This window comes from Archocentrus centrarchus, chromosome 18 (genome assembly GCF_007364275.1).
Source record: "Archocentrus centrarchus isolate MPI-CPG fArcCen1 chromosome 18, fArcCen1, whole genome shotgun sequence".
In the NCBI taxonomy this organism is placed as follows: Eukaryota; Metazoa; Chordata; class Actinopteri; order Cichliformes; family Cichlidae; genus Archocentrus; species Archocentrus centrarchus.
In genome coordinates this window covers 4,786,643-4,839,713 of record NC_044363.1, presented here as the reverse complement: position 1 = coordinate 4,839,713, position 53,071 = coordinate 4,786,643, and the positions used below count along the sequence as shown (strand labels likewise).

At 41.5% G+C, this 53,071-nt stretch overlaps 3 protein-coding genes across 4 annotated transcripts; 2 read left to right on the top strand and 1 right to left on the bottom strand.

The window, feature by feature from the left end:
* Positions 1-20,446: 20,446 nt before the first annotated feature.
* On the bottom strand, positions 20,447-22,824 carry LOC115797610 (low affinity immunoglobulin gamma Fc region receptor II-like). Its single transcript, XM_030754208.1, has 6 exons — positions 22,767-22,824; positions 22,405-22,440; positions 21,356-21,616; positions 21,031-21,276; positions 20,761-20,919; positions 20,447-20,672 (listed from the first exon to the last, which is right to left on the bottom strand). The coding sequence occupies exons 1-6, from the start codon at positions 22,795-22,797 to the stop codon at positions 20,584-20,586; spliced, it is 822 nt and encodes a 273-aa protein (XP_030610068.1). The 5' UTR covers positions 22,798-22,824; the 3' UTR covers positions 20,447-20,583.
* Positions 22,825-28,273: 5,449 nt separating this feature from the next.
* Positions 28,274-32,426, top strand: LOC115797303 (uncharacterized). Of its 2 annotated transcripts, XM_030753844.1 has the most exons (5): positions 28,277-28,413; positions 28,502-28,741; positions 29,504-29,830; positions 31,254-31,355; positions 31,463-32,426. In XM_030753844.1, exons 2-5 carry the CDS (start codon positions 28,561-28,563, stop codon positions 31,594-31,596), a joined length of 744 nt encoding a protein of 247 aa, XP_030609704.1. In that variant the 5' UTR covers positions 28,277-28,413; positions 28,502-28,560; the 3' UTR covers positions 31,597-32,426. The 2 variants fall into 2 exon arrangements, with proteins under 2 accessions (XP_030609703.1, XP_030609704.1); XM_030753843.1 differs by having other exon boundaries at positions 28,274-28,741.
* Positions 32,427-38,097: 5,671 nt separating this feature from the next.
* On the top strand, positions 38,098-48,430 carry LOC115797535 (butyrophilin subfamily 2 member A1-like). Its single transcript, XM_030754131.1, has 6 exons — positions 38,098-38,129; positions 38,218-38,308; positions 39,259-39,579; positions 41,032-41,078; positions 47,596-48,071; positions 48,342-48,430. Exons 2-5 carry the CDS (start codon positions 38,239-38,241, stop codon positions 47,734-47,736), a joined length of 579 nt encoding a protein of 192 aa, XP_030609991.1. The 5' UTR covers positions 38,098-38,129; positions 38,218-38,238; the 3' UTR covers positions 47,737-48,071; positions 48,342-48,430.
* The last annotated feature ends 4,641 nt before the right edge of the window (positions 48,431-53,071 follow it).

Sequence of the window (53,071 nt, the reverse complement as noted above, 5' to 3'; positions counted from 1 at the left end):
CGTGTAAACGCTTTAAACCAGGGTGATTTAAAAACGGGTGACTCGCACATGCGCACTATGGTTGTGATGGCCAGAGTTATCTGTGCATGCGCAAAATGGTAAACAATAGTCGCTTTGGCGGATTCACGAGTGCTTCTTGTGCTGTTCAGTCTTTTAAACTTAGCAGCCTTTCTTCAACAAAATGTACATTTGCTACACCATCATGTGGATCAACGGAGACGCATTTCAATCATGCGTCAGGTTCTGAGCGGGCGTGTTCTGTGACGAAGTGCAACAAGAAGGCGCTTCTGGAAGCAGCCTGGGAGGACAAGCAAATGGTGGGATAACTTTGTGACTGATGTGGTCGATGGCGATGAATGGAGGGAAAATTTTCGAATGTCCAAAACATCTCTTGTAGCCCTGTGCGAGGAACTTCGCCCTTACATCAATGGGGAAAATACAACCATGAGAGTGCCGGTGGATGCACTCACAAAGGTGGCTTGCACAATTTATTACTTAAGTGATGAGGGGAGACTGCGGAAAACAGCCAGTGCTTTCAGTTTGTCACGGGCAACTGTGCCGAAAATTATCAGGCAAACCTGCCACGCCATCTTTGTTCACCTCGGACCAAAATACATACAACTGCCGTTCACCGAACCCGAGGCACAAAGGCTCGTAAAATGGATTCCAAGATGCTCACGGTATGCCGCAGTGTTTGGGAGGCATTGATGGGACACACATCGGCATTAAACAACCATCAGCTAACTCCACAGACTACATTAACAGGAGAGGTAATTATTCCCTAAATGTTCAAGTGGTCTGTGATTATAAATACAGATTCATGGACGTTGTTATCAAGTGGCCTGGAAGCGTGCACGATGCAAGCGTCTTTGTGAACTCAAAAATAAACAATTATTTCAAGACTGGTAAAATCCCTGCCCTAACAAAGCAAATTGTTGATGACGAGGAAGCGGTTCCAATTTTTCTTCTGGAGGACCCCGCTTACCCGTTATTGCCGTACTTCATGAAGGAATACTCAAATGGTGGTTCAGCTGCACAGGAACGGTATTTTGGACTTTGTTTGTGTCGAGCGCGAATAGTTATAGTGTGTGCCTTTGGCAGACTGAAGGCCCGATTTGCAGCACTCAGGCGACCAATGGAAATTAACCTATGTGATTTACGCATGTTTTGTCCTGCACAATTACTGCGAGGCCGCACAAGATACTGTGGATGCACAATGTGTGCGTAACGCCATAGAGATCAACCACGACTGGCAGCCTCGCACACAGAATAATAAATATGTAACGGTCTACAATGAAAATGCTGGGAAATGTGTGAGAAGAATTGTCACAAAGTACCTCGATCCATGATTCTGTTTTTGACATGTACAGTTTTACACTGCATGTTATTTGGAGCTGCTGTCCTGTGAATACTTGTGAAATCAATGTAAATGGAAAACTGCTTATGTAGGTAGTGTTAGTTGTAGAGAGCAGTGTGTGGACATTGCTTTGAAAAAAAAGTTATCTATAATTTTGATGTGAATTTTGAAGTGATGTTTGTGCACAAAACCATTTGAAAGTGCCATTTTTACACTTTTATTGAGGAAAATAAAATGTCAATACAAAAATCACTAATAGTGTTATACATGCATAAATAGTAAAAAAGTTAGAAGAGCAAGTACAAAGTGGCTTTACGAAAGATGGTGTGCTTTTTACACACCATCTGCATGTCCCATTTATGTACAAGAAGTGTACTCCAAACTCTGTCACAAGTCCAGAATGTCCCCGTGCTGTGAGTTGTGCTGTGTTGGTGCCCTATGTAGCTGAGCATTGGCAGGGCCGCTGAAAAAATGCTGTTGAGTGTGTGCAAATGGCCCTTGAGCATATCCTCCCATGAGCCCCTGAGCAAAATTGTGTGGCTGCTGTTGCTGCGTCATTAGTTACCCCAGAAGTGTAAAGCCATCTCTAATAGTTGAGGTTATACTGCTAATGTTTTCTGAAATTTTATCTAGTCTCTCTGAGTTGTGTCTCTCTGACTCCTCTAGTAGGTTGATCATCCTCCTCTTTAGCTGGAGCTCTTCTAGAACTGCTGGGTCAGAGTGCATTTTCCGCTTCAGTCTGTCTTTCCTATGATTGGACAGCTTTGCCTTAAAAAATAAAGCAGATGATACGTGATTTGTAAATACGGCACTGATGTACACATCTATGCATTTTTTAAAAACATAAAGCAATTACACCTTTTAGCACTGTTTACTTATACGTACTTCAAGCTCAGCCCGACAGGCTTGTGACACATCCAGCTGAACTGGGGAGGCACCTGGGTCATCCATGGAAGCGTAGCTCATGGCTGGCAAGGGTGTAGAGCTCCGTGAACTCGAAGCAGTGCTGTCCGCCGCACTGTCTTCTAAATTGGCAGTTTCGAGACCAACTTCCAGGGTGCTAGTGGCTGGCGATCTGGCCCATATTTGCTCACAGAGTTCAAAAAGCAGGAGCACAACACGTCCATGTCCACTACGACGCCCCGAATCCACTGCCTGCCTGTACTTCATCCTTACCGTTTTCAGCTTGCCGGTCACCTGGGCCTTCGTTATTGAGCTTCTGTCGTGCGGAAAGTCTTTGCCATCTGCCGTCCCGTTTGCAGGATAATGCTCAAGGTATTCAGCGTGGATGTCAGTGTACCTTGAGTAGTACGATTCCCAGTCTACATTATGATTTTGACGTTTTGTAATTTAGCGTTGTGTGGAGCAGCAACCCAACCTCATCGTCAGTCCACACAAAACCTCTCACACCGGCCATTTTGTAAATAATGAACAATTTGCCGCGCTTCCTACTGTATCCCTCCATGCATGCGCGTCTTGCGTAAACAAACTTTTCAAAGAGAAAACCAACGCCAACTTGTGGCCTGGCATGGGAACTACATCGTTTTCATCGTTTCGCATCATCATGTAAATGCAGATCGTTTCTGAAACACTATCGTGTAAACGGGAGGCTGAAATGCATCAAAACGATACCGTTTTCACTGGAAACGGTGTTGTGTAAATGGGGCCTAAATATAAACCTGCAGTAGAAATGTATTTTCGAGAATGCTTGTGAATACAAAGCATTACAACGTTACTCTCACATGCATCGTGGCTCCCGCAGCCACTAGTTTTTCAAAACACTCATAGCAGGCAGCGGTTTTAACTGCGCAAAGAGGCAAAGCTGTTATAGAGACGGTGAGCTCAGGTAATGCAAAAGGAAACATTTTTCCAGCGTCCAAAACAGCAGCTTTTTCTTTTAGTAACCACCATTAAAATCTTTACTGGGAAACAGCTGGAGGTCGTTCATCAAGCACCTGATCAGTAAGTGTAACGGTGAAGAAGAGAGAACTTTGTAGCTGCTCCATCCACCACTGTTTGTTCACACGGCGAAAAACTGCAGTACGGAAGTTAAAATATGCAGATAAACTGTTAATAAAAAAATATTTCTTATCCGATTAGTCGATTAATTGATGGAATAATCGATAGAATACTCGATTACTAAAATAATCGATTTATGCAGCCCTACTGGGTCCTCCCCCTTGTTTACCTTCTGGCGTGACACTGAATACTTTTCATACCCACTGTATATACATATAGTCAGTAAAAGTTTGCACCTAGTGGGAACTGGAAATATCATGAAATACCAGGTTTTATACATAGCCCCGTAGCTACATTTTATCTACATATCTGAAATTGTGCAGGCTCATGTAACATCCTAAGTTGGACATCTTCAATTTAAGGTGTCATTTTTTGCCATTTTCAGGATTCGTACTTGAATGAACTCCTCCTAGGGCATTTGGCCCAGATCATATAGACAAGTACCATATAAAAAGTTATTCAAGGTTTTATAGAATATGAAATGGTGTTGCCATAGTAACACTATGCTTTTGGGATTTCAATCATATACCACAGGACACCAAATTGTCACATCTCAAATGTACATTCTCCAGTCTGTCCCAAACTTCACATGCTCCTGTCGTCGTTGATACCAGCTGTCCCTGCTGTGTGCTCTGTTTCAGGCTCATGTTTATGCCTTAGTTCGAGTCAACTTCAGTTATTTTGTAGTTTGTACCACTGGCTCCCAACCAGTCCTACCTTGTTTTACACTCATGAATAAAACTAAGTCTAATTTACCCTTGGAGTAAATTAGAGTCCTCTAATTTGGAGTCCTCTGCCTTGCCTGCCACTGAAATACACGACAGCCTGAAGGACACAACTGGGCCACTGTCCATTTCAGTCTGGTCTTAAAGGATCTACATTAACGGGCTGTGATCCTATTTTGTTTTTTGTTTTTTTATTCTTAGATGCAGGCCTTTGGAGATATGTTGGAAATCCTGGGGCAGAGCTGGATCTTACCTTATCAGTTATATTGACCACAACCTGAACACTTTTGAAGTGGTGGTGGAGAGGGCGACAATAAAAAAAACTGCCATCGTCTTGTCTACATCACCTTCTGGATCATGATAAACTGAAAAGTGCCATCCTTCTGGCCTCTGACCTTGTTCCTGAGGCATATAGGCAGCGGTTCTGGGGTTTGAAGAGACCACAGGGGCAATATTACCGCGACTTTGCAAAAGAAAAGAGTACTCTTTTTGACTGGTGGTATATGGATTGCAAAGCTCCCCAGCTTGCCTCAGTGTGGTGCTCATAGAAGTTCTTAAGAATGGCATCACAGAGCACATTATAGTGTACACTCTACTACCTCACTACTACCTGTGCTAAACTGTGTTTAACACAGGGGGAACCATTCCCCCTGTGTTTGACCTTTCACAGTGTCTTTAGTTCTCTTGGAACTCTTATCTCTCAGTGCAGACTCTTATTCTGAAACAAGCAATTTCAACCCTTCAGGCTCAGAAAAGCAGCACGAGATTTTTGGGGAATTTTATTTTTTAATGCTCATGGGAGCTTTGAAGAATTGACTGTCTGAACAATGCAAACTGCACAAAAATAAACTAAAGGCTTTATTATTCTTCACACACTGACAATAAAGACAGAAAGCTGCCTGCACTGACATCTAGTGGTAGGAAATGAGAACTTCAGTGAATGTGATCATTTTAATTCAAATTGAAGGAAATTTTTTTTTAAATTATTGAAAAACTTTATTATTAGAACTTTTTTCTGTGACATGAGGCAGGTAGGATGGTTTAAGACACTAAACACGTTTCTATTTCAGTTGATTCACACTAATCAATAAATAGATGGATTTTTAGACCAACAATAAAACGTCAGACATTAATTTTTACATTTTTTTTTATTAATTAAGAAGTATATTATATTCTTATATTACCAATAAAGCCTGTGACTAGATGGAAAAATTAAAATTTGAAATTCTCTGAGGTCAAAGGCAGCATTTTTAGTATATTAAACATGTCCTTAAAATAGTCCTACTTTATTGACGTTTTCTTTTTCTGAGTAACAGCGTGGATACATTAGAACTAAATGAAGTTATAAACAGATTAATGCCATTTAAAGATAAAAAGTTTAAATAATTTAACAAATAAAATGTGAAAAACAAACTGTTCACACACATGAAGTTTGTTCATCTTCCTCTTCTCTATCTGCAGGATGTTTTTTCTGTCTCTCTCACACAGCTGTTCTCTGCTGTTTTAAAATAACATGTTAATTAGCAGAGGCAGCAAAAGACCAGACATTCTCTACTTAAGTAGAAGTACAGATACTTGTGTTAAAAATACTCTGGTAAAAGTACTGATTAAACTTCTTTACTCAAGTAAAAGTGAAAAAGTACAGACTCTGAAATGCACTCAGAGTAAAGAAGTAAAGTGTAAAGCTAACTGCTATGTTAATATAATAATAAAATAGTATTACATGAGAATACAAACATAAATTCTAATGAATGGACTCAGTTTGAATCTGTCACCTACACTGTGGAGACTCTGCCTCCACACACACAGACAAATATGAGTACAGTCAGGGGTCACAGTGGGATTCAACAGCTGGGGAACTCTAAGTCGGTTGTTGGGGAAAAGAATCAATAATTTTTGTTGTGAGCTGCAGTAAATGTTCTTTGCATGCAGGCTGTGATCAGCCGACCTGCTGCTCTGGTTTACTGCTCTGTGTGGATGAAGTGAATTCAACAAGATGTAACCCAGTGTTTGACAGCCATCGTAGCTGATTCCCATCCCCACACTGACAGCATGAAGGTTGAGTTCAGTGAATGAATCTAAATTCAAACTCGTCTCTGCTACACTGGATGTGATCTAAATGACCATGAACTCCACAGCTGCACCAACACAGAGCTTTAACCTGTTTATCTAAACTGCAGTATTTTCATACAACCACGTTATTGTACCTCAGTTTCACAGTGTGAAACAACATAACTTCACATCACACACAGATCCAATATCTGATATTTTTAAACATTAGGACATTACATTAAAACTTTGCATTTCATAGTTTGTCACTGAGCAGTCCTCACAGTACCTTTAAATTTAACCTCTCGTCTTCCTCTGCAGCCCTCTTTCTTACATCTTTCTCTCTGAGTGTCAGTTGCCATGACCATAGACATATATACACAGCGGTGCGGCCTGTTGCTGTGACACGTCAGTGCGTCCGCCATATTGGATGTGGCAGCGCTGCACTGTAATACAAGTGAATGGATTGAACTTCATAAAGCGCCTTTCTACAAAGATATTTAAGTTAATGCGTTCATTCACACATTCAAATATGCACTAATATACACTGGGAAACTTTTAGGCACAAAAAATTATTTTCAAAATGTTAGAATATCATCAAAAACAATTCACCAGTCTTACCTGTGAAAGGTAATCCCATGTGATCCCATTTTGACTGTAAAATGGTGCGAACAACTCCACACAGCATCAGGGTGCAGCATCTGTCTTATGTTATATTGGCCGCTTTTGCCACATCCAATATGGTGGCAACGTTGACATACAAGTCAGCGCTCAGTGGGGCCTCTAGGTATATATATATATATATATATATATCAGTGACGTGCGGTGAGGGTCGTGACTGGTGAGGCACTGACGTCATCACATCACATTTACAAACATATAGCTTATTCACCATTTGATTGGCAACAGTTGTTTTGTTTAACATTAACATAGTCTGAAGCAAACCTTTTAGCTCCGGTGTTGGTCTTCCTTTAATTATTATCTTCTGCTTCGATTGAAAGTCCAGTTTAGAAAATTCTTTCAGTTGAGTTATGTAATCTTCCATGTTGAACATAAGGCCAAGCAACAGGAAAAACTAACTGGCCTTGCTAACTGTTTATGGTAGCTTGCCGCCGAGGAGTCGTAGAGTCCCTGGGATCACCAGCGCCCCCTACCATGAGGCACGAGAACTGCGTGCCTCACCTAGTGTCTCTTCGCAGCAGTTTCATGATCGCTCAACACAAGAATGCATTACACACACATACAGTTGTTAATGAAAAAAACAACAAAAAAAAACTGTGCATTATATACACCAGCTAAAATATAGAAATTTAGTTCATATAGTAAAAGTGTTAGAACATTTTAATAGCCACATGCAAAGGGAAAGTAATCCGGTCTCACTGCATAGCATGCCAGCACAGTTAGTAGTCATTGGCAATGACTATACTGAGCCGCACCACCGATTGCGCAATCCGTGGTGCGGCTCGCCGGGCTGGTGCCTCACCGTTCGTCTCTTAGTATTTGACCGGCAAATGCAAAAATTCAGCGATTTTGAAAAAACTAATCTAAAAATGGTGTCGTTAAATGGAAAAGAACTTTAAAATACAAATCACTGAATGAATATAACCATTTAATTTATTTTTTAATTTTATATTTCCACGATGACAGGTGAGGCCGTGCCTCACCTGCCTCCCCTGACTGCACGTCACTGATATATATATATATACATGGATTTTTGTCTGTTCTGTTTTGGGTTTGGTTGTGCGGTTTGGTTATGTGTTGTTTTCTAGTTCCTTGTGTTTCTCTGTGTCAGTTCTGCGTCTTTGGTCCCCCGTCTGACTTCCTGTTTTATTTTGATAGTCGTCCAGTCCCTGTCCATGTTGAATCTTCCTTCCCCTTGTCTCGTCAGGGTCATTACGTTCACCTGTGATCCCATCTGTTGTCACTCCCTTGATTACCAAGTGTGTATATATTGTCTGTGTTCTGGTTAGTTCTTTGTCAGGTTGTTGTCTTTGTTTACTCATGTGTGCGTCAAGTCAAGTCAAGTGATAAGTTTGTGCTGCTGGCTCCCATCCAACTCATCCTGGTTTCCTTTTATAAACAAAGTTTAAGTTCAAGCAAAGCTGCTGCCTCTGGGTGTCCTGCTTTGGGGTCCTCATCCTGCCTGCTGTACACTCATGACACTTATGATTCTGGTGGATAAAATTTTCTTGATTTTACTACCGTAAACAATAACTTTAAAATAAATTGGATAAAGCAGGTTTTACACAATCCCACATCTATTTGGAACTTTATACCTAAATATATCTTTTCTGCCATTGGAGGCCTTCAATATGTTCTATTATGTGATTATAAAATAGAAAAACTTCCCCTCATCCTGTCAAACTTCCATAAGCAAATGCTGTTGGCATGGTCATTAATCTATAAACATAACTTCTCTCCACATAGATGCTTCATTTGGAATAACCAGTATATTAGATACAAAAACAAATTGTTGATCTTTAATGTGCAGTTTGATAATAACATAATTTTAGTAACTCAGTTGTTAAATGAAAATGGAAACCTTTTAAATTATACTGATTTCCTTCAAAAGTATGGCATTCCTGTTACCCCAAAAGAATTTGGGATTGTAATGGATGCAATACCCTCTGGTATTTTAGCACTATTAAGAGGAGATGAAAAACCAGCTTCTGTATCTTCTCTTGAACCCACTTTAACTTCAGTGGGCCATATTTGTTTTTCTATTACATCAAAAAAAACAACAACCGTAATATTAGGTCACTATTTCAAAAAGAAATCACCACTACCCCCACAGTGACTCAGTACTGGTCTGGTATGGTCAGTGAGCTGAATGGGGGTAATATGTGGAATCTTCCTTTCAGATATTTGCTGACAAACAAAGTGAGGGAACTGTCTTATAAGCTAATTCGTAGATATTATCCCGCCAAGCATTACTTGTTGAAGTTTAAGAAAGATATTTGTGTGAGCTGTTTTTTGTGTGAAACTGAACCTGAAACTGTAAAACACTTGTTCCGGCAATGCCACTCTACTGCCACCTTCTGGTCAGATGTAATCTGTTTCATTAAGATGAAGATAGACTCAGAATTTTCTTTAGGTTGGAGTAATGTATTGTTTGGCTTCCACAATGTCAAAAGTAAAAAACAAAAAGAATTATACATCATAAATCTGATAATAATAACAGGGAAATATCATAAACATAAAGCAAAATTTAGTCACTCAAAGCCCTCTTTTTTAGCATTTCAGAAGGAAACTGAACAATACATAAATAGTATTTCCAATTCAACTAATAAGAAAACTAATAAAACCGATAATTTCTGCTCCTTATTTTATATATTTATTTGTAAACCCCCTGGATAATGTTTGCTTCTTCTGTTCAAATGTGTATTAATAACCTTATATGTTGAATATATTTCAATAACGATTTAATATAGGTAGATGGATAGATAAAGGCGGGAATATCAGGTGACACAGGTATGACGCAGGTATGAAGGCTGGTCCTTCCGGGTTGAACAGGAACCTCCTACCGAATGCCTGAACAATTTGTGTGTGTTTAGTTTTTTTTTTTTTAATTTACTATTAATTTATTATTGATTTGAGACCGCCAATTAATTGAAACAATGTTCAGTTTATCGTAAAACCGCATCATAAAAAAAACAATTAAACGAAGGTCAAGTAAACAAGCTGGCAGCAGCCGTGGCCGCTCCGCTCATCTGGAAGACTCTGGAAACTTCTGGAAAAGGTAAGGGGGTACTTAAACTCGGTTCACCGTAACTACCGCGCTCATTCTGAGTAGTTTTCACGGTGTTCGCGTCGACGTTATCTGGCCGTGGGCTCGTGAGTAACTTACGGAAACTGTTAAAAGACAATGAATCTTCTATTGTTGAATAACTCTTTCATTCTGACCGTCGCTGTCTACCGGATTATTTACCGATAATAATAAGAGCTAACGTTAAAGCTTCCGTCCGGTACGAGCTGTTACAGGCCGTCACAGATCATTTTCTCTTTCCGGTGGTGGTGTTCAGTCATTTTCTCTGTGAAATTTAAACTAACTGGACTCCGTGAATCTAAATCTGGCTCTGTTCGGTTTTCCTTCATTCTTCGCAGTTTTCGGTTAAGCGGATATGGCTGCTCTAACGTTTTCGTGGCCCTATTGGACTCTGATGGTCGTCGCCGCCTCCGCGTTCACTTTCGCCGGTGAGAGGGTGCTGAACCAAGCCGTGTATAACGATTTTATAGAAACACGAAACTCCTTAAAAACCTGTGCACGCTGATCGCGTGAACGTCATTGTGTGTGTGTGCTTAAGTAACCGGTGGTTTGTAAGGGTTGAAAAATGCTCGAAAATATCAGAGTTGTGGCGACGTCACCTCGTCAGCGATGGTCGCAGCCGTTCATTAATGATGCGTCATCGCGTATCATTCCCGGGGCCGAATGCCCCGCGGCCCACATGGAAGAAGGGCCCATCTTCGTTTCACTTGATATTCGCAGAGTTACGGTAAAGTAGCCAGCCTATGAGTTCCACTGGAAGGTGTAAGTCATGTTGGGAAGTATATCACCGCCGCTGAAAATAGAAGTCGCTATATGACGGCATCACCCAATTTGCATGTAGTTGCAATCGAGGCTGCAGGAGAGAGGAAAAACATCTTTGGAGAGACAAATAGTGTAGGAAAAAGACTATAAATATGTTTAGAACTACAAATAAACTTTATGAAATAACTTAATAATTTTAATGCGTTGCCAAGACCCACATTACATAGATCAGTTTTGTCCCGTATCAAATTTAACGAAAGCACTTATTTGGGGTGCCACTGCTAGCTACATTCAACCCTCCTCCTTTATTTGGGCCACTGTTGCCAACTTGTGTAAGAAAACTCGCTCTCGCCTGTCTCAAAGGTTGATAAAGGCCGAAGCGAGGACCAGGGATGGGAGCGGGTAAGCAGGCTCGGTGTTTAAGTGAGGGCCGGGGGTTGGAGGGTGGAGACAAAGTGGGTCTGGGCGTTGCCAAAGTGTACGAAGGGACACAGTAAGAAGGCTTTATGTACACAGAACACGGCGACAGTGGAGGATTTCACTGTCGCTTTTTTGGGAAAAAAAGATCACTACGGGGGTTTGAAAATCCGCTAAGTTGGCAACACTGAGCCCAATCGAGGTCCAGTTGTTTTTCCACGTTTGCTCCCGCTGTCTACACTAACCTCGCGAGAACTGCCTCCTAGGCTACTGCAGGTGGCAGTTCTCGCGAGGCTACTGACAGAATTCAATTTGGAACGGCAGGAATAGTTTTTCAAAATTATTATATTAAAATACGGGAAATTTACAGGAAAATAATAATACGAGAGGACGGCGGGACAGAGGTGTAAAATACGGGAGTTTCCCGGCCAAAACGGGAGACCTGACAGGTGTGAGTTAGTCAGTACAGTGCCGTTTTAGATTATGTTTAGAAGTAGGAGAGACGAGAGCAGGACGAGCGTACCACCAGGAGTTTAAATTTGAGCAGTGTTCAATGCTGAGTGCAGGGGCTGGAAGACGAAGGTGTGATTGGTAAGTAGTTTGAAAAGGTTGTTACCACATATGTTGAAAATCTGCACTCATACTGTGACTGTGTGTGTGTGTGTGTGTGTGTGTGTGAGAGAGAGAGAGAGAGATCTGTTTTGGGCTCGTGAGTGATATCATAACTCTGGGTTATTAACTAAAAATACAGTGTGTCACAAATATTAGTGTATTTATGATATACTTGTGTACAGATACCTGCAGATGGAAATAACCTGTGTTTGGTGATTTTAAATTACCACTATAATGAATAAAAGTATTTTTTTCCACACAATTTAATTAATAATTATACAGTTTAAACAGTTTTTTTTTCTTACAGTTAGTTTCTGCAACTAATGCAAGTGTTTTATGGATCACATCAGCTGCATAATGTAAAATGCAATTTTTCTTAATTTGTACATCTTAAGTAATACAAAGAAACTTAAGAAAAAGTTTCCATTTTGTAATTAAACTATTTTATTCAGTATTATGTGCCATTCATGTACAGCTGTCATCCAGTGTACTTGTCAAAAGGTCTTTTTATTGTGAAAAGCAAACACACTGGGCTTCCAGCACAGAGAACAGGCAGTGACACCTTTTAAAGAGGGGGTCGCCTGTGTTGTGGAAGCTTTATTTATTTACACATATTTAATAAAAGTATTCTTCATCTGCAGCGTATGACTGCTGCATTATCAGAAGAAACCTTTCTGAGAGGTGACTGAATAAACCAGTTTACAATAAAACAACAAAAAGTTGAATTGGCTCCATAAAGTGTTTTTTTTTTTTTTTTTTTTTTTTTTTTTATCTGTGAAAGTCAGAATAAACGTGTTGATCAGTATTTATTTCTAAAGATTTTCTCCAGTTATTAACATAAAGTTAAAATTTTAGTAAGTTTTAATCTGTACGTTTCTGGAGTTAATGAACAGGGGAAAAAATCCACTTACAGTCACATGAAAGAAGATGTCTTTGTAGAAACAAGTAAAGTGTACATTTCTCCAACACTAATATTGTTGTCAACGTAAAGGGACGTCAGTATGATGGAATATGTGCTAGTTTGAATAAAGTGCACCAATAAAATCTCTATGACAGAGGAACTGAAGCAATCATGGCTACGATGGATGTTTGATCTGTTTTCTGATCACTCGCTGCAGAAAACACCAAGTGCATTCTGGGTAAACTTTAAAGGGTCATATCACCATGCAGGATGTGCGATTGCTCAAAGCAAGTCAGAGCACATGAAAGGTCTTGTTCTTAGCTACATTCTAGTAGTAGGACCTTATTCTGACTGTAATTACTCCCCCCAAAATAGGGCAACTTAAAAACACTGAATGTAGACCAAGTCTCAGGTGCTCTAATGAAACGATATAAAATAATACAGTTACATATTCCAAAACCCTACCAAATCAAACATGCAGTGCGACCTGCTGTGGCGACCCTTTGTGAAATAAGGGAGCAGTCTGGTGGCTCTGAAGAGGAATCTGGCTGGTTGCTGTGGAAGTGATGAGTCCTCAATCTTTCTGCTCTTGTATTTCCCTCTTATTCCTCCAGACCAGCAGATCACACGTCACACTGGGATGAACGTCACGCTGAAATTTCCGGTTTCCAATGGCACCACATCCTTATGGCTAAAAAGAGCTGGCAGTCATAAATATATCTCCTACTGCCAAGACAGAAGACCCACACGTCCCAAAGACCAGGAGGAGTCGTTTAAGGGCTGGGTGGAGGGGATGGACTGTGATAAGATCAATGGCACCGTCACCGTAACTCTGAGCGATCTGACCCTAAGTGACAGCGGGGCGTATGAGTTTCATGGGGTGGACAGTGATGGAAGACGCTTCAATGAAACCATCTTTCTGAATGTTACTGACCCAGGTGAGACAGGCTCATTCACATCATTACCTACCACTGGTATCTTTTAACTCTATATAGTGCAGAGATGCACCACAAAACTAAGGTTAATAAGCTGATGAACTTAAAGTCCAAAGTTTTCACTGTTATAAATGTCTCTCTCTAACCTGGCTGAATCACCATGGTAACCTGTGCTGATTACATAAGCGATTGTTTAATTGTCACTTTTGGCTGATTCTTCTTACACTCGATAATGCAAATATCTAATCAGCCAATCACATAGCAGCAACTCAGTGCATTTAGGCAGGTAGAACCTCAGGTGCCTTTTTGCTTTTTTAATAGATATTTTTTTTATATTCTTTTTTTCCATCCATACCTCTCCTGTCTCTGAAGTAGGCAGCCTTTGATCATACATTCACTTCTATGTGAGCACACAGACAGTCTGGGTTAATGCAGGAAGTTGTTTTCTCTGACTGGGATTTTACGTTTTGTTGAGTCAGCTAATATAAAGAGAGCCCGGATATGTTGAACTTACTTCGTAGTACAGCCCTCAGAGCTGGATTCACAATGAAGTGCCAGACCAGTCCTGTTTCTCACAGATCCGTCTACATGTAGGGTGTAGGGTGATGTGGATGATTTCAGACAGCACTTCAGGATGATTTCCTGTGTATAGAGTATGAAGATGCAAACATGACCCGAGTTCTACACATGGGGCTGAGCTGCAGTTACTGACACACACACAGAGAGGCTGTCGGTAAAATTCAGAGAGCCTAGTTAACTTAAGCTGGACTTGAGAATTAATTTCAGCATTAAGTCTCCTTTTCAGTCACTGCCTGTCTGTGATCAGAGGTGAAGCTGCTTCCTGGTTGTTGATGTTTGTTTCTAAAGATGTTGTTGATGAGACTTTGTAGAAAGCAGCTGGTCTGAGTGATGTGATCAGAGTGCAGTAGATAATGTCTGACAGCAGTTTGAAGAGGAAATGGATTCTGTTCTTCACTCATCACCTACCTGACAGCTGACACCTCACACCTGTTTCTACCTGCAGGTCCAACAGGAGGAGACACGGAGGATCAAGAGGGGAAGGAAGAGGCTCGATTCAGTTCTGGATATATTGGACTGTTGATGTCTCTGGGAATTTCTGCAGTTTCATTTGTTATTCTTGCCATTGCTCATCTTTCTTGTTCTTGCCATGGAGGATGGAGGGAAGGGGGAGCGATGAGGGAGTATGTAGAGGATGCTATGGTCTAGTCGCTCTTCTTTTGGTACCTCTTGCAGTCATTCCTGTGAAGGCTTTTAAAGTCTGTACAAGCCGCATGAAGAAGGATTTGAACAATCTCCCTCCTCCTGATCAAGAACAACCGCTGAAACTAAGCTTTACAGTAGACAACCAGAGTTTCCGGCATCATCTTCTGAATTCAGCTTTAAGTGTGGCCAAAAAAAATTATCAAGAGGTCATGGAGAGAGACCCCAGCTTCACTCTCATGATAGGACCATAAACTGTATAAACGATGGACAGAGACTGTGATGCCAACCTTTGCTTGGAATCCACATTTTAAATCCACCCTCCATGTGGGGGTGGATAACCCCTTAACGCCGTTATCAAAATAGATTTATTTTTTTTTAAATGTTGTACAGTTGTTATGAAGAGAAAAACTATCCAGAGACCAAATCTATTTTTATACCTGTATAAAGGTGGAAATTTTACCATGGAAATCTGTGAGCACTGACTCATTTTTGGAGCCAGCTGATGTTATTTAACTGCAAAGTTTTTTGTATTGTATTTATTCATTAATAAGATACCAATAAGAAATTATTTGTTCCCTTTGAAATTGTTTTAGACATTGTGTAATTGTTGGACATGAGTCCTGAAATAATGAAGTAAATATTTTCAGTTCTTTTTATTTGTATCTGTCTTTTTGTCACCGTCCATGTGACGCTGATCTATTTGTGTCATAAAGTCTCAAACCTTGAATGTGAACTCCGCTTCTGGTTTGGTCTCCCACAGCAAAACAGATCCAAGGTGATGATCTGGATCCTCAGTGTAGGGATGAGGAGGAGGAGTTTCCCTCTGACTCCTCCCTCCTGGCTGACTGTTTTATTTCCTCATTTATACAGTTGATGTCAGAGCTCATTAATCTTCAGAAATCTTTACAAAGACTGAAATCTCTTCTGGGTGTGAGTTAATCCTTTGTCTTTATAATCAAGACGTCAGTTTGAGGATGGAGACAGTTATAAGTGGACGCCTCAGATTTATGATCAGCTCAATATAAAATTTATAAGCTACATCTTTCTAACCCTGTGGCTTCATATCAGTTATTTATCGTGTTGTAATCAGTCTCACTGGGGAAAAACATCTTGTTGGAGATACGAATATTAAAATGAACTACATTTAGTTTCAGTTGAATCATCTTGCTAGGCATTGTGTGATAGCATCAGCTGTTATTGGTATTGCATCATCCTTCACTAGTAGAAACAAAAGGTGCTCATTTAGCAAAATTGATGCAGATTCAGCATGGCCTCTAACAGGCATGACAGGTGCGAAATAGGGCTCTCAGATGAAGATTGTGATAAATAAAAAAAAACACTACAAAAGCATGATGTATTGCAATAAAGCAGTGGCAAGCAGGAGAGAGACAACTACTGAATTGGCGGTGTGGCTTCTCCTTGGATGAAGATCAAGTGTTTTCATCACGAAAAACTATTTGACACTCTATGAGAGTTTGCAGAAGACCTGGGCAGACTGTGAATGATGCTATCACACAATGCCTAGCTAGAAGATGATTCAATATTTATAAAATGCGAGCGATGCAATTCTGGTTCTCTAGCAATGTCTGGAACTGATGCATGGATGAGGATCTTTAAAATCTGGATGAAAAGAGGGATAATGTAAGGTGCTTTTGGCCAAAAACACCTATATTTCAAATTATTATAAAACAAAGAAGGAGATGAGAAAACAAGTAGAACTTTTGAGGAAATTGAGTTAAGATATGTAAAATTATGTTGACCAAGTGGCTTTACCTTGGCCAATTGCTTAGATGCCCAACCGGACAGGCAAAAACAAGCAAAAAAGTCATTTTTTTTCACACAAAATCCTTTTCTGAGTCCCTTAATTCCAATTTTATGCTTTCTACAGAGCTAATCTTCCCCAAACACACACACCTGTCCTGAAATAATAGGAATATGGCATTAAGTGGTCTCTGAGAGAGATCCTGGAATCATGGGAGGACTTGAAATCTAAATTTTGTATTTTCGCCTTTAAAAATATTGATTTTTAAGGGGTTAATAACTTGAGAGAGAAGATACAACATTTATGGTGTCAGATTCTGAAAATCTGGGTCAAAATTACACAGGACACCAATTTTCAGGCTAAGCATATTATTCATGTGGGAGATGTAGCCTGTTGAAATATTAAGAAATTGAAACCCATGATTCACAAGGTCAAATATAGGGCACAGCACCCAGTGTTTGGAGGGCCATATTTCAGAAACCCTTCGGAGCTGAGGCCTATAATTTTGCATGTGTTCATTATGTTAGCAAAGCTGACATCCATCATGGACAACCCCCATCACCCTCTTCAAAGACCGTGGGTGAGCTGAGCAGCTCCTTCAGTCAGAGACTGAAACATCCTCGCTGCAGGAAGGAGCGCTTTCGCAGGTCATTCATCCCAACAGCAGTTAGACTGTATAACACATCATGATGTCTTGAGTCACTTGGACACTTTACCTCCACTGCCATCACTTTATCCATACAGTCAGATACATTTTATTTATTACACTCACCCATATAATGCATACCGTGTATGCTGTGTACCTTACCGGCTACAAATGTATATAATATTTTGATATCTGTATATAGTGTTTTGACGTGTGTGTATATGTGTGTATATGTAAATGTGGGTATTGACACTGATATATATATTTATGTATATAGTGCTTATGTATATGTGTATAGATTTTTGCTATTTTATTTTATTCTATTCTATTTTAGTTTTTAGTTTAGTTATTTGTTCTTACTCATCCTTTTCATTTTTTCTCTGTATTGGGCTGCTGTAATGCACAAATTTCCCCGTCGTGGGATCATTAAAGTTTTATCTTATCTATCTTATCTCTTATACACATAGAGGTACTTTCAAAATAATTTTCACTCAAATCGGAGTCGGTGACCCTGGAAGGATTTTGGCTTTTTGGTTGAGTTCATGTGGAATGACCCCCTCAGTATGCAGTCAAGTTCTCGAGTCCTGCTAATGACTTCTATATTTGACTCAGATATAGTGGCTTAAGCCACCACCGAGGGGCTGCTATGCCAGTGTGATTGCTTAATTGACACGTCTCCGTAGGTTAAGAAAATGAGTGCCATCCCTATTGTCCATGCAGTGAAGCTTCTCATTTATTCAGTATTAGTGTCCATAACAAATAAGCACTTCATGAATACACACAACCAATTTACGTCCAAATAAAAGAGGCTCAGTTGCCACGCAACACCTAATGCTACTGTGATGGTCAAACTGTGTGCTTCCTGCTGGCTATCAGCATACCTGACTCTTATTATGTAACATATTTATACTGTCACTTCTTACCACCCCTAGTGTACAAATACTCAAACTGCAACCAAATGCATGTAAATTGAAACAAAGGCAAAAATGGCTCTTACACATATGTTGTATATATTTTTAATTGTCCTCACAAGCCATAGTAATCAGGGAACAAAGATTCAAGCTGACACACACCAAAAAACTATTTAAATTTTCTAAAAAAAAAAAAAAAGTCAGTTTTGCCTTTTTCCAAAATCTAGAATGAGACTCAGTGCTCGGAGGGTTATAAAAATTTAAGATTGGTACTTACTGACTGTATGGATAAATGTAGAAATTAATTTGTATTTCTAGCTTTTTAGGTTCCTGTTGCCATGATGCATCCTGATTTCAGAGCTCCGCTGATGATGATTGAACTCAAGATGAACACACTCAGAGTTGATCCCGAAACAGAAAACTCAGGGTTTCAAGTTAGACTCAGTTTGTTAAACCTGCTTTCTGGAACAGGGTGCTTCCTCAGAGGGTGTAGTTTTGATTGTTGGGTTTACTCTGTAATTACTGTAGGACCTTTGCCTTACAATATAAAGCACCTTGGGGCCACTGTTGTCACTATATAAATACAATTGAATTGAACAGAAATGAATTCAATAAGAAAATGGATGGATGGACTCTTTAATAGAGTTTGGTGGAGCTGGTAGTGCTGTCCTTGGTGCTGAAGCACAAAGTCCATCCTCTGTCCAGTGTGAATGAAGGCAAAAGGTGCAAATATCAGACTATGATAAAACAATTTTGGCATAGAGTCACACAGCACAACTGCAAAGATACAACATGGCAGCACATTTATTTTAACAATAACAGAATACTAGAGAATAGGCCACAGGGTTCATGACAACCGAGGGACGGATGCATAAGTTGGGGGTGGAGGTGGTGGTGGTGCTGTGACCTCATGTGGGTATGTGCTGAGCCATTGAACCACCTACCTGTCCCCCATGGGATGGAAAGCGCTGATAGGCCGGATGTGGCCCACGGACCACCAATTGACATTCCCTGAGCTAGATTATTTGAAGGAGCTCTGAACAGTAACCCCAAACTTCAGCCCCATATTGTCTGTCTGTGTGAAAGCAGACAAACACACACACACACACACAGGCCTGTGTTGTTCACTAAAACACAACAAAACAAAACTCAGAGGATGCTTCGCTCTGTCAACCACAAGCAGACCACAATTAGCACACGGACTTTCCATCTGAGTCTCGTGGAAAAAACACAGTGGGTGACTCTTTATTTACAGAACAATCAAAACTTGAAAACCCGTCAGCTGTGAGCGAGACTGTGGGGTATCTTTTGGAGATTTACGTAGTCACTGTGTGTTTAAAAGGTGGGAAAATTATGCCCCAAATAAATAATTACTGATTATCAGATGAAAATCTGAACTCTGTGTTCCTCCAAAAATATATGATTTCTGTTCATGTGTAATAAAAATTATCTGAATTCAGTGACTTCTGACACAAACATATTTTCCTTGATACCAGGCTGCTTATTTTTGAGTAACTAACACAAACACAGGGTATACACTCACCAGCCACTTTATTAGGTACACTTGTTCAACTACTCGTTGGTGCAAATATCTAATCATCCAATAGCATAGCAGGAGACCAGCTGAAAAATGGTGAAGAAAAGTGATTCAAGTGATTTTAAATGTGGCATGTGTGTTGGTGCCAGATGGGCTGAAACTGCTGATCTACTGGGATTTTCCAATTTGAAAGCAATTCTCTAGGTTTATGGAGGATGGTCCAAAAACAAGAAAATATCCAGTGAGCAGCAGATCTTGAGTATGCCACAGATCAGTGGGGAATGGCCAGACTTCTTTGAGCTGATAGAAAGGCAGCAGTAACTCAAATATCCATTCACTGCAACCAAAGTATGCAGAAGAGCATCTCTGAATGCACAGCATGTCAAACAAAGTAGCAGAAGAGCACATTAGTTTAACAGAAGAGCACACTGGGTAGAGTGGTACCTGGTGGCACAGGCTCAGTAATATTAGACAATGGAAAAACGCTGCCTGGTCTGATGACTGTTGATTTCTGCTACAGCATTCTGGTGGCTCCATCGTGCACTGTGTCAACACTTCAGGCTGGTGGTAGCAAGATGTACCTAATAAAGTGTACTGCAGATACTGTGTAGGAAGTCTTCATGTCATATTTATAATCTTTGCTGTAATTTTATTAACAATTTTACACAACAGGAAAAAAAAAACAGCTTGCACAGCTCTCTGAAGCTGGAGATGTGCTTTAACAGCAGGAAGCGACAAATGCAACTTCAGCTCATGTTCACAATCAAACCAGCATCAGGATATATCCACTGGTCAGTTTGTCTACAGGTGAATCACACACATAAACTATATTTTACATCTTATAAGGACCAGTGTTGGTCCTGAAGTGTGGAAAGAGCCAAAAAGGAGACGATCAGGAAGCAGAGATTTCCTTGTATGTGTCATCTGTCCTGCGCTGTGTTGACATTTCTTGGCTGCATCTCAGAGGTGGTGCTCAGAGGTCACCGCCTCAATGTCATAAAAGTCCTCAGCCGATGTCTTGCCAGCCTGAGCAGGTGGTGCTGTTACCACTGAAATGAGGAGATAGTTTCCCGTTTAGTTGAAATAACACAACATTTTTAGAATCAGACAAAAGCAGTTGGGTTTAAAAATTGTTACCTGTGGCTCTGCGTCGATATAAAGACACCATGAGGAGAGTGGAGATCACATATGGACAGAACACCACCAGGTGGAAGAGCGGTCTGAGCTCAGGCTGGAGGAAGGAAGACTCAGATGTTAGAGCTGTGGTGGTGGGCAGAGCTGTGATGATGGGCAGAGCTGTGGTGGTGGGTGGAGCTGTGGTTGTAGGTCTGCCTGCAGAGATAATCCCACCTGTTCAGGTGAATATGTGGATGAATTAAGAGGTGACATCAGAGTGAAGCTCCTCACCTGTGACAGTGATCCAGCTGGATGGAGACTCTCCATGACCGCTGATGTCACACTTGTAGAGGCCTTCATCAGACCTGGAAACATGCTGGATGGTCATGTGACCTGTAGTCCGGTTCCTGATGAGGGAGCCATCTTTATAGAAAGCAGCTGGGAGGTTGGAGGGAGTGGTCTTTGTTTGACAGAGCAGAGTGACGTCATCTCCCTCCATCACAGGGAGGACAGGACTCTGCAGGATCACTGATCCACCTCAACACAGAGACAAACTACAGCATTTCATCCATTTACACACAGCTTCATCAACACTAACTCCACACACTCAGCTTACCAGAGACTGTGAGGTTAACCATGTTACTGATGGCACCCTCTCTGGACTCACACCAGTAAACTCCACTGTCCCACGGCAGCGTCATACTGATCTTACAGGAAGAGTCAGACCATCTTCCCCACTGATCTCCACACTGAGTCTGTCCTTCAGTTGTGTTTCTCCTCAGAGTCCATCCAGCAGAGCTGTCGCCCCCCTCACAGCTCAGAGTCACAGACTGTTCTTTAAACAGCTGACGGCTCTTTGAACTCACAGTCAGATGAACTGAATGAAAAAAGAGAAGAAAGTATTCAGATATGAGCAGCCTGGTGCTCCTGTTAGGACACCAATCAAAGTGCCCTTACTACTGGCTACTACTGGCCACTATACTAATATGTATATTCTGGTGTATTCATATTTTGTTATATTTTATATATATTTTGTCATTTTTTTTAATACTTTATTTTGACTATAGCTTGTTAATTATTCCACCTCCGTTTTCCCTCAGTGCACATTTTCGATTACATTTTGATTGATCACTGTATTTATATCTCCCTCTTGCGCTATAGTGTAAGAGTAGTCGTCAAAGCATTTCACTGCTAGTTGTATCCTGTATGACCATGCATGTAACAAATAAACTTTGATTTGATTTGCAGCCATCTTTTATATACAGTTCATAGTCACAGACGAGTCCAGTGAGCGACACTCGTGACCTCTGATGAAGTTTCTGCTCTCAGATCAGCGCCTGTTTGTCTCTGTAACAGGGTCACTTCCTCCACGGGCCTGTGCAGTCGTTAAAACTATTCCCTCCCTTTGTGGTTGATCATTTCCTTTTATTTCCTTTTTCATTATTTGTACTATCAGCTTTTGTCACAACACACACCTGTGACCTGTTTAGGTTTTATTTCATCACGTTGCCCTCTGAAGTACCACAGCGAAGCAGATAGTACGAAATGAGAGTTCATTACATCTTTAATAACTAATAATAACACAGACTGTTCTGAGAGCAACAAATCAAAGCATGAATGTTGAAATGAACCCTCTCCAGAGTGATGAGGAAGAAGCTGACTGACCTTGGTTTGTGGTGTGGATCAGCAGGAAGGTCAGGACTAAAGAGAAATGGCGCTCAGGTTAGTTTAGAGCTCGAGAGGTTTAATGATGTGATCAGAGAGCAGAGCGAGAAAACACTGATGAAAAATCAGGAGGAAGGAGGAAAAGTGCTGAAACAACAAATTCATCCAAACATGAAGAAAATAATTGCATTAAATTTTAAAATAAACAAATGCAGACTTCCTGTAAGAGCATCATCACGACCTTTCCTAATTCTCACAAACTCATCCTGACGCAGACAAACGTCACTAAAAACAAACATCGGAGGAATATTTTCCCTCCTTTTTAAACATTTCTGCAGTCTGTAGAAACAGAGTGAACTTACAGAGCAGCTGCAGCAGACACGTTTCCTCCATCCTCACACTCGGTCAGTTAAAACTTTGTAAGTTTGATCAGTTTGTGTTCATGCTCTCCTCCTCTTCCTCCTCCCTCTGTGACTGACAGCACTGTGGTTTCCTCTCCACTCATCACTGTGAGATTTTTTCTTTTTTAATCGAGGCTGTAATATCAGGTAAATATGAATGTGATTATATTAATGAGGTGTGTTTGTGGCTTTGAGTCCCTTTGATTGGGGAGACTGAGAGCTTTAATGGACAAAGATTAATGAGGAAGTGACCTCATTCTGCCAAACATTAAGTTTTGTTTTCCTGGTACTGAGAGCAGTTCAGATGAAAGGAAGTGAGATGGAGGTGGTTTTGTGCTTTTCAGTGTTTTAACCACAATCAGTTGGTCATAAGTATCCAAAACAGTGAAACGGCTCATTGTATGTGAGGTGTACTAAGACCACTTCCTTCTGCCTTCATGCTCAGCATAATCATCAGGCCGTAGAGTTAGAGTAGCTTTTGCTTTCAGTGCAGTTTATTTGGTAGATTAGAATCACAGTGTTAAAAAAAAGGACAGAGATAAAATATACTGTCTTCGTGGTCCTGGGTCCTGTGACCCAGCGTTCGTATTTGTAATTAGTTTTGAATTGTTTTCCTTTGTTTCTGTTCTAGGTTGTATTTTGGTTTTCTCCAGTGTTAATGTCAAGTCCACATTTGTGTCTCTGTCTCATTTCCTGTTTTATTTTGACAGTCTTCTGTTCCCCATGTGTTGTGTTTTACTTCCTTTGTGTTGTCAGTATTGTGTTGTTCACCTGTGTTTCCCAGTTGTGCCCACTGCCCTCATCAGCCCTCATATATTTAAATCCTGAGTTACCTCTGCTTGTTGTTGCGTCCTTGTCATTGTTTCTGTTGATATGCTATCAAGTTGTGACAATTGGAACGCCAACAGGGTTCCTCTGATGGAGACTCCACTGTTCTGCAACCAGTGTCATCGTTTGATGTAGGCAAGAACAGTCTGTTGGTCCCTGAGGTGAATACCTTGACCATATATGGTCATACCACCCTATACATGGCTGATCTTGTCTGATCTAACATAAGCAGGGTTGTGCTTGGTAAGTACTTGGATGGGAGACTGCCTGGGATTACCAGGTGCTGAGTTTTTTTGTTTTTTTTTGTGTGTGTGTTTGTAGGGTGGCTGTAGCTCAGGATGTAGAGCAAGTCACCTACAAATTGGAAGGTTCGTGGTTCAATTCCTGGCTGCTCTAGTCTGCCTGCCAAAGTATCATTGGGCAAAATGCTGAACCCTGAATTGCTCTCCAATGCAACCGTTGAAGTATGAATGTGTGTGAATGGTAGATAGAAAGCACTTAGGTATAGAACGAAGTGCTGATGAATATGGGTGAATGAGGACTGTTGTATAAAGTGCTTTGAGTGCTCAAAGTAGAAAAGCGCTATATAAGAACCAGTCCATTTACCATTTACACGAAGAGCTTTGCGTTTGCCGCAGGACATGTGGGCAATCCGGCAGGTAAGGCTCAGGAGTTTTGTTCATCCCTGTCAGCTGATCCGGAAAGACAGTTTGGATCATGATAAACTGAAAAGTGCCATCCTTCTGGCCTGTGAACTGGTTTCTGAGGCATATAGGCAGCGGGTCTGTGGTTTGAAGAGACCACAGGGGTAATCTTACTTTGACTTTGCAAAAGAAAAGAGTTCTCTTTTTGACCGGTACGGCCCACAAAGCCACCCATCTTGCCTCAGTGTGTGATGTGGTGCTCATAGAGGACCTTAAGAACTGCGTCACAGAGTGCATTATAGTGTACATTAATGAGTCTCCACACTACAGCAGGCTGCCACACTCACCAATGAGTTTGCTGTGGTCCATTAAACCAGTTTCATTAAACATGAACCACACAGTTCTCTGGGGTGGGGTAGCGTTTCCAGGCCTAAAGGAGAGACGAAGTCTGACCATTTAATGGCAGACTGTGAGGCATATAGATGAAACCAGTCAACACTGGTGCTGCGTAAACCTGAAGGGGTAAGGCTGATTATAACTACAGCCCTTGACAAGGCAACAACTTCTGAGACACCTGATGAATGTTTCAAACCCTTCATTTTTAAGCGGACTGTTTCCCTCACTGGCAAACCTGAAAATGAGCAGCCTGTAACTATTCTGCTCTGGTTCACTCCTTCATTCTTGCTAATGTTGACATTTGATGGAAAACCTGCTTCTGACAAAGTACGAGAGGTGTTGGAATGAGCTGTGTGCCAGCTCCGCTACACTGTATTTGGATTCAGTGATTTAGTAAGTGATATGTTTCCTGTGGCTGTGTGTCCACACTTTCCCATCATGGGCATCCCCTTTATTATGGGGAATGATGTAGCTGGTGGAAAAGGTTTATCTACCCTGAGGTCACTGAAACACAGATTTCAGAACCTGAGTCTGATGTCCTGGCTGAGCATCCTGAGGCCTTGATTTGCACGGATTTCTGTAACGTACAGTGGCTTGTAAAAGTATTCACAACCCTTGAACTTTTTCACATTTCCTTTGTTTTGAATTTTCTTGGTGATAAATCTGTCACGATCTGCTGCAGCAGGCAAGGCAGAGGACCCCCAATGCAGGACTCTCAAGACACAAACTGCATTTAACGAAGTTTTATTAATTAAACTCAAAATACCAAAACTGGACGGGAACCAGCTACACAAGAAAACAGGAAAACTTGAAATACAACACACACAGCAGTTAGCTGGCATTTGGGAGTACGCAGATGAGGCGGTGACAAAGACAAAAGCAGACGTTAAATATACCAGGGCTAATGAGGAGAGTGGCAACACGTGGGATGACAACTGAACATAATTACAGAGACGAGACAAGGGGAAGCAAAACTAAATACTAACAGGGAGCACGAGACTGTCAAAATAAAACAGGAAGTAACTTAACATGGTACCCGCAGACTTGACACACAGGGAGACTGACAGAGGAAATTTAAACTTAAGGCTTAACAGAAACCTATTTGAACACACAGGCTGACAACACAGGGAAGCAACTAAATGGTGGAAGACAGACACAAGAGACTCCACAACACAAGGAAACCTAAATACAACACTCAGGAAAACAACAGGAAGAGAAGCTAAACACAAAACATGGAACAACGGTCATGACACGGCGCGACAGATACACAAAGGAAAACAGACACACGAACACAGACATGAGAGAGACAAGAACTAAGGGAAAACCAGAATGAAATACAAATTACTGTAACCAAAAACAATACAACAAAAACAGAACCACACAGAAAGGACTTAAAACGCTGGCCAACAGCCCAGGACCATGACAATAGTGGTGCTGCCATCTCGTTGTGTTGAGTTTTTTCACTGAAAGCATCTTTCTCTCTTTTTTTCTTTTTTAATACAAATGAATATTTAACATTTACTGCTTGTTTGTTTTTATTTTTTATAATTACTGTTGCTCCGCACATTAACCCCAGACTTCATCATGGGGACAAAACCATCATGTTTGATTTTTGTGTTTTCTAAAAAGCCAGAAAAAAAATATACTCCATTGTTTTAGGAGTGTGATGATATGAATAAATCAATAAATGGTTATTATGAGCATGTGGATACTGGAGGTGAATACACATACAGGCCTGATCTGTGACAAAATAATGAATGAAAAAAAGCATAAAAGTGGCATAATGTCTTCTCTTTATCTCTCAGTGAAGACTCTTATTGTGAAACAAGCATTTCAACCCTTCAGGTTCAGAAAAGCAGCACGAGATTTTATTTTTCAATGCTCACAGGAGCTTTGAAGAATTGACTGTCTGACCAATGCAAACTGCATAAAAATAAATAAACTAAAGGCTTTATTATTCTTCACACACTGACAATGAAGACAGAAATCTGCCTGCACTGACATCTAGTGTTAGGACATGAGAACTTCAGTGTATGTGACAATTTTAAGTCAAATTGAAATAATTTTTTTTTTAATTATTGAAAAACTTTATTAATAGAACTTTTTTTCTGTGACATGAGGCAGGTAGGATGGTTTAAGACACTAAACATGTTTATATTTCAGTTGATTCACTCTAATCAATAAATAGATGGATTTTTAGATCAGCAATAAAACGTAGTTTTCAAGCTCAGACATTAATTTTTACATTTTGTTTAAATTAATTAAGAAGTTTATTATATTCTTACATCACCAATAAAGCCTGTGACAAGATTTAAATTTAGATTTCTCTGAGGTCAAAGCCAGAATTTTTAGTATATTAAACATGTCATTAAAATATTCCTACTTTATTGACGTTTTCTTTTTCTGAGTAACAGCGTGGATACATTAGAACTAAATGAAGTTATAAACAGATTAATGCCATTTAAAGATAAAAAGTTTAAATAATTTAACAAATAAAATGTGAAAAACAAACTGTTTGCACACATGAAGTTTGTTCATCTCCCTCTTCTCTATCTGCAGGATGTTTTTTCTGTCTCTCTCACACAGCTGTTCTCTGCTGTTTTAAAATAACATGTTAATTAGCAGAGGCAGCAAAAGACCAGACATTCTCTACTTAAGTAGAAGTACAGATACTTGTGTTAAAAATACTCTGGTAAAAGTACTGATTAAACTTCTTTACTCAAGTAAAAGTGAAAAAGTACAGACTCTGAAATGCACTCAGAGTAAAGAAGTAAAGTGTAAAGCTAACTGCTATGTTAATATAATAATAAAATGGTATTACATGAGAATACAAACATAAATTCTAATGAATGGACTCAGCTTGAATCTGTCACCTACACTGTGGCAACTCTGCCTCCACACACACAGACAAATATGAGTACAGTCAGCGGTCACAGTGGGATTCAACAGGTGAGTAACTCTAAGTCGGTTGTTGGGGAAAAGAATCAATAATTTTTATTGTGAGCTGCAGTAAATTTTCTTTGCATGCAGGCTGTGATCAGCTGACCTGCTGCTCTGGTTGAGTTCAGTGAATGAATCTAAATTCAAACTCATCTCTGCTACACTGGATGTGATCTAAATGACCATGAACTCCACAGCTGCACCAACACAGAGCTTTAACCTGTTTATCTAAACTGCAGTATTTTCATACAACCACGTTATTGTACCTCAGTTTGTTTAGCAGGACGTTTCAAAGTGAAACAACATAACATCACATCACACACAGATCATGTAACCCTGAGTACAGCACTATAAATGATGCATAAATTATATGCTTTTATGATTTTGTAACCTTAGTGTTTGGACGTATTTATTTTTGGTCACATTTAAATTGTGTGGTTTATAATATAAATTTGTTTTGCATATTAAGTTTTGAAATATTCATGATTTTAACTAATTGAGTTTATTATATAATTAATTATCATTTGCCTCATCTTATAATGTTATGTGTAACATTAAAGTTAGTTATTACTGAACCTTGTGAGAAGTAATTTTAGTTCCTACCTTGCAGTGTTAACGGTGGGACTGTTTTTGGTGCAACACTGGTTTTTCTGTGTGGTCTGCGTCAGGATGATGACGGAGTAAAAGTTGAGTTCACACTGTCCTGCCGAGTCGGTGTTTATTATAGATTATTAAGATTAATTGTAACCCCACCGCCCGAGGAGAGAGACCGGAGAACGCCACCTCAACCATAAATCAGGGTTACAATTTCATGAATACGATAAAAGTAGTCAGAACAATACTTTTTACAGATACCTGAAAAATCTACTTATTTGTTCCTCATTACAGGTGGGATAGGCTCCAGCCCCCCTAGACCCTGAAAAGGATCAGCGGAAGAAAATGAATGAATGGATGGATGGAAACAAACTTCAGACACGCCCCCTCATCCGCTCACCTCGAACCGGTACAAACCGGATGAGTTACCTGCGGCTCTTCACCCACAGGCGCTGAGGGAGTTAAGGACCATGTCCCGAGTGTTTATGGTTGTGGTTTTAATATCGCTGGTTCCCGGGATATCGTCCCCTGACCGTGAGTAACAGGAACGATTTAAAGCCTGCGGCTGTTTCTCCTCCGGTAGAAACTGTTACTACGAACCGGTAACAGTTAGCCATCATGCAAACTTTTAGTGCTAACTGTTTTTTTTTTTTTAAAGCTACATTTAGCGGCTAACTTTTATTTACCCGCCGTGCAAAAACCTCTTGTTAAAAATTACCCGACTCACTGGTTAATGATTAGCCGGCTAATCATTAACCAGTGAGTCGGGTAATGATTAGCTGGGTTTAACCCAGACTAAATGGTTTGCTGGGATTAGCTCAGGCTGAATGGCTAATGTTTAGCAGCAGCTGCTAATGCATGATATTCATGCTGAGTTCACATGTTGCTTCTAACTGTAAAACATCTGTTAGTTACAGAAACTCATCGTAGGTGACTGCAGGAGAAACTGGAGGCCTCAGATTAGGTCTTTATGTCCAGACTCATTAGAGCTTTGTTTGCTTTGCAGTGTTGTAGTGTAAAGAACCTGAAGGTCCAGCAGATTCTGGTCCACTGAGACCTGAGGGGTGTCACCTCAGAGGGATTAATGGGTTCATGACCTTTGTTGATGGTCGTTACCATCACTGGGGTTAGGGTGATGTAACCCCTTTAGCCCCCAAACTGAAGAAGGTTGAGAGTTGGGTTGGTTGGGTGGGTGGCTCTGGACAGGAAATGGGTTGTTTGCTGTGGAGTTGGAGGTGGAGGTGATGAGTCCTCATTCTGTGTGTGCTCTCTTTTATGTTCCTCTTTGTCCTGCAGACCAGCGGATCTTCACACGTCACACTGGCACAAATGTGATTCTGGAATTTCCAGTTCCCACTGACACCACATCCATATGGCTAAACAAAGCTGACAGTAATAAATATATCTTCTATTGCCGAGATGGACACCCCACTCATCTCAAAGACCAGGAGGAGTCGTTTAAGGGCCGGGTGGAGGGGACGGACTGTGATAAGATCAATGGCACTGTCACCATAACTCTGAGCAATCTGACCAGTAGTGACAGTGGGACATATGAGTTTCAGGGCATGGAGAGTGATGGAAGACGCTTCAATGAAACCATCATCCTGATTGTTACTGACCCAGGTGAGACAGGCTCATTCACATCATTACCTACCATAGGTATCTGTTTACTCCATGTACCCCTGTAGGGGTGTAGGACAGAGCTAGATTAAAGGCTTTAACAAGGGGGGGGGGGGGCTTTGTTTTCACTTTGTTTTCAGGTAGCTCTCCAACCTTGGAAAATCACCATGGTAACTATGGTGAACACATAACTGAGGGTTGGTTTAAAATCATTCTCAGCTTTCAGCTTCATAAATGTTCTTCTGTATGTGGAATATACACTTCCCGGCCATATTATTAGGTATACCTCTTCAGCTGCTTGTTATTGGAAATGTCTGATAAAAGGTGCCACAGAGAGCTTCCACCCACTCCGCTGATCTCTGAGCAGCATTCAATCCTACAGCCATTAGTATGCACAGAAAAGCTGATACCTGTTATCTTACTGGGATTTTAGGTTTTGTTGAGTTGGTAATAGAGCTGCTGGATTATGGAAAAAATCATGATCACAGTTATTTTGGTCAGTAAAGAAATCAGGATTATTTAACACGATTACTCATCGACTTTGTAAACACTGCGTTTACAGCAGTGAATACCTTGAACTGTAGTGCATGCTGTGGTGTTTGAGCTTCAGCTGGTTGGACAGATTGGTCGCCTTGCTGGGTGGTGCAGATTCCACCTTGTAGCAAATCTGTGTTGATTATCTTGCAGTCGTGTCCTGGCCGACGTGTGCAGGTCAGGTTACGATGTAGATTTCCCACTCAGTAAAGAACACATAATGCACCTAAGTGCAGGTGTAACCTTGCTGAACTTAGCCCTACACTGATTCAGCTCAGTCCAAACATTACTCTGCGTTTTGTGATAGTGAATAATGGCCAAGAAATAGGATGAGATGAAATGTTGTTTATCTGCATGAAACAGAATATATATATATATATATATATATATATATATATATATATATATATATATATATATATATATATATATATATATAATATACTGGTCAGGACTCAGGCTCATAACAGCGAGTACAGCACCTTGCAAAGAATAACATTTTACATTTGCATCAAGCTAGTGGACATTTTCACTTGTGTATTAGATTTATCACAATGTCATTAATATCCTCAAATATACAGCTCATTAACATCTTGATTGCCATAAATACATCTTGCAGTTATCCAATAATAGAAAGGACATAAGATGATGATGCACATTTTCCCGCAGTGTTAACCTAGGTGAACCTACCTCGTGCTCTTCTCTCATACACTGGCAACAAGGTCCATGTGTCCACTACACTTATCACAGCTAACCACCAAGAGATGGCGCTGTTTCACCCACTATGTATAAACCCAACATGAAAAGTAACGACAAGTGGAATCAATATATTAACTCTGTTACACAGGGTACACTGCCTGCCTGACACATGTCTGTTTTCTGCTGTCCACAGTTAACCCTTTGGTATATGTGCTGTGTGCTGGGCCTGTAGTTTGCATTATTATTGGACTCATTTACAAAGGACGACGTAGAAAACCCCAAATCAGGACCAACGGTGAGTTCCACTGTTGTGCCTCAGTCCATCATCAGTTTAGAATGATTAGTGACGTTTTTAATGATGTTGATTCTAACTTTTTGGGGGTGGGGGTGTCTTGGTTTTAGAGCCAAGTGTTGAACTGGACCTGGAGGAGGAAAATGAGGATGATGATGACACAGCACATTGTCTCTCAGAGAAGAAGAGTCCTTTGATGAACATTGACTCTGCTGTGGTTCCAAACGTGTCTCAGATGAAATGACATTTTTAGTGTTTCAATGAGATTTATTTGTTTTATTTCCAAGTGCCTTCTTAAAAATGTAATAATGTTTTTATAAGACTCTCTTTGGGCATCCTGTGCATGACTGCCAATCCTTCAGCCTCTGAATGTAAAATGATTGTATTTAACCTCCTGAGACCTGAGCTTCTGTTTGCAATGCATCTTTAACTTCTTCTAGATATTTGTGATTAATGGACCTGATATGTGTATAAACTAAGCTTCCTCTTTGAACAGGAAGTTGTATTTTGTTACATGGTTGTTACATACATTTGTGAGAAAAAAAGATGTCCTCAGATGTGGACACTGGGATTATTTTATAGCATAACAAAACAAATACAACATGACTTAAAGTGTAAAACACTATTGAGCACAATGAAGTTTAAGGTGCACCAAAGCCAAAATGTAATGTCCCCATATGTGGACGCAGGGTCTCAGGAGGTTTAAGATCCAGTGTGATATTTTATTGCTGGGTTTGACCTGTTACATGTGAAGCGTTTTATTTTTTTGTTGTTTTTTTAACGTTGTTTTGGTGTAACAGGGGAAATAATTTAAATGTTGTTTACTTGAAACATCTCAGGCTGTTCTCTAAGTGGATAGCTCCTTACATGTGAAAATGATTTCTCTGAATTTGCTTTGCTACACTTTTTTGTTTTATTTTTTTGGGGGAAATGCTGCTTCAGAAGATGAAAAATGTTCAGAATTTTTTATTTTAAAATGCTTATTTTTGCACTTTTATGACCGCTTACATTTCAAGTACCTTGTGGCGACTGTTGTGATTTGGCACTTTATAAATAAAATTGAATTGAATTGAATTTCTCTGGCCATACTGTGCGTATATAAAGCACCTTTATGCTTCACATAAGTGACAGTATGAATGTGCTCTCTCGTTTTCTTATTAAATTGTAAACTGAGTTGAGACCCGTCCATCAAACTGCATTGGTCAAATATAACTGACTATATGATCAAACTGAGTTGATGAACTGATCATGCAGCTGTGTTGAGGATTCAGCTCTTTCTCGTGCTTTATGTTGTGCTTGACCCCTTGACCCCTGAATGTCTGGGAGATGCAGGCATGTGGACCTCCCCAACAGAGGGTCCTGGTTCCTGTCCCGGTGCCTCCGTCTCCACACCGATAAGACTTTCTTGCTCAATCTGCTGCATATGTATTGCTGAACTGTGACCCGAGCAGCAGTGTAATATGATGCTGTGAGGTTTTGTATAAGTAAGGTGTGTCTCTTTTGTTCCTGTGAGTTCCTCACTGCACTGCTCTGTACTGACTGAATTCTTTCTGGGAGGAATAAATATTCAAAACAATTCCAGCTGTAGCCGATTTTTATTAAATGCACTAAAATTTCCAGAGGAGTCGTCAGCCTCATCTTCCTCTCTGCTCTTACTGGTTGTTCCTGGATATTCACCTTCACCTGTAGGGTGGTAGCCCTCACTTATCATCTGGAGATGCTCATCAATAACAGGTTGTCTATAGGTTGAACAGATGTGGAACTGTGCAGCAGTTTTCCTCCTGGTCTTCCCGTCCCACAGTTTGCTGCTGCAGTGGTGGGCAGCCTGTCCAATGCCACACACATCAGGGAAAGTTATGAGTCACCAAAAAATCACAAGCTTTGTAGCTGTGTGCAGTTCTAGTTGTCAGTGTTTAACTTTTTAACCTGATCCAAACACTGAGATTGAGCTACTTGAAAGTGGCTGACTAGTCCACCTTAATTTAGTCAGACTAAATTAAGGTGGACTCACTGCACTTGTAATAAAATACCAAAGCACATAAACAAAAAGAGGACAGAACAAATAAACAAAAACAACAAACAGCACCTGAAAGAGAAGTATAAAACAGAAAACAAGCATATACTCTTGTTCTGTTGCTTGTGTGTGTGTTTGTCATGAAACGTATTTGGTAAGGAAGGTGAGAAGCTACAACAGCGACCCCCAGAGCCAGAGAAAACCAGAGATAGAACCCCCGGCCACCCGCAGCCCTCCACGGGTACTGAAGGAGACATAAGACCAGGAGTAGAGGACCACCGCCGGAAGGAGAGAACCAGCTAACTGGCTCAGTAATTACCCCCTTTTCCCACACCCCACCACAGGGCAGCTGAGAGCAGACCCGGGGCCTGTGACGACAGCACCCCAGAATAACGCCACCCCCGAGGCCAGCACCCACCTCCAAGTGCAGAAGGCAGCCACAGATACCACACATACACACACAAGAAAGGGGACAAGACAAACCGGCCTGAGTCCAGAACAAGCTGCTTCCTCACCTGTACCCCCCCCCCCCCCCCCCCCCACAGGAGACCAGTGAAAGACATACCTGTCAAGTATGGCCGGGAAACTCCCGTATTTTACCCGTCTGTCCCGCCGTCCTCCCGTATTATTATTTTCCCATAAATTTCCCGTATTTTAATATAATAATTAAAAAAGTGTTCCTGCCGCTCCAAACTGAATTCTATCACTAGCCTCGCGAGGACTGCCACCTGCAGTAGCCTGGGTGGCAGTTCTCGTGAGTTTAGTGTAGACAGCGGGAACAAAGGCAGAAACACAACTGGACCTCGGTTGGGCTCGGTGTTGCCAACTTAGCGGCTTTTTAGATACCCCTAGCGTCTTTTTTTTTTTTTTCCAAAAAGTAACTAACGACAGCGAAATTCTCCGCTGTCTTCCGCATGTTTTGTGTACATAAAGCCTTCTTTCTGTGTCCCTTCGTGCACTTGGGCATCGCCCAGGTCTGCTTCGACTCCACCCTCCAACCTCACTTAAACACCGAGCCTGCCTGCCTGCTCCCTCCGCTCCCATCCCCGGTCCTCGCTTCGGCCTTTATCAAGCTTTGAGACAGCCGACAGCGAGTTTTCTTACACAAGTTGGCAACAGTGGCCCAGATAAAGGAGGAGGGTTGAATGTAGCTAGCAGTCACACCCCACAGTGTTTTCATTAAATTTGATATTCTAACATTAAACAATACAGGACAAAATTGATCTATGTAATGTGGGTCTAGGCAAAGCATTAAAGTTATTAAGTTATTTCATAAAGTTCATTTGTAGTTCTAAACATATTTAGGCTGTTTTTTCTACACTTTATTTCTCTCCAAAGATGTTTTTCCTCTCCTGCAGCCTCTATTGCATCAACATGCAAATGACCAATTATGCAAATTAGGCGATGATGTCATATAGCGACTTCTATTTTCAGCGGCGGAAAATTTCCCGTATTTTTAAATACAAAACTTGACAGGTATGGTGAAAGATTCTGTTGATTTTATATCACATTCTGGATTTAACAGGGAGCCAATGAAGATAAGCCAGTATGGGAGAAATCTGCTCTCTCTTTCTAGTCCCTGTCAGTACTCTAGCTGCAGCATTCTGGTTTTTGTCCTTGTTGTAGAACGGTGGACCAGCATTGGATGGACAATGGATGTAATAATTTTGATTCTTAAATATTTTTTTAATGCTTGCTGTATGGTAAATAATGAGTCTGCTTAAATGCCTCAGTGCCTCTAAATGTATCAACAAAGAGATGGATGACCATTAACTGGACTGTCAATAAAGCCACAGATAATAAATTAAAAAAGAATGCACATAAATGTGTGAGTAGCCACACTGGCAGCAAATCACCAACAAACCTTTAGGACTGACTAACCTGCCATGAAATAAAGCCAGTCTGTTCTTTAACACATATCATCGGTAAATGACAGAAATGTCAACCAGGGTTATAATAGTTTTGGATTTTACATTATCGTTTAGTTTTTACTTTTTTTCTTTAATTCAGTTAGTTTCAATTAGTTTTCAGAGTGGTTTTGCTCATTTTTATTAGTTTTTATTTTTAGTTTATCACTTAGTTTTAGTTTAGTTTCGTTAGTTTCAGTATTAGTTTTAGTTTTTCATACTTTGTCAGATGCAAGATTCAAAACTCAACAAAAGATACCTAAAGAAATATATTCAACAACCAACTGTTCACAGACAGCAGCACTGCATGCTAAATGTGTGTAATATTAAGGACACACATGAACATCAACAGAAACAAAGAAAAACATGAACTCCCAAACTCAATAAATTCTACAGTAAACTCCCAATAAAGTTCAGCGTCAGTGCAGCAGATTAACAACAGCTTCTGTTTTGGAGCTAGCTTGGTTAGATGCCCCATATGTGGCCGACCTCATGTCGCATTTCTGCTTGTGTAGCTGGATTGTGTGTTCATTACCTTGTGGTCATGTGCTGGTGTTTTATATGCGGTGCCGGCTGGGACTTCTTTTGGTCCTCGCTCTTTGTGCTCAGTTTTTTGGCTGCAAACATATTTGTCCCTGTTATTTCTTCATTCCCTTGAGTCCTTATATTGATTGTTCCTGATTGTTATTCTCTCACTGATAAAGTGGCCGGAAACGCACAAGGACAGAACAGGTTCATCACAAAGTTGCGGCTGCGCGGCAGAGCGGTTCAGAGCGGTTTCCGTAGCTGCCTTGTGTGCGCTTCTCAGGTGGACTTTGATGTTGGTGTTTTTTCCTCACTGAGACGTGTTCCATACATTTTTCATCATTCACAGCAAGACACTCTTCTATCTGTATTATCGGACTCAATGAAACTCCATATGGGACTCTGCCGCTGTCTGAGCAGACTGCTGCCATTACTTTTCGGACCAGCGCGGTGAGCGCGTGCACGCACGCGCACAGCTGCCCGACGGCGCTCCCAGCTTAAACCTCGAGAGCGGAAAAATGATCAATCCACAAGGCTTTTAAATAAAATAACAAACAAGAAAAGGAAGGTCATTTTATCTATAATTTTAGTTAGTTTTTTAAACTCACAATACAGTTTTAGTTAGTTATTGTTTTTTCCTTTTAATTTTAGTTTTTATTTATTTCAGTTAACGACAATGTTTTTTCAGTTTCAGTTTTCGTTATTTCGTTCGTTTTCGTTAACTATAATAACCCTGGTGTCAACCTGTTTTACCTGTGAGTGTGTACCTGGGTATAAAAAGAGTTGGGGTTGTACCTCGCTCTGCTTCTCTATTCATTCTTTATTTATGTTTTTTGGCTATTTTTATTTTTTGCTGTCAATCCTAAAAACTAAACTGTGTTTTTTTTTTTTTTAATATTGATGAAGAGCTTTTCTTAGTTTTCAGTCAGCCAATTATCAAATCCTAGACTGAGTTTATGAACAGACCATAATGTTGGTGTTGGGTCATGATTTTTAGGGGTCCCCATGATCCTTTTGGCTGAAATGAAGTGGATTTAATCCTGTATAAGCTCTGATGGAAAGAAAGAAACAGAGAAAGATGCAGAGACAGGAAGAGAAGAGCAAGACAGAGACAAAGAGCGGGCTCATCATTTTATAACCTTAAAGATGGTAACTGCCCACCTGGCTTTGACACCTCTCAATTTGAAGTGTCACCCCCCCCTGAAACCTGATCACAGACCAGTCACCTTTCTGGGCTCCACTAACCAGCTCCTCTTTCACCTGGTTAAAAACCCGTCACCACAGCACCCAACAGTTTACAACAGCTCTGACAGGAGTCATAATGATGGATCTTCTTCCAACTAAAACCTCAGCTATGAAAACAACTCAACTTTTGGGGCCCAAATTAAAAAAGTTACCTGAAATACAACATGAGGTGACAAAAGTCAAACATATGTAAGTAATAAATATAACAGGCCTCGACTTTACCCCACTAATCTAAAGCATACAGCGTTCATTAATCCAGTGTGTGTGACTGATCTAACTGACTGACTTAATACTGCTGTCTGATCAGCTCCATCTACCCACAGCTTCCTCACATCTCTGGATGTGCTGCTTTAATCTCATTGGTCTGTAAGATGAACTCCTGACCAAACAAGGGTCGATGCCACAGCCATAGATAATATTCTATACTGTATCCATAGATGATGTTTTTGCAGTATTTTTGTAACATGGTCCTGCTAAGATTTCACATTAAAAGCCACTTTAAGAAACGAAGGGTTTCTGTCTACTGAATCTCTGGAGGGCTTTAATTTGAAACAGATACAGTACAGTGAAGTGAAGTAACTATAAAGAGTGGGAAAGAGTACAAAAATACTAGAATATGGTAAAATATGTTTATCAAGCAGAAGGAATAAGAAATGGTTGGTGTATAAGATGAAACACAATGCTGTTATAGTGATCTGCTGCATCCTAATCTTTAGTTAATGTACAGACTAGAGAAAAAAATCCACCAAAGTTTGAATGTCATAATGGCAGGTTTGACAGTTTCATTTATTATTGGCTCTCTGCCAGGAAAAAAACAAACAAAAAAAAAACAGGTTCATGTTTTCCAGAAGCTTCACCGGAGGTCAGACGTCATAGTCAAATACTTATACAAATACATAGTCAAAGACTCCTACCGTACCTGTACTTTGAACCAATGAGAGCTATACAGGTGTCAGGTCAGGTGATGTGTAGGCTTCTTTTGATTGGTTTATGCTATAACTCGCACCTGTTAGTGGAAATTTTCTGGATTGAGTTTTCAGTCGATGAATGTAAAAGAAGGAAGACACACAGAGGAACCTGATCAGGGTAAGATTATTTATTTTATATAAAATAACTCATCTATCAACAAGAATCTGTTGTTGAGGAATATTAAAGGTTTTTTTTACACCTGAAGGAAGAAGAAAAAAAAGGAAAAATGATGGCTGGGAGATCTGCGTCACTCCGCTTCATTTTACTGTCCATCTGTGTCCTGGTGGTCTCTGCAGGTGAGGCTGAGCTGGTTTTAAATCCAGCAGAATTTACTGCAAGAACTCACCAACTTCTTTATCCTGAATTATTTTATTGGTTACTGCTCAGTAATAAAGTACTGAGCAGTTTCCTCCATTTTGTTTTTATTCATTGTACTTAATGACCATTCATTACAATGCCTAAATAGACCCGCAGCGTTGTGCAAATTCACATTTAGTTTTAGTTCTTTTGGATGATCAAACTTTCTGCACTTCACTGTTGTGTGTGTGGAAGAACAATAAAATGAAATGCCCTCTTTGGGTCAGAACTGGAAGCAACCTTCATAAATAAGGTTCTAATAGGTTCTAGTGGAGTCTCGGGCAGGTCGCCATCTAAAGAGCCTGCTGTGCAAAGGTTCTGGTGGCTGTTTACTAAAAAAACAAAAAAAAACCAGAACAAAACTATTTACGATGTGGTATCAGAGTTTTCTATTTCACAGAAAAAGAAACCCTGAGGTGAGGATATTATTAAGGACCTCGTATGTGTCTTCTTTGTTTGTTTGTTTGGATTTTACTGCAGTTACATGTTTTATAATTAGGGCCACCGTAAATTCATAACATGGCTCATATGACAGATATCAGAGCTTTTTTTTAGTCGCACACAAACACTGAAGGGCAGGAAGTTTGATCATCTGAAAGAATTGACACAACAAATACACCCATGGCTTCTCCTCTCTTCTGTGGTTTGGATATTCCTCTTCTTTTATAGCTGAAGGCAAAAACACTTCCACAAATGAGGCTCTCTAATGAAGCCATGTAAAATTACAGATAGAAAGACCCATACACCCAGCCCTCCTCTTAACTCTTCACTGAAAGTTTGGCTCAGCAGTTGGATGGGTGGCTCTGGACAGGAAATGGGTTGTTTGCTGTGGAGGTGACGAGTCCTCATTCTGTGTGTGCTCTCTTTTATGTTCCTCTTTGTCCTGCAGACCAGCGGATCTTCACACGTCACACTGGCACGAATGTGACTCTGGAATTTCCAGTTCCCACTGACACCACAGCCATATGGCTAAAAAGACCCGGCAGTGATAAATATATCTTCCGAAACGGACACCCCACTCGTCTCGAACACCAGGAGGAGTCGTTTAAGGGCCGGGTGGAGGGGACGGACTGTGATAAGATCAATGGCACCGTCACCATAACTCTGAGCAATCTGATCAGTAGTGACAACGGGACATATGAGTTTCAGGGCATGGACAGTGATGGAAGACGCTTCAATGAAACCATCTTCCTGAATGTCACGGACCCAGGTGAGACAGGCTCATTCACAACATTAAATACCATGGCTATCTGTTTTCATACTGCACCACAGGAGTGTACCACAAAGCTAGATTAAAGGATTTAACGAGGTATGATAAACTTAATCTAACAGCTTCAACTTCTCTGGGAAGGCTTTCCACAAGGTTTAGGAGTGTCTAGGAGTGGGCAGCGTGGTGGTGTGGTGGTTAGCACTGTTGCCTCACAGCTAGAAGGTCTGGGTTTGAATCCACCTTGAGTGGACACACACACACACACACACACACACATATATAAATAAATTAAAACATAAATACATTAGAAATTAAGAACAAATAATAAATAAATAAATAGAAAGGTAATGCCAGTTATCATGATTAATAATACTAAGAAGAAGTTGGACTAAGTTATTTACAACAAATAAATGTGCTCACATGCTCACGTGCTCACGACACGTAGTAAGAACCCACCCACTGTGGCTGTAGGTTAATTGTAGTCCACGCAAAGACTCATCAGATCAGACAAATAGAGACCATAACAGGCGCTCAGCGATACAAACACCAAGGAACTTAAAGCTTGTTACATGTTCACGTTTAGCACCACTGATACAGATGGGGCTGAGTTTGTCTTTGCTAGACTTCAGTTCACAGGAGATAATGGGAAACATCAGACTCCACAACAGCACGGACACGTCACCTGATATTTACTGCTATTAGCTGTTATAGGCTATTTTTATTCTGTTTTGCTTTGAGACTTTTACTTTCTAACAATTGCATTGTATTTTATTTAGATTGAAATTTTAAGCTACTTTTTCATTTAATTTTTTTTCTGTTTAATTTCATGTATTATAGCTCATAAATTTTCATTTTGATCTATTTTATATTTTCTTATTGGTTGTGTTTTACTGTTTTGGATAAAGTTGCTCATCAGACAACAACCAAAGGTTATGGCAGCAGAAGCACTGTAGTTTAGTATGACATGTAAAACTAAACTGTTTTACCTCTTAGATGTTTTAATGGTAACGGACTGACACTTAAAGCACACTTTTACACATTTTACCACCATCATTCACACATACACACACAGATCTGTAGAGTGATTTTATTATATACCTTTAATATAATAATAATCATAATAATAATAATAATAATAATAATAATGCAATAGACTTATATAGCGCTTTTCAAGGTACTCAAAGACGCTTTACAACACACAGTTTTAAGCCATCACACACACACTCACACTTTAATGTGGTTTATATCAAACCACAGAACTTTTGATTGGCAGGATAGGGGAATGAAGGAAAAGGTCCTCCACTCTACCTGCTGAGTCACACCTCTTGGTAGAAAGCAGCTGGTCTGAGTGATGTGATCAGAGTGCAGTAGATAAAGTCTGTGAGATTCTGTTCTGTTCTTCACTCATCACCTACCTGACAGCTGACACCTCACACCTGTTTCTACTTGCAGGTACAACAGGAGGACACACAACAGAGGATGGAGTCAATGCTGCCCTGGTAGCTTGTCTGTCAGTTTTTGGTTTGATTATTCTTGTGATACTTATTGTGGCCTGTATAAAAAAAAGCAATCAAGAATCTGATCAAGAAGTTGTCTGAAACAAAGCAATTAGCAACAGAGGTTTAACAATTCTGAAAGCAAGCCTGAAACCAGTCTGAAAGTCCAAAATATCACATTGCAGTTCAATTTTCCTGGATACTGATCCCCATATGGATCTGTTAATAACTGGTTAAAGCAGGCTAATCTTTTGAGGTTGTTCAGGTAATAACTGAACTGGAAAGATATCAAATAACTGACAGGCTGGCGACCTCTTCAGGGTCTCCCTGTCAGCTGGGATAGGCTGTAGCCTAACCCCCCCCCCCCCCCCCCCCCCCCCCCACACACACACACACACACAATTTGATGGATTGATGGAAAATTATTCAGATATTCACCCCTCTGCCAACTGTGTGGCACACTTGGTCGCAACATCGGCAGCAACAGCACAGTCTGTGTCGATGGACGAAAGGAGAGCCACGCCAGCAGCCGGAACGGCGGCATTGTCAGAGGCCGGAACAACGGCCACGTCGTAACGCCAGCCACATCGTCCGTCGGAATGGCGGCAACGTCGGAGGCTGGAACAACGACCAAGTCGGAACGCCAGCCACATCGTCCGTCTGAATGGCGGCAACGTCGGAGGCCGGAACAACTGCCACGTCGGAACGCCAGCCACATCGTCCGTCGGAATGGCGGCAACGTCGGAGGCCGGAACAACTGCCACGTCGGAACGCCAGCCACATCGTCCGTCGGAATGGCGGCAACGTCGGAGGCCGGAACAACTGCCACGTCGGAACGCCAGCCACATCATCCGTCGGAATGGCGGCCACGTCGGAGGCCGGAACAACGTCCACGTCAGAATGCCAGCCACATCGGCAGCCGGAATGGCGGCATCAGAACGGCAGCCACATCGGGGGCCGGAATGGCAGCCACATCGCCAGCCAGAATGGCGGCCACGTCAGAACGGCAGCCACATTGGTAGCCATGCGTTGGCGGCCGCGTTGGCAGCCGGAACACCTGGAGCCGTTCTAAACATAATAAATTATAAACCTTGTGGTCCTTTGAAGCTTCTCATTAATTTTTCTTAGAAGGAGATGTCACACTGGTGTGGGCCGTGCATTGGCGTCATTTTTGGCTTGACATGCAGGTCATGATTTTTGTAATCTGGTGAGTGTGAATTATGGCAGGCCATTTTAACATAAAATCCGTTTGTCTGACTGTCCATAATTACATTTCAGATATCTAAAACTGCATTTTGACTAGACAAATCTACTTTTTGACTATCCAGAATGGTAATTTAAGATAACTGCAATTACATTCTGACTAGTAAGAATAATAATTCAAGATATCTTCAATTACATTTTGACAACTCAAAATTCCTTTCAAGATATCTCAAATGACATCACCGGATTCGTCATTTGACGGGTCACACATTACAATTTAAGATATCTAAAATGTAATTATGACTAGTCAAAATTACGTTTTCGATATCTGAATTTAACGATTGCATGTAATCCCCCTTGTGCTGTATTGAGCACAAACAATTACCTGTGTAGAATTTCAGGTGGCTGCAATGGCGTTAATTTAACTTATTAATTTAAGATATCTTAAATAGGGGCTGGGTGCAGTGTGTGTCGGGTGGTGGCCGAGGGCGGAGGCACTGGCCGACCGATCCCCGGCTATCGAAACTGGCTATTGGGACATGGAATGTCACCTCTCTGGTGGGGAAGGAGCCTGAGCTAGTGCGTGAGGTTGAGAGATACCAGCTAGATATAGTTGGGCTCACCTCAACACACGGTCTGGGCTTTGGAACCAGTCTCCTGGAGAAGGGCTGGACTCTGTTCCAGTCTGGAGTTGCCCTTGGTGAGAGGCGGCGAGCTGGGGTGGGTATTCTTGTATCCCCCCGGCTTGCTGCCTGTACGTCGGAGTTTTCACCAGTGGACGAGAGGGTAGTTTCCCTGCGCCTTCGGGCTGGGGAACGGGTCCTGACTGTTGTTTGCGCTTATGCGCCGAATGACAGTTCAGCGTACCCACCCTTTTTGGAGTAGCTGGGTGGGGTGCTGGAGAGTGCTCCATCTGGTGACTTCATAGTCTTGCTGGGAGACTTCAACGCTCATGTGGGCAATGACAGTGAGACCTGGAGGGGCGTGATTGGGAGGAACGGCCTGCCCGATCTGAACCCGAATGGTGTTTTGTTATTGGACTTCTGTGCAAACCACAGTTTGTCCATAACGAACACCATGTTCGAACATAAGGATGTCCATAAGTGCACATGGCACAGGACACCCTAGGGTGCAGGTGGATGATCGATTTTGTAATCGTATCATCAGATCTGCGGCCGTATGTTCTGGACACTCGGGTGAAGAGAGGAGCTGAGCTGTCAACTGATCACCACCTGGTGGTGAGTTGGATCAGGTGGCGGGGGAAGATGCTGGACAGACCTGGCGCACCTAAACGTATTGTGAGGGTGCGCTGGGAACGCCTGGCAGAAGCCCCAGTCCGGGAGATCTTCAACTCCCACCTCCGGCAGAACTTAGACAGCATTCTGAGGGAGGCTGAGGACATTGGGTCCGAATGGACCATGTTCCGTACCTCCATTGTTGAGGCTGCTGCTCAGAGCTGTGGCTGCAAGGTGGTTGGTGCCTGTCGTGGTGGTAACCCCCAAACCAGATGGTGGTCACCAGAGGTGAAGGGAGCATCAAGCTGAAGAAAGAGTCTTATCGGGCTTGGTTAGCCTGTGGGACTCCGGAGGCAGCTGACAGGTATCGGCAGGCCAAGCGGAATGCAGCTCGGGCAGTGGCTGAAGCAAAAACTCAGATGTGGGAGGAGTTCGGTGAGGCTATGGAAAAAGACTTTCAGACGGCATCGAAGCGATTCTGGCAAACCGTCAGGCGACTCAGGAGGGGAAAGCAGCGCTCCACTCACACGGTTTATAGTGCAGGTGGGGTGCTGCTGACTTCAACTGAGGCTATAGTCGGACGGTGGAAGGAATACTTCAAGGACCTCCCGAATCCCACTGACACACCTTCTGTAGTGGAAGCAGAGTCTGGGGATGAGGGAGATGACTTGACCATCACTGGGGGTGAGGTCACTGAGGTAGTTAAACAACTCCTTGGTGGCAAGGCCCCTGGGGTTTACGAGATTCGCCCTGAGTTCCTGAAGGCTCTGGATGTTGTAGGGCTGTCTTGGTTGACACGCCTCTGCAACATCATGTGGAGATCTGGGGCAGTGCCATTGGATTGGCAGACCGGGGTGGTGGTCCCCATCTTTAAGAAGGGAGACCGGAGGGTGTGCTCCAACTTTCGGGGGATCACATTCCTCAGCCTCCCCGGTAAGGTCTATGCCAGGGTGCTGGAAAGGAGGGTCCGTCCGTTAGTCGAACCTCGGCTCCAGGAGGAACAATGCGGTTTTCGTCCTGGTCGCGGAACGCTGGACCAGCTCTTTATCCTCTCAAGGATATTTGAGTGTGCGTGGGAGTTTGCCCAACCAGTCTACATTAGCTTTGTGGACTTGGAGAAGGCATTTGACCGTGTCCCTCGGGGTATCCTCTGGGAGGTTCTGCGGGAGTATGGGGTGTGTGGCCCGTTGTTGCGGGCCATTCAGTCTTTGTACGACCGCAGTAAGAGCTTGGTCCCTATAGCCGGTAATAAGTCGGATTCGTTTTCTGTGGGTGTTGGACTCCGTCAGGGCTGCCCTTTGTCACCGATTCTGTTCATAATTTTTATGGACAGAATTTCTAGGCGTAGCCAGGTGGTGGAAGGCTTCTTCCTTGGTGGCCTCAGAGTCTCATCTCTGCTTTTTGCAGATGATGCGGTCCTGTTGGCTTCATCAGGGGGTGGCCTCCAGCTCGCAGTGGAACGGTTTACAGCCGAGTGTGAAGCGGCTGGCATGAGAACCAGCACCTTTAAGTCTGAGGCCATGGTCCTCAGCCAGAAAAGGGTGGAGTGCCCTCTCCGGCTCAGGAATGAGTTCTTGCCCCAAGTGGAGGAGTTCAAGTATCTCAAGGTCTTGTTCACGAGTGACGGGAGAAGGGAGCGGGAGATCGACAGACGGATCGGGGCTGCTTCTGCAGTGATGCGGACGCTGCACCGGTCTGTCGTGGTGAAGAGAGAGCTTAGCGTCAAAGCGAAGCTCTCGATTTACCGATCGATCTACGTTCCTACCCTCACCTATGGTCACGAGCTTTGGGTAGTGACCGAAAGAATAAGATCGCGAATACAAGCGGCAGAAATTAGTTTCCTTCGAAGGGTGGCTGGCCTCTCCCTTAGAGATAACGTGAACAGTGCGGCCATCCATGAAGGACTCAGAGTAGAGCCGCTGCTCCTCCACATCGAGAGGAGCCAGTTGAGGTGGTTCGGGCATCTGATTAGGATGCCTCCTGGCCGCCTCTTGGGTGAGGTGTTCCGGGCATGTCCCACCGGGAGGAGGCCCCATGGTAGACCCAGGACACGGTGGAGAGATTATATGTCTCGGCTGGCCTGGGAACACCTTGGGGTCCCTCCGGATGAGCTGGAGGAGGTGGCTGGGGAGAGGGAAACCCGGGCTTCTCTGCTTAGGCTCCTGCCCCCGCGACCCGGCCCCGGATAAGCAGAAGAGAATGGATGGATATCTAAAATTGAAAAGCCATCTAATTCAAGATATCTGTAATTAATTTGTAGATATCTTTAAAGGAATTTTGACTAATGAAAATTACAGTTCTAGATATCTCTAAGTTTTGCCTAGTCATTATGTGTTTTCACGATATCTAGAATTTAATTTGTACTAGTCAAAACTATTTATCGCCTATGTAAAAATACATTTAAGATATCTTAAATTATGGTGTCATTTAATCTTAGTTAATTTAATCTTAATTAGAATTGTGACTAGTCAGAATAAAAAACAAAATAAGAATTAACTTTATGGCTAGTCATAATTTAATTGCAGATATCTGAAATATGTGTTTCAGATAGTCAGTAATTCATTGAAGTCTCCATTCAACTCAGTGGTAAATCTGACTTAATTTCAACTAGTCAGAATGTAATTAGAGATATCTTAATTTATTAATACATCTAGTCATCAATCAGTTTCAGTTTCAGTGTGGTGAATCAGATTTTACGTTAAAATGGCCTGCCATATGCCATAGTCTTTACCGTTGTGCAGGGCTAAGAAGCCACGGAGGTTTCTTTTAACGGAAAAAAAAAACATCCAGGGTCACTTCACTTCCTCTTTATGTTCTTCTGTTCCTGCACTGTGGATCTGAAGGGTGTGGCCAAGTCACTGTTCAGTGAGTCCAGAGGGCCTTAACTCGAGAGAATTTTTTATTTTTTTTACAAAAATGCCAGCATCCAGACCCCTAAGTAAGGATAAAGAGACTAGCAGAAACCAAACCAGGCAGTGTGCTGCGTCCAAACTTCACAACACAGGATGATGACAAGAACTCAAGTGTCTGCAACCTGCGTCAAAGGCCAAGAAGTAGTGGACACCTTTGTGCTAAGGCAGAGACATGCAGGAAGGTCTCCACCAGTGGGGCCCTCATCAAGACCCAACAGAGGCCAAGAGCACAACCCAGCCCCACCCAAGCAGCACGGGCACCCAGAAAGTGGAGCCCAAAGCATCTCATGAGCCAAGGGACAGCCCAGACAAAAATGCCTGAAGAAATTAAAGCACACCAAATCATTGTCCAGACCATGAAGGAGAATGAAAGTGCAGGAAATTGTGGACAGAATGAATATATTACTGTGGCTGCCAATGGAAGGAGCCACCAGAGCAAGGACTTGTGGGAATGTTTATGCTGGTGTATGGGTGTTTTACTTGTCAGTATTTATCAGTTATTCAGTAATGTTTTGTTGGTTTCACTGCGATTGTTGGTTTGTGATGTCAATGTGTTGTTATTGAGGGTGGCTGATAACGGGCCACCACTGCTATCACACAAGCAGTGAGGTTTGCAAGCATACATATTGGAGAGCTCTGCCAAGCTGAATGTTTGTAAATGCACCAATTGAAAACACCTGCCAGGTGCACTGCCTACCTGCTGAGGTGCATGCACTCTGGCCAAATCTCGGTGCACCTGTTAAACAACTGCTTCTAAATCAAAAACCATAGCTCCTATGAAAATAATTTTTGAACTGTGAGCGTCACAAGGACCTGCTCTAAACAGTGGTGTGAAAAAGAATAAAATATAATATCCCTTTAACAATCCTGGATTGCTTTGGCAAATGTTTTTGAGCCCGTATATGGGCCCTAGGATTGTTAAAGGGATATATATAATAAAGAATACAACAACAATGCTGTGAATGCTTTGCAAGCAGTCACAGTAATTAGGAAGCATAAACCATGGTGATTTTCACCTGCTGTGTGCAGATGAAAGTGACAACGGCTGGAATGGAGAGCAACAACAAGAAAATCCCCAAAAAGGAGACGTTTTAGCAGCTGGTGTCCACAGACCATTGCTCTCTCCTTATCCCTCCTGACTGAGTTTTCTCTATTTTTGCTTTCTGCTAGTGTCTTTGTCACTTCTGGTGGTGCAAGAAGACGTGGAGATCCTTCAGCTCCTCCAGGATCATACATCCATACATGCTGTCTCAAGAAGGTTTGTGTGGTGAAAATACCAGGAGACAGGACATCATGAGGACAGAGCTGTAGGGGGGCATGAACCATCCAACGGGACTGGTATCTGTATTGTTGTGCATCCCAAATCCTCACAAGATGCCATCTCATTCTCAAAATGTTGGCTTTAATACTGTTGTCCAATCTTTCATTTCAGATACTCTAAAGTCTAGAACACGAATTCAAGAGAGTAGAGTTTATATGTAGTTGAATCCCCAAACTCAAAAGGTCAGTAGGAAGGAAGCAGGTGTCCTGAAGACGTGGATTGGTTTGCACACCATGAGACCAGATGATCCAGGTCAGCATGGAGTCCTGGTGAGCCACCTTCCACCACCCAGGAGCTGCTGCATCATAAGTTAGCAGGAGACAGGGTAAGACCTCATAATTGTATTGCAGCATCCATATCTGTAAGGAGTGGCTTCATCACTTGATTTAGGAATAACGGTTTTAAGTCTTGCCAGATGTGGGCCCCGGTTGTGTTAATAGATGATGCCTTTCTAAGCTTCCAGTTAAAATAAGACAGCATCTACCTGTGATAATTTGGCTTAGATTAAAAAAAAAAAGTATTTTGTTCTCTTGATATAAGCACACAAAATGCAACCATGCAATTAAACAATGAATTCTTTCTGACCCTTTAACAGATCAGAGGGTGCCACAGAAGTGAAGCTTCACCTTTGTACCTCGAAGAAGAAAGGAGTCATCAGCACATGTCAAACATTATATTTACCACACATTATTTATAAATTGTTACTAAAGTTCCTACTTTATTTTCTTTATGTGTAAAATAAAGCTGGATCATATTTTAAAGTGTCTCTACATTTGTATTTATGAACTGTTAAGTGGAACATGCGTGTCTAGTAGACGTAGGATACAAGTGATTTGTATATCACCCCAAAATTTATACCGGGCAACGTGATGTGGTACAGCCCCAGTCTCTAGTATTCTCTCTGTGAATCTGCAGATGAATATTACAGTGTTTAAAATTGGTCCAAAATGGGATTCATATTGATAAAATGTTAGTTTGTTTTCAGTTATGCAAATACATGAATTTCTTACATTTTTATGCAATCTTTAAAAAAAAAAAAACTATTTCATTTGGAGATTTATGTACAGTGCAGCACTCAAACTGTTAGATTTAAATTTACCAAGGGTAAACACCATGTGTGTGTAGCTCTTTATCTTTGTCACAAAGTGAACAGACACGTCCTGATATTGCCACTCTCTGTGCTATCAACATGTCTGTTAGACCCCAGCACTACAAGACGGCTCAAAGAAGTCCTACCATTAATTAATGCTTTAAATGTGATCAGGGTTTCTTTGTTAATGGGCTACAGGCCTTCATGGTGGCAGTAATTAAACCATTACTTAAAAGTCTTAGCTAATTATAGGGCAATCTACAAACTTATTTTTATCTCAAAAATTCTTGAAAAAGTAGTTGTAAAGTGGCTAACTGATCATCCATCATTGAACAGAGGAAGTGCTTACGTCACCAACTTTCCCCCGCTTACAGTGCTGTCTTGAGCTCCCTTCCCAGACGTCTCAACCCCCATTCACACCTTTGTTCCAGTGACCTCAGTAGGCCACAGGAAACAATGGACCGGAGTCCTAAATTGGTTTCAACTGAAACCACTGATTGAAATGACCCACGCCTCCCTTCACACCTTGGCACATGTGCTTACGCACATGAACAATCGAGGGTCATAAGGGACTACGCCCACAGGGGTTTAAATACCTGGGTCTCTCCACCATTTGGTTGAGAACTGAAGAAGCCTTTCGGATGAGAGGTGAAACGTCTTCAAGAAACAAAAAGAAGTCCAGTCGCCTTTTTCAAGCTCCAGAGACTACTATGACCTGGATGACTGAGAATCTACACAGACAACAGTTCTGTGAAGTAACAGTTCATTGCCCCCCCCCCCCCCCCCCCCCCCCCCCAACACCACTGCTTAACTGTTGCTGCAAAATGTGTGTTTGTAATTAAGTGAAGAGTTGTGTTGTCGTCACACTGCAATAAATCATGTCATAAACTCTGCTGCATCTGAGAAAAGAACAAGCTGTAGCTGAGCTGGAACAAAACTATTTACAATGAAAGTGAGCCTTTGAGGTGAGGCTCTTATTTTCTATTTACCTGACTCCTCTCCTCATGTCTTAGCCCCTCACACCAGAGATGTGACCAACAGAGGCAGAGCAAGAGGAGTCGAGGTCAGGAGTTTAACAAAATGATCCCTCAGCCCCTTGGAGCCCCATTTTAAAGTTAATTAAATATGATGGCGACTGCAGCATAAATAGTTTTGTTACAGCTGTATATTACAGCATTGTTAGGAGAGCTTTTATATTCAGGGCCACATTAACCTTCCTCTGTGTTAGCGTTCTGTTACCATCTCTCATGTTAATGGGTCAGTTTTAGAGCCCTGACTTAAATCAGCCACAAATATTTTTCTTTTTTTTTTTTTCTTTCAAAAATAGAATATAAAAAGAAAAGCGGAACAAGTAATGAAACAACAGTGCTGGTGTCTTTAAAAGAAAATTTTGTAGAAAGTGTAGCCCTGTCCTTCACCTGTAAAATTTCAGGGTGCAGCTCGGGTTACTTTTTTTTTTTTTTAAAGTGACATCGAGACATACTTGTGTATGGTACCAGTTGTCTAGTGTGAGAAGACCCTAAAACCTGGAGTAATGATAACTTTTTGGGATGCAGAGTGCCACTCACACCCATTCTAAATAATTCCAAATACCGTATTTTGCGGACCATAAGGCGCACCGGGTTATAAGGCGCATGATAAAACATATGTAGAGCGAAACAAAAGTGTCAGGTAAGTTGAACTTTATTCAACTCATTCACAATAACTCAGAATATTGTTCTGTTGTAACAAACCGTTCTCTTCCTGCTCTTGTCGGAGACGGTCGCATTCTATCTCTCTCCCTGCCCTCCCTATCTTTCCGCTTGCTGCTTGCTGTGAGAGCGTCTCTCACACACTGTCCGAATAAGAATAAGATTAAGAGCAACATGGATCTGGCAAACTGGGCCCTCAACACCATTGATTGAATTTTTTCCACTGAGATCGGAGAAAGGGGAGCCTGCGTGTCCGAGTGGAACAGACCCAGTTGGATACGTCATCGATTCTTGGAGCTCGTGGAGACCTGTGTGCTTCTCAGCCCTCGAGGTTGAAGACGTGGAAGACGTCTACATATTCGGCTATTTGGTAGCGGTATCTTTTCTGTTTGGGCTCGGAGGATACCTCTGTGCTAATCTCTCTCTCTGTGCAGACCCAGCCCGTTCCTGAAGTCGGATCAGCACGTGTGCGCCCGCGGACCTCAGACCCAGTACCAGTGGAAGCTACAGAGAGGAGGAGCTGCCCTGAAACTGTTACATCTGTTCTGCAAGTTTCTGTGACAGATCTATTCAATCTGCCACACAGTTATTTATTATTACTCTTCAAACTACCTGCTTTGTGTTGTTTTTATTTATATGCAAAATAAATTAGAAAATAATTCTGAAGCATATTTATGGTTTGATAAGGGACATGCTGGTGTTTCTGGAATCTCCAAATGAACAATACTTTGCATTGGTCCAAAAAGTGTTTCTTTGTTTATATTTATGCACATTTATGAGTTGATCACATTCTCATGCACCTAAAAAAATAAAAAGATTTCATTGGGAGGTTTTCATACACCATGCAGCACTGAAACTGTAATGTGAATCTAACACAGGTACCTCCATGTAGTTGGGGACCTCATATAGCCTCTCTATCAACTATAAATAATTTCATACTACATACAACAAGCATGTAGTAGGTAGCAAGTCATTCCATGGCCTCCTCACCTTTTACCATCATACTATGGATGGTTTCATATTTACAGGCCTTCCAAGTATATAGCTTTTTTTTAATATTAATTTTGCACCCTCATAAGTACAGGAGAGCGACACGCTGAAAAGAGTTTATTTTGTCTGTTTAAATCTGCAAACAAATATGTTTTTCAACCACTTCAAGCAGCACAACCTAAATCTGTTTTATGTTCTGCATGACCAGCCATCTGTATCACAGTGAGATATGTCATAGTTTCAATAAACTGCACCAGTTTGGTGTCTGGTGTAGAGGAATAGTAACAAACATTGGGCATATGATATCCACAAGTGCAGTTTGGGTCAGCTTTAAAGGCTCATGTCAGCATGTGGGACAGGTGGCTCTTCCTAATAAATTGCAGCACATGAAAGGTCTCCTTTTTAGCTACATTTCATATCAGGCTATGAAATGTAGGTGTGTCCTGCCTGTGGGTCCTTCTGTGTCTGTGCTCACCAAATGTTCAGTAATGCGGCTGCTTAAATGCCGTCCGTGCTCACTCTTCATGGACCACGTGCCCTCCATCACCTCACCAGTGTCAGAAGATGCTGGGAGAGAGGGATAAGCTTTACAAACATTTTAAAGTCAACTAATGGCCTGTGGGGAATCAGATATATATTCAATGTAGAAAATTGGTGTTAAAAACAGGCCGTCTGTAATCAAACAGATGTAGGATATGAAGTGTCTGTACAAGAGTTTAACTCTTCATCAGCTGAGTTATTTTAGTGACCTTTAATGCCTGTTTGCAATTATCAACCCTGTGCTGGTTCATTTATCTGTGACAGATGCTCTAAAATGTAAATTATTTGTAGTTTTCAATCACTTTTTAATGCAAAGAGGAGTTAACCAAACTCAGCTCTGTCTATTAAATGTTTCCAAAGGTCAGTTTGGACTGCAAGTATCTGGTTCACTGCAAAACAGCAAAATGTAGTGATAAAAAGTGGACAATTAGAATCAAGTCAAAGCCTTTAATGTTAAAAATATGTCCACATGATGCTTTTCACACAATATTATTACAAAACTCTGAAAGTTTTTAGAGGACGTTATAGGAAACATTTAGAAAAATGTCACAAACACACAGATGAATATACGACTGGGATCATAAATGAACCCATTCAGTTAGTTGAAGGTTAAACATGGTTTCATGTTGAATAACTGAAGAAACATTTAAACACGTCACTTAACAGTCCAGAAAGCCAATAGGCTTCCAGCGACTCAAGTAAAAGTAATCAGTATGCAGAATCATGATATCATTGGATCATAATCTTTGATTGATTCATGTGGATAAATGAGGCAGCTGGATGGCTTTGTTTACTATAATACACCACCACAGATTGTAGTTTAAAATCTGAAACATGTGCTCTGCATCTCCTCCTGTCTTTCCACTGCCACAAAATACCAGCTGCACAGAAAGATTCACACTGGCACTTACTTTATTCAGAGAAGAAAAGCTTCCCGTCAAACAGGAGTTTTCTGTGTGGAGTTTTTTTATGTTCTTCTCGGGTCTGCATGGGTTCCCTCTGGGTACTTCAGCT

Bases quoted from the DNA above. Each gene is read 5' to 3' on its own strand.
- LOC115797610 (XM_030754208.1), bottom strand. From the start codon at position 22,797: ATGGAGGAAACGTGTCTGCTGCAGCTGCTCT. The intron at 22,441-22,766 runs GTAAGTTCACTC...ATTTCTCTTTAG, and splicing joins GTGTCTGCTGCAGCTGCTCT to TCCTGACCTTCCTGCTGATC. The intron at 20,673-20,760 runs GTAACAATTTTT...TCCTCATTTCAG, and splicing joins ATATCGACGCAGAGCCACAG to TGGTAACAGCACCACCTGCT.
- LOC115797303 (XM_030753843.1), top strand. From the start codon at position 28,561: ATGGATGGATGGAAACAAACTTCAGACACGCCCCCTCATCCGCTCACC. The intron at 28,742-29,503 runs GTGAGTAACAGG...TTTGTCCTGCAG, and splicing joins CGGGATATCGTCCCCTGACC to ACCAGCGGATCTTCACACGT. The intron at 29,831-31,253 runs GTGAGACAGGCT...TGCTGTCCACAG, and splicing joins CCTGATTGTTACTGACCCAG to TTAACCCTTTGGTATATGTG.
- LOC115797535 (XM_030754131.1), top strand. From the start codon at position 38,239: ATGATGGCTGGGAGATCTGCGTCACTCCGCTTCATTTTACTGTCCATC. The intron at 39,580-41,031 runs GTGAGACAGGCT...TTCTACTTGCAG, and splicing joins CCTGAATGTCACGGACCCAG to GTACAACAGGAGGACACACA. The intron at 41,079-47,595 runs GTAGCTTGTCTG...GCTTTCTGCTAG, and splicing joins ATGGAGTCAATGCTGCCCTG to TGTCTTTGTCACTTCTGGTG.